This window comes from Hyperoodon ampullatus, assembly GCF_949752795.1.
Source record: "Hyperoodon ampullatus genome assembly, chromosome: X".
Lineage (NCBI taxonomy): Eukaryota > Metazoa > Chordata > Mammalia > Artiodactyla > Ziphiidae > Hyperoodon > Hyperoodon ampullatus.
Window position 1 is genome coordinate 103,835,015 of NC_136913.1, and position 54,773 is coordinate 103,889,787.

At 42.9% G+C, this 54,773-nt stretch overlaps 1 protein-coding gene across 2 annotated transcripts; it reads left to right on the plus strand.

The window, feature by feature from the left end:
• Window positions 1–12,691: 12,691 nt before the first annotated feature.
• ATP1B4 (ATPase Na+/K+ transporting family member beta 4) lies at window positions 12,692–29,654 on the plus strand (the record flags this gene model as incomplete). Of its 2 annotated transcripts, none has more annotated exons than XM_079727806.1 (8): window positions 12,692–12,754; window positions 16,894–17,146; window positions 21,453–21,581; window positions 21,842–21,946; window positions 25,056–25,252; window positions 25,904–25,960; window positions 28,668–28,763; window positions 29,493–29,654. In XM_079727806.1, 8 exons carry the CDS (start codon window positions 12,692–12,694, stop codon window positions 29,652–29,654), a joined length of 1,062 nt encoding a protein of 353 aa, XP_079583932.1. The 2 variants fall into 2 exon arrangements, with proteins under 2 accessions (XP_079583932.1, XP_079583933.1); XM_079727807.1 differs by having other exon boundaries at window positions 16,894–17,134.
• Window positions 29,655–54,773: the final 25,119 nt, after the last annotated feature.

Sequence of the window (54,773 nt, forward strand, 5' to 3'; positions counted from 1 at the left end):
CAATATATTAACTTTAGACTTAATTAAGTATATTGGCTATCAAAGTCAAAATTCTATGCTTTCCCCATTACACCGTCTTCCTCTCTAGAACCAAGTAAGGAATTATTGACTTTCCAAAGTCTCCTAGGTTCAATCTTGATAAGTGAACTGCCAGATTTAGTGCCTGGGCTAATTTTTGCAGTTGTCATAGTTTCTTCTTCCCATCTTGTGAGGGTCTCCTTACAAGCATTTCAAAGTTCCCTCCAATCTCATTCTCTCCAGTGAGTTGGCTTCTCCCCTTGACCTCCAAATTACAATAGCTGAGAGGTAACAATCTTCTCTCTCATGCCCTCCCCTGAAGTTAATCACGCCTTGCCTCCTGCCCTGGGGAGAAACAGTGACAGAAGTCTTGGCATACCGCTTGGAAAGGTCCCTGACTCATGATCAAGGGGATTAGACTAAGAAAGAGACCGAGCTAATGATTAAAGAGAGTTAGGGATAATGTTTCCTTGCTTCTATTCCTAGCAGTACTGTACTAGTACGGGATTGGTTCAAATTAACACCTGACTTTCTATCTGTGAAACTAGGGAGACGGATCTGTTTGGGCTAACAAAATATACTTGGGAAAAAAATGTTTTTGTTGATACCATAAGAGTAACTGACCAGAGAAGTCTGGGAATTTTTATAAATAAAATAACCATGAATATGCTTGTAAACACCATGCCGTTCCACAGCATCATTCCTTTTTTTACTTAGGTTTTTGTTTTTGTTTTTGTTTTTGTTTTTGGAGAACAGATTTTTGTCACTGAACAGAAGCAGACTTTGCTGGGAAGGGAAAGAGTAGAAGTGGGTTACAAGAGAAGTGTAAGGTACAGGCCTTGCCTTCAAGGTTCTTACAATCCTACTGGAGAAAAAAAATATTCAGCTAGGAGAAGGAAGAGAAAATATCTCGCTGGTTTGGAGTGCATGATCATTTCTTTATATGCCAGAGGTGAGGCTGACCTTTGACGAAGGGGAGGAAGGTTTGTGTAGCTAATTACTTGTGAAAAATGAGGGCACTGTGTAGGTTCCTTAAAAGTGAAGGCCAACAGATTTGCTTTCAAAAACACCTTTGGGGAATTCCCTGGTGGTCCAGTGGTTAGGACTCAGCACTTTCAACCTGGGCCCAGGTTGGATCCCTGGTCAGGGAACTAAGATCCCACACACCATGCAATGCAGCCAAAACAAACAAACAAAGAAACAAAAACCACCTTTGGCAGCTGTAATTTCTCTTAAAGAACGTCTGTTAATGTCAACCGGGATCTGTTCTTTCAAGTCCTCAGCAGATTATAGAAGCCTTATTTCTCTGACCCTACTTTCTATCACCAGTGCTGCTGCCTGTCTTGGAAAGTAATAGGACTCCACTCCTTGGACAGTGTTCTACATCCTAGCTGGTCCACAAGTTTAGATTGACCTTTCACCTAGTTAGAGCCCAGGAGTGAAGTTGACTCCATCAAGGAAAAGTGGTAAGAGATGTGATCCTACGTGGACAGTGTTTCTCAGTGAGGCAGTGCGGATCAAATGAGGGAAATGGGGATAATGCTCTCTTCCATATGTCATGCTTTCTTGGTGACCAATAATTTCTGACTTATCTAATGTCGATCTCCCCAATGAAAGGGCATGCTCCATGAGGCTGTTGACCATGTCTTTTTCATTCTTGGTTGTATCACCAGCACCCAGCACAGTATCTGACACATAGTCAGTGTCCTATAAATATCTTTTAATTAACTAATTAATTAATTAGTTAAGCAGGACTTAAATCCTGACAGGATGTAGATGGAAACTAGCAAATGAGTGAGAAAAGGTGGGGAGAAATAAACTGAAGTCTTCATTGGGAGCCATGAAGTGACTGCAGGAACAAAACAGGAAGTGTGGAATAGTAGGGCCTTCTAGTAACGGTGGTGAGAAAGTGAGGGTGAAAGGAATGAAATTAACACTTGTTGAGCATCTTCTAGGTGTCTAGTGCTTTAACATGTATGAATTCATTTAATCTTCACAGCTCCATGAGATAGGCAATATTATAATACATGTTTTACAGGTGAAAAAAAAAAAGAGGTTCAAAGAGGTTCAATAACTTGCTAATGATCATTATTGTGAGACAATTTCCCATGGATCTCTCATGTTTTTGCACATCTTGTGAACAGACACACTGACTGACATGGTTCTGGACTATTTTTTTCAAGGATATTTGTATAGTGAACAGCTTTGGAAGACACAGTGTCTCCCTGTGGAGCAATGGAAAGGCAAACGTACTGCCCAGCGTAAAAGATTCAGACTCATTAAGCTCAGTGTTGCTCTCCTGTAACACAACCCACTACATGTGCAGGTGTCACCTGGCCCTTTCTGAGTAGCTCCTATGAGACCTGGGGGGAAAGGGGAACTGACGCAAGAAAAAGCTTATACTCTGGCTACTACTATTGCTGACCCAGGAGTCTCATGTCTTCTGCCAGCATCCATGAAAAAAATGCGGCAGGCTAACTTGTTAGCTTGCAAGTAAGATAAAATCTCAGAACCATCACAAGTCTTGATGGTTACACAGGTGAAGTGTCAGAAATGGGAACTGTACCCATATCTGTTTGGCTCCAGAACCCACACTCTCTTCCCAGGATGCTGTTGCTTCCTGAGCCGTACACAGGAGTAGTTGCTGCATCGTATGATGTCATTCCTCCCTGCCCTTCTCCGATACCTATGTGTCACTAGACCTGACTTTACTTTTCAGTTTGGATGATTTGGGTGTTCCATTAAGCAGAGAAGAGGTTTAAAGTATCTGATTATAATTGTCTTTCCCTCTGTCTCCTAGATTAATGGAAGTCTTTAATCTATCATCCTATCTGCTTAATCACGCTATTTGCCCAGGGTTATGGTTCTTGTAATAGTCAGGCTTTTGTCAGGCATATTCATCCTGATGAACAAAAGTTCCCAGAGGACACAACAACTGGAGCACCTTAGATACTTCATAAATAACCGGCTAGTTTTAGCTCTTTGGGGGTTACTTGCCAAGCTCTACATCAAAAAGCACTGGGCCTTCTAGGGCTTCCCTCGTGGCGCAGTGGTTGAGAGTCCGCCTGCCGATGCAGGGGACACGGGTTCGTGCCCCGGTCCGGGAGAATCCCACATGCCGCAGAGTGGCTGGGCCCGTGAGCCGTGGCCGCTGAGCCTGCGCGTCCGGAGCCTGTGCTCCGCAACGGGAGAGGCCACGACAGTGAGAGGCCCGCGTACCGCAAAAAAAAAAAAAAAAAAAAAAAAAAGCACTGGGCCTTCTATATCCTTGTTGGGCCGCCTAGGTAGTAGTTCAGGGGGTGTACAATGGTGGGATCCCAAGATCACATTTTCCATATATTTCTAACCCCCAAATTAATTGTATAAAGTGGTTTCAGTAGACATTTCTAATCTCAGGAGTCCCAACTACCCCTTTTGTTCATATAGGTCTTTTGCTCTTGTTATCTACAAACTCTTTTTAGCTTCAACAATGTTGGGATGTCAGGCAATCATTCTCTCTGTTCACTAAAGCTGGAGCTACAGCTGCCGCTACAGCATTGGGGAGAGGGGAAACAGGAGGCTGTGGAGGAGTGAGGCCATTCCCCCTTATCATGTCCCCAGAGGACTGCTCTACCAGAAGGCCTGATGATTTGTCTAGCATTTGCACCAGAGTGATTGCATGCTATCCTCAAAACAGCCCTTTGAGGAAACAGGTCCAAAGAGTTTAAGTGACTAACTAGTCCAACATTATACTGTACATTCATAGCAGATCTGGGGCTAGAATTTCTCTCTATACCTTTTATATTTAGTGAGTTCAGAGGCTAGTGTCCTAGTCTTCAGGTGGTAGAGGAGTAGGATGAGGATTAGGATGAGGAATCTTCCTTTGGACAGCTTCTGGTCATCCTGCCATAAGACAGAATCTCTGGAGGCAAAGGGCAGGACAATGTCAACGCCTAGCCACATCATGCTTCCTTCCACAAAGGCAGGGTGGAAGGGTGGTGGAAGGACTGATGTACAGCAAAGAGCTGAGGACTGGGAGTCCTAAAGTCTGACTGGACCATGAATTTTTCTTTCACCACCCTGCATCCAAAATCTACAATGTGCTGGTGTCTTTGGGTCTGAGAGTCCAGCCAGATAACCAGTTCTCCTGGCCGAATGGCCCACTGGCAGTTTCGAGCAGTAGAATTAACCTCCCCACAGCCTTCAGCTCTCCCCTTCCTGACCCCCTCTAGCAGCTGTTGCTCTTGTCTGAACAGAGGATGATTGTTTCACTTCTTGACTTCTAGGCATGGATTTACTAAGCTGGGCTCCACTTGGGTTGGAGCCAGAGTTGATGGGAAGCAAACAGTTCAGAAAAGGGCTACATAACTTGGAGTTTCCACCATGGTGAACCAAGCAAGGAGGACTGGGGATAGGAAAGGGAGGCATTTGGGATGCAGGCATGTATGAAATAAGGAGGGTCTCGAGAAAGTAGACTCGGGGTTTCTTTTCTTGAGCTGTATGTCTGTTTGAAGAGGCAAGAGACAAGGAAACAATTAGCTTATTTCTGTCCTGCCAGCTCCTCAGGTGAGCAGCAACATGCCCCAGAGACACTTTCTTTTTCAGTGTGGGCATTAGCAGTTCTCTAAGAACTGGGAACCTCATAGAAGGCGCATTAATTTAATCCTTTTATCATAGATAACAGAGGTCTATTTAGGATACCTCAAGAAAAGAAAGATTATGATGATGATACACATAGCCTGGAAGACTGCTAGATTCCAAAGCAGCTCTAGTCCTCACCATCATGTTCCCTTCCTCTTGTATAATGTCCCTGCTTCCCTCTGTAAGTCTGCTCTATTCTCCTCTTGCCAGGGACTAGAAAATTCTCTCCGTAGTCTATATGAACAGTTCCACAGGTTGCTGGTCTGATTGCCTTAGCTTGATACCATCAATCCTGTTGGACAAAACTCTTTGTGCCTGGCTACCTTATCTGTCACCAAATCTTGCGGCCCATTCCTGGTACAGTCAAGGTCACCCCTATGCCACAACTAGCTGGATTTGCTTTCCTGACCAGGAGGCAGTGAGCAGAGCATTGGACACGGCAGACACCGTGACTAACAGGTCTAGTACAGAGGACTTCCCCTGAAGGTTTACATCAGCCTTGGTGACAATTCACCTATGAGAGATTCATAGGTGAACACGAGAGAGACAGGGCCAGTTCTTTGTGTATGTGGAATAAGCAGCTGCCCATGCCAGTGTTTCCCAAATCATGGTCCCCAAACCCCTGCAGGAGAGTCATCTTCGTGCTTTAAACCTTCAGATTTCTGGCCCCAACTTCAGGCTTATGGAATCAGAATTTTGGAGTCGGGATCAGAGAATCTGCATAGGTAACAAGCTCCTCACATGACTCTGTGTCCACTAAAGTTGAGGACCTCTGTTCTATATTCTTCAAGCTTCATTTGAGTTGTTGCCTCTTTCTTCTAGTTCTTCTCCTGCTATCTCTGTTTAGCAAAATCCTGCCCGAACCCTGGAGGCCAAGCTCAGGTGTAGCTGCCTTCATGGAGCTTTCCCTGATTTCATGTCTCCTTAACTCCAACTATCTCCTGATGTTATGCAGCAGGGGACATTAGGCATCTAAGAACTGGGGTGCAAGGGAGTGTTGAGGCTATGAGAAGGCATGTGTGGGATGGAGCTGTAGGAAAGAATTTATGTTTTGCTCCCAACTTTTTATTTGGAAAAATCTGAAAGTAAACTATGACAAATAACAGCATATCCTTCACCTGGAAATTAACATTTTAGATTTGCACATATGCTCTCTCTCCATACACACATACACACATGTAATAAAAACATGTATGTGTTTGGCTACAACATTTGAAATTAACATGCAGGTATCATGCCACTTTGCACCTAAATACTTCACCATGTATTTCCTACAAAAAAAGCATTCTCTCATTCTCTTGCATAATAATAACGCCATATCACATCCAAGACATGTAACATTGATAGAATAATATTACTCAATATTGAGTCCATATCAAAGTTTCTCAAATTATCTCCCAAACATCCTAGCTGTTTGTGTTGATACAGGATTCAGTCAAGAATCATGGATTTCATTTGATTGTCTTTTCTTTTTAGTCTCTTTTAATCTAGATTCTAGAACAGTACCTTTGGCTTTTTTTCTTAATGATGCTGATATTTTTGAAGAGTCCAGGTCCTTTGTCTTGTTTACAGTCTGGATTCGTCTGATTGTTTCCTTACGATTAGATTCATATTAAACATCTTTGGCAAGAATACTACAGAAGTAATGTTGTTTACTTCCCATTGTGTCACATCAGGAGGTTCACATGCAATTGCCCTGTTATTGGTGATGCTAAATTTGATCACTTATGTAAGGTGGTGTCTTCTAGAACTCTTCATTGCAAAGGTACATTTTCCCTTTGAAATTAATAAGTAATCTGCAGAGTAATTGGGAATGTGCACATTTAACAAGCTCTTATGGTGATTTTTGAGTGCACTGAAGTTTGAACTGCTGTTTTACATGGTGTGATGTGAATGAGGGTCCTCAAAGGCCTTATCTGCCTCCAAAATACCTCAGGCTTAGCATGTCTGCCTTCACATTTCACCTCTCACTCCACCTCCAAATACCCTCTCCCTCTTGCCTGGCCCCAAATCCCTAGCATGAGAGACATTAGTAGGCCAGATGGGAGCATTGCCTACAACCCGAGGGAGCTTTCTCCCCTACTCTGGTCATTGGCCTTGTGAGGAAGCGCCCTTGAAATGGACAAGGTATTTTTGTTTGTTTGGTTTGTATTATTATCAATAATAATAATAATAATAGTTGAGTGAACTAAGCCAAGCACTGTACATAAATTACATCATTTGATCCTATGCCAATCTGATGATTTTACAGATGGGAAAACTGAGGCTCAGAGAAGTGAAGTAACTTCTCTAAGGTTACACAGCTATTAAGAGTGGGTGGGAACTGGATTCAAATCCAGTACCACTTATAAAGCCCATGCTTTTAAACACTAAGCTATATACTCCCTAATGAGCATTAATTCCACCCAACTTCAGAATTCTCTTGCCATTTACTTCTGAAGAGTTCTAGGCCCACAGCACTCCTGAGAGTGAGGAAGCAGAGACACTGGACTTATTATCTTTAAAGGTGGAGAGATGGTTTAATAGAGAAATCAATTGGCATTCCTGTGGTCTTACAGCAAGTGAGTAACCAAGCAGGGATGTTGATGGAGAGACCTTAAGCTCTTGCTTATGAATTTGATTTTGATTTAAGAGGCAGCTGAGAGCCACTGTGATTTCTGACTGGTGCTTGCTGAATCCAGAGTGGGTTCAGGTTGGATTAATATCATTGTCCTTTGTGTGGGGAAATGCTGCTGCTTGATAATAAACGGGCTTGCAGGCTTTGGTGGAAAAGACCGGTGTTGCCTAACAGCCCCTTTCTGTGCTTTGCACACTTGATTGACTGTCTTTATGTTTACACCTCTCTGTCCAGCCTGTCACAGGGGAAAATGCTACCTCTTAGATTCTAGTTAGCTCAAGAGAACCTCTTCCCCTCACCCTACACCCTCCATTCCCAACAAACAGAAAGAAAAATCTTGTAAAGGTGCTCTGAATTTGTGTAGCCCACAGTTTTCTCTAGTCTGCCAGTTCTCCCATGAGGATGCCCAGTCAAATGCTGCAGTGAAATGGAAAAAAAAAAACCCCACAAAAACCAAGACTCTCTCCTGCTAGCAAGAGTCATTTGTAATTTGGGGTGTTATTGACCGATTTATCTTTAGTTTCAGGTTGCCCATTTCTTAGCAACAGGGGTGTCAGGAAAATACCTCTGCACCTGTTGCAAGGTTTCATGTATGGCTGGAGATAGACACAGACAAACACATATAGAGTATCATCCCAATTTTAGCATTTGCACTGTTAAAGCAAGCACATGTGCATATAAAGTATCACCCAAGTTTAGCATATGTCCTGATAAATTAAACAACATCATATATAGACACAACAGATTTCAAAATTGGAAGAGTCCTAAGAGGTCATCTAGCAAACCCTCCATCCTACTCTTCACCCCGTGGCTGTGCACGCTTAGAACATCTTAGAACATCTCTATACTGAGAGATCAAAGTTTGGGCAGCTCATGTGACAAGTTACTTACTAAGTTTCAGAGGCAGCTGGTCTCTGTGACCAGCTTCCAGCTTTTTTTTTTTTTTAAACAAGGGTCTTTATGAAAATAAAGTGCAATCCATCCTCCTAGTAACTTCTAGCTTGTGGTGGCTGCTCCCTTCCTCTGGAGTCATGCAGAACGAGGGATCGCCTTTTCTACCCAGGCCCTTCCCCCTGACCCTAGAGAGACTGAAACTTCCAGCACCACAGTTCCTAGCCAGGACCTTCTCTGCAGTGGCTCTTCTCCCCTTCTGACTGCTCCCTTTGGATGGCATGTGTCTCCAAGGTTCATGCTCCTGGTGGGTGCTGTCCCACCTACCTTGCTCTGTTTCTCCCTGCCCACCAAGCAAGCACAAAGCTCCTGGGAGGCTGGGCCTCTGCCAGCCCACCGCAGTGCCATCTCTCCGCTTGCCAAAAGCCATCTGATGCGTCAGGTAAGCAAGCGGGTTTCTGAGAGGCGCTAGTCTAGCTAAGGCAGAAACAGGCTCGAACTTAATAATCTGCCCATCACACACAGTAAGAGACACCCTGACTTATTCAAAGACACCGTGGGTGGTGCAGAGGATGAATAAGCATGATTCACTGCCACTCTGGCACCCGGGGCATGAAGAATAATAAAACCCAAAGAATTGTAGCCGCCTGAGTAGTAAATTAAGAGATCCGGGGCTCAGCTAGACTCTCGACATCAATGTTACCATGGCAATAAAGGGCCCCAGCATTCAGCAGCTATTACAGAGCAGGCATCTAATAGGCTAGTCTATGTCACAGCCAAAGCCCAAGGGGCTAGCAAAGAAGACCAATTAGCATATCCATTCATTAGGGGCCTCTGCACACTTATTCTCTTAATTCCAATTAGTTGTTTGTTTGAACCAACATCTCTTGCCTGCATTATACTCATTAGTGCCTTTTAGCCACTGGAAATAGGCTTGAAACTCCACAAGGACCTCACTATTTCCCAAGCCTTCATTATTTCCCTAGGGGTCTAAGCTTATATAGTCACCAACTTAGAGCCCTCAGTCCCTCGAAATGAAAGCATCGCTCACTGTACAACTGTACTCGACAGATGGAAACTCTGCTCAGGAATGTGATATGCTAAGGGTTCTTCCTGGAACTCAGCGAAATAAGGATCTGGGGCCATTATCTGGATCATTCAGGTCAAAGAAACCCTCTGGCCTTAGCCAGTGAGCCTGCTGGCCACGCTTGCTGGCCACTACTCAGAGGCTAGCTGTTCAGGAGGGGAGCTTTGGGCACTGGGGACCATACTGGCACCATCAAAGTCGAGCAGTAGCTGTTCCAACTTGAAGGACTGCCCTTCAAGGTCCAGCCCAAACCCTGCCTATTCTGGGAAGCCTTCCCTGACCTTTGCAGTCCCAAATGAGTTTCCCCTCCTCCACAAATTTTGAAGATGACACCCTATGCTGGGCAGCATTCATGGGCAGCCTCAGGTCCTAGGCCAGCCTGGAGTTTCCTCACCAGTGACTTCAGAGTCCTCAAGGTCACTACTGCTGGAAGGGACTGGGGTTCTAGAGAGCACTCAGCAATGCTTGGGTGACTCTAACGGCAAACAACTCTTAACCTCCACTGCACATGACCTCCTAGAGACTCCCTGAAGACTTAGCCAATCCCTAGGCGGGGAAAGTACATAACCGCTCTTTGATGGCTCTGGGACACTCCCCCTCACACGCACAGACACACACACACACGATTGTGTAAATAGCCCACAGGAATAGATGCCTTAAACTAGCCCCTCTCAGAAGCAAAGAATCTCTCAAAAGTGCTACCTTCTCTTCCTTCTTCTGGGAACAAGAGAACCCAGTCCATAAGACTGTTTCTGTTCCCCATCAGCCACCATGTGGTTTTCCTGAGGCAGGCAACCAGGAAAAGGGGCTTATAGAAGCAGCTGCTAACATCTGTGCACAAGGACTGGCCATATAGTTTTAGGGACTTGAATCATTCGCCTTTGAACTTGTTATCAAGTTCAAAGCCTCTCCTTTCTCCCTCCTCTCTTGCCTCTGTAGCCACTGCTTCATTTGCAGCCCCACTGTCCACTTCTGGCTCCAGTCTGCTACACTGTTAAGCAGATTGTTTTTTTCCAAAATTGGCAGGAATGGTTTCTCCTTTAGTCTTTTGAGTGTGAGCTCATACAGATTTCTGTCTTTGAGATCCTATGGGATTTTGTTATTTTACCCCACCCAACAGCTGGCATTCCAGAAGGCAGCCTGGGCTATAGTCAAAATACACTGCAAATATATTAAGGATATGGCAAACCCCAAATTACCCAGAATGCTAGGGAATGAGAGATTCTGGAGAATGGAACATTTTGTTACCTGAGTTCACATTGCTCCAAATCCTCTTTTATCTCCCACTCTTAGTTTTTTCTCCCAGCTTTATTGAGATATAATTGACATACAACATTATGTAAGTTTAAGGTGTACAATGTGATTTTATACACATATATATGTGTATATGTGCAATATATATGATACACATATATATTGCAAAATGATTACCACCGTAGTGCTAGCTAACACCTCTAGCATGTCACATAATTACCATTTATTTTTTATGGTGAAAACACTTAAGATCTACTCTCTTAGCAACTTTAAAGTATGTAGTACAGTATTATTAACCACAATTACCATGCCATACATTAGTTCCCTAGAGCTTTTTCATTTCATAACTAGAAGTTTGTACTCTTTGACCAACATTTCCCCAATTCCCCCACCACCCCCCAACCTCTGGTAACCACCATTCTACTCTCTATGTCTATGAATTTGGCTTTTTTAGATTCCGCATATAAATGAGATCATACAGTATTTGTCTTTCTCCGTCTGACTTATTTCACTTAGTACAATGCCCTCAAGGTCCATCTATGTTGTCATTAATGGCAGGATTTCCTTCTTTCTCATGGCTGAATAATATTCCGTTGTGTGCATATATACCACACCTTCCTCGTCCATTCGTCTGTTGACAGGACACGTATCCGTATCTTGGCTATTGTGAATAATGCTACCCCCTACTCCTAGTTTTTTAAATCTTGCTAACATGACTGTACTTTTCTGCCTTAGTAAGACAAGACCAATTTACCTATCCTCTGTTTGGTTTTTGAGGCTCCCAAGGGCTTCAGGTTTCTCATATACTTAACATCAGGAATCACACAAAAATCTCGAGTGGAGAAAGTGCAAAGATAAAGCTCAATGTCTACTGATACCAGGTTATCCCCTGGAATATATTTTGCTTTTATTAAAATCCAAAAAGAGGAATGAGTTTCTCTTTTCTTTGTCAGTGTTCTCTTTCTCTTCAAATGAGGGTATCGGGGGAGACTCTGTAAGAAAGAATCCTGAGTAATAACGTTCTAATAAATGGAGTCTATATTTTAAATTAACCACTATTGAAGCTGTCTTCATCAGAATAGCCTAGGCTTGGCATTATGAATAAATCTGTCTATCTAAGAGGTTGGGTTGGCTTTCTTGGTTATGAATGTGCCCAGAATCTCAGTACCTGCAACATTCTCAGTCACCTGGGTGTAATAGCGGGGAGGGGATTTGTGAAGGATCTCATATTCCTCCCAGGCCTTTTAGCCACCCAGGCTCCAGTGGGGTGAACCAAACAAACCAAAAATGCTATACAATGTTCTTGGCTGTTTTTACTAATTTTTCTTTTGTTGGATCCCACATTGGCTTCAGGAGTTATATATGTCTGGGAAACTGACACTGCAAAGTTCTGGCTTGTTCCCTGCCCTGATGTTAAGGGATAAATATAGAGCTCAACCACTACAGAAATTTGGCCAGGATTCCAAGGGGTGTGTGTGTGAGGGGTAGTGCTGATGGGGTCATTCTGACATGTAGGCTAGAAAAAGGCTTCTTATGTCCAAGATCCTCTTTGGGCAGGGAGGGGCAAAGCAGGAGCCTGGCCTCTAAAATCAGAATGCATAATCCACCTTTAAGGGGCTGGTGGATTGATACAAATAAGGAATATCGTAGGTGGCTTGGTGTGTGTGTGGGGGGGGAGGTGGGGAGAGCAAAGGGAATCTTTCCTGACCCCCTAGATCCTTTTGCATGAGATCAGCCTTATGAAAAAAGAAAGTTATTCTTGGCCAACTCCCCTCACCCCCAACTCCCACCCACGCCCCACCCCCTGCACACACTGATATCCAACTCTCAGTTGAGAAGAACACAACTTAAGATTTCCATTGGGCCCATAGTAGCTCAGGCGCTAGAGAAGAGCAGGGAGTGAGAAGAGACATGAAGTTCAAGGTGGGGGGGGGTGAGTCGCTCATCCTCGTGACCCAGAATATCTCCCCCTCCCTGTAATGATGAGCTTGCTTTTCCATAAGGGCTTTCCTTTGATTCAGGGAAGGGGCCAACCAATGAGAGAGGGGCATGTTAGATTATTTTGGGGAAGGGCTCATGCCAGGAGGGTTCACTTTTACTAGGCGCCAAGTATCCCCAGCAACCAGTGTCTCCTGTACCAGCAGAAGCTCCAGAGCTCTCAGCCACTTGCCTGCCTCTGCCGCGTCTTTGCCCACTGAACAGCCATGAGAAGGCAGCTCCGGTCCAGAAGGGCTCCGGCCTTTCCTTACGGTTATCGCTACAGACTTGTGAGTCCCAGGGAGCAGAATATTTCGCTGTCCCTTTTTAGTGGGGTGGGTTGGGGGTTGTGTAGGTGGTGGCTTAGGGCTGCTTCTCCTTAAGATGGGCAGGAACAGTGAAGTTTAAGGAAGCCCATTGTTTCAAGCTCGAGCAGTGACTCCCAGTACCCCACTGCACCCGAAATTGCTAGATTGAAAGAGGAAGCCCCTCTTCCTGTGCAACAAACATAAGGGAAGGGGAAGATGCCAGAGAATAAGGGGGAGCTTCTAAAATTTTTTCGTGGGAGTCTAGAACTTGAACAGACCTTTTGGAGTCTGGGAATAGAGGTTTCATTCTGAGAGCAAGAAATTCAGCCAAGAGAGAAGGGAAGGGAAGAGGAAATGAAAGGCGCTGCCTACCCAGCTGTCTCAGTCGCTTTGGGTGGTAGCTTCTTAGGAACCCAGCTGCTCTTTTCTAAAGCAGAAATTCCAAACGATGGCTAAAAGCATGGAATCCTAGATAGAAGTTGGGAGCAGTCCTAGACATCATCTCTCCAGAACCCCTCATTATGTAAAGGAGGCTGCTGGGGCTCAGAGCACAGGAGTGACTTGCAAGTTACTGGAAGAGCCAAAGTGAGAACGTAAGTTTCCTGACGTCTAATCTTGTGCTCTTTCCATCATATTTGCAGCATGCCACTCCCTAGCCCTCTGATCCTCCACCACCCATTGCCTCCCTGCCTGCCACCCCGCCCTGCCCAACACTCACGCACCCCAACTTCAATGTCACCATTTATCTCCAGGGTGCATTAGAAATTTTTTTGAACCCGAAGTTCCTTTGTGTTTACTTTGCTAGAAATCATGAATATATGCCGCATGCAGTAGTTTTTTTTTTTTTTTTTTTTTTGCCGGGAGGTATATTCTGAAATCTCCCCCAGAGAGGGTTGTGATCTGGGCCCCAGGAAGAAACAAAGCTTAATCCATTTTTCTTGGGGAATGTCCACTTATATAACCAGGGAGCTAAGTGGAGACTGTCAACAGCCAGCAGAGGAAGACACAAATTCTTCCAACCCCGTATCAGCCTGCGGAGGGCTTCTCGTAACTTTCCAGCCACAGTTTGTAGAGTCTCTCTTTTGACATCCCCAAAGTCCCTACCGGGTCTCAGAGCAGTCACAGTCTGTAGGGCATACATAACTATTCCTTACTTGGCATCTTTCTCTATAATGCTGCTAAAGCGTTGTGTGTAATTTCAATTATTTGTCAACTGGTTTGGATTTTAAATGCATCAGGGGATCTTGCTCTTTATAGGGGCTACTTGATCAAATTTAAAAAGAAATTATTTGGGGCCTCCCTGGTGGCGCAGTGGTTGAGAGTCCGCCTGCCGATGCAGGGGACACGGGTTCGTGCCCCGGTCCGGGAAGATCCCACGTGCCGCGGAGCGGCTGGGCCCGTGAGCCATGGCCGCTGAGCCTGTGCGTCCGGAGCCTGTTTTCCGCAACGGGAGAGGCCACAACAGTGAGAGGCTTGCGTATCGCAAAAAAAAAAAAAAAGAAAAAAAGAAATTATTTGATGCAGTGAATAATTGGGTGCTAATGTCTCTTTGACAATTAACCAACTGTTTGAATGTTTACAGGGTGTTAGTGCAGGGCACAAATTTATCTTTCGGGTCATACTGTGTGTTTATATATTTGTTTATATGTTCATATATTTAGAGTGCTCAAAATGGAGCCACCTTCTGCCCTTCAGACTCTTTCCTTTTAGGGCAACACGATGGCCCCAGCACACTCACACACACTATCACATGAGGGCAGTGCCACTTTAGGAAACTGACAAAAACAGACCCTCTCATTACCAAAGGATTCCCTACTGGATTCCGTTAAATAGTTGCACAAAAGGGCCTCTCTTGTACAACGTGAGGTTCTCCTATACCTGGAAGCAGGGGAGAGGGGAAAAGATATTTGCGGTTCCTGAAGCTCAGGCAGTGTGAGAGCCGTGGGGAAATTAGCTCTGAGAAGGTTAATTCTTCCCGGGAGGGTAAAGCTTTAATGACAAGCCATCTTTAATGGGATTATCGTGAGAGCTAATATCTACAAATAAGATCAGGCTGAGGCCAAAGCCAGCTGCCTCCTCGGTGGAGGGCAGGCAAACAGGCAACAAGGAGAGAAAAGGAAGTTTTCCAGAAAATATAAAGGGAATATAAATGTCTCCACGTTGAAATGCTATACTTCAAATTCTCTGAGATTCTCAGTTGCATTAGATTCTCTGGGGGCCATGATGACTACCCACTACAGTCCAAATGAGTGCTGAGGCTAGAGCAGAAAGCTCTGTGACAGCATTCCCCCAGAGCTCTGGTTCAGGAGTTTTCAGTCAGGCAGTTATCACTGACGTTTGTTCAGTACCCGCTGGTTACCTAGCTGTGGGCTCCACACTGTGGAGAGCCATCAAGGAGTTAGAAAATATGGACCCTGCCCCCGGGTGCTCAGAATGTCATTCTGGAGGTCAGATGGGTACATGTGTTCACACACAAGGGAAAGAGATTTAAGGACATTTATTAATCCATTCAACGTTGAGTGATGAGGTTTATTTTCCTAAGCCTTACTCTGTGAGTCCTTGTCAGAGTTAGAAATCTTTGATTATAAGCACCTCCAGTCTCTTGGGAACACAGAATCTAACACATCGTCTGTGCTCCATAAACCACCTCTGCTAAACCGCTTCTAGGCACTTGTGCTCAGTGTGAGAAGCATCATTGTCCAGGGTATCAGGAAGCATGGTTCTGAGACTGTCAGCTCTATCATGACCTTGCTGAGTGATTTTGGCTAGATCCTGTCCCCTCCCTGGGCCTCACATGGAGAAGTGAATCTTCAAGGTCCCTGTCAGCGTTGATATGGTGCGTGACATAAAGCTGTACATTTGAACAAACTAGAGAGCAATTCAAGAGTGCTTATAATCAAGAGCTAGATAGCGCCGGGCAGACTGAATGCTGAGAGTATAGCCTTGTCACGCTGTATCACTTTTACTGATTCTGAACAATCCAGTTTTCTGACCCTCCCCCCCCCCGGCCATGGCAGCCCTTTCAGCTGAGTGTCCTCTAAATGGCCTTTGAGGAATCAGGCAGGGAGGGTGCAGCACAGAGCCCCTGGCCTCTATCATTTGACACATCCAACCCCAACAGGTGCACAGGCCCCGCCACTCTTCAGATTTGGACAGCAGAGAGAAGGGACGGTGGCCTCAGACCCACAAAGAGCAAAGATCCAACCCTCCAGCCCGAGGCTGGGAGGCATTGGAAATACCATTTGGTGAAGTCTGGGTTTTTCTTTTTTGTTGTTGTTGGTTTTTTTTGTTTGTTTGTTTAATTTTCTTAGAACCACTCGGAGAAGATTACAGTTTCAGATCTCAAGTAATGGCTGCAATCAGTCAATCAACAAATAGGTGCTGAGCATTTACTACGTGCCCAGATTTCTGCCTAGGGTATGGGGTTGGTGGCGGGAAGATGAAGGAAGTATCAGTTGCCGTGCCAGCCCTCAGGTGGTCTGTCCAACCTGCTTAAGGCAGGAGGAGGTTCCAGTGTGGGCAACAGTCAGAGAAGCAGCAAGTAACGCCCCCATCTCTTGTTTATGTTGGGAAGGCGTCTAAGTTTTGAGGAGGGGTACAGCAGCTGGCCTCTCCTCCTGATGTCTGTCCCAGGCTATTTTTAGCCACAACTTAGGATGGTGAGGTTGAGCAGCTGAAAGTGTACAGGGTGTTAGGAGAAAGCTGGCTTGGCCTGCGAATTTGCCATCACGGACACAGTGTCTAAAACTACTCCATCCTCCAGTGTTGAGCTCAGCTCTGCCCTGACAGGCCAGACAAAGTTAAGCGGGAAGCCAAGGCCCCAGGACAGAGTAATGACATGAACGGTCCTAGGGGAAGAGCCCAAATGCCTGAAGCCGAGAATAAAACTTGCACCTCTATGGAAAGAATATTGGGTCAAAATGGGTCATAGAAAGGATATTTCCTGCAAAAGAACAGAGAGAAAGAAATCTGCCTCTTGTAACAACAGGTATGTTTATGGGTAAGTGGACATCTGAAGCATCTCCAAACATTGAGTCGTTTTCCATTTATTTTGGCTGGTGGGATGTGCCATTGGAAATCTTCTTCTCCAAAAAGGGGATTGTGTTTTGTCACTGTTTCAGGATGATCAGGATGAAGTGAACCAGAACTACTTAGCAGATGAAGAGGAAGAAGCAGAAGAAGAGGCTCGGGTGATGGTGGTACCTGATTTGGAGGAGGAAGAAGAGGAGGAGAAAGAAGAAGAGGAAAAGGAGGAGGAAGAGAGTCAGGCTCAGGAAACAGGCAGTGCCTGGTGGCGGAAATGGCAGATCGTGAACGAATACCTGTGGGATCCGGAGAAAAGGATGTCTCTGGCCCGAACAGGTCAGAGTTGGAGTAAGTCCCAGTTGTCCCAATGTCCCAGTCGGGTGTCCTTTGCTTTTGGCTTGGTGTCCAGGACTCCTTTACCATACGTTGGATGGGCTTGTCTGCAAAGTTCTCTAGCACTTCATGTAACAGGATCACTGCCTAGGGAAATAATGGGCAGATCTCATCAGAACAAACTCCCAAGTGGGTGATCAAATTTGATTGTATAGCTGAAATACACTGGGCTCAATAGCATTTGCAGTGCAGAGAGACAGTAAGAATGAGTTGAAAAAGTGCAGATTTCTTTGAAGCCCTAGACCTGTCGCTTTCTATCTGTAACTTTGGGCTCATCGTTTATCTTCTCTGAGCCTCAGTTTCCTCACCTGCTTAATGAAGGAAACAGTATCTGCCTTACCTCTCTCATAGGATCAGCCTGAGGCTCCAATAAGATGTTAAAATTGTAAAGTACAAAGTACTATGCAGAAGACTATTCCTAAGATACGAGACCCAAGTCCCTGCTAACCTGACCAAGGGTTTGTACAGCCTCATCATTTCACCTTGTAATATCAGTGAAGGAGAGCCACGGCTGCCCCTGGCCCCAGCTTGCAGGTGCTTTGCGATCGATCCCATGGTGTATAGAGAGAAATGGGTTGAAGGGATCATTTCTAGCAATTTAAGGCCGAGTCCCCATATTGCTTGATCAATGGCAGAATTGCGGTCCCCAGCATTTCCTCTTTGTACCACACGCTGCCACCACCTTCACTTCACAGCTTCCCCAGCATGCCTCTCCCAGGGTCCTACTCACCTCTTGAACTATTAATGCTGATCCTTCTCAGGAGATTTAGCTTGTGGTAAAATTCACACTTGCCATAGTCTCTGAACATCCCAGGAAAAGAGCAGCTGCTGGTTTGAATTCAGTTAACCCACAGAAGAAAACAATAGATAACTCTATGGATAAATTAAGAGTCCCCCAGTGCCAAGGGCCTAGGTTGCTAAAGTCGATGGTCATGCCTTCTAAAGGCCCCTTTGGCTGAGAATTCTCTCCTTTGTAGTTTATGTTTCTAATTCAGCTCAGTCAGGATGAAACAGCCAGCCCTGCTGCCTGGAATTAGCAATAGCAGGTGTGGGGCTCTGAACAACACCCACCTCCCTTTACCCCTCTTCAGTTCCCAGCCCCACCCCTGCCCATCCCTCGAGCTCTCAACTGGAACAAATGTACCATTCAAGGAACATTCCGACGTTCTGGAAGCTGCAGACAAATGCTGGACACTCACTGGGGCTCCAAAAGGGGGCACAGCTGTTTCTTCCTTGCCTAAAGAGGACTGGAAAAACAGGCCCTGTGAAATGCAAGTGTGATTCTGGGAGAGGGAGCCCTATGTTAACCCTTAAACAGCCAGCCATTGGAACTTAACCAGATGAGCTGATCCCAACTGCGCCTGCGGAGAACAATCCATAGGCCAACAAGTGGGGATGAGGGAGGAAGGTTCAAGTGCCCAGGGAAGATATGGCAATGGGGACACTGCACGGTAGGTCGTATCCAGTCCTCGGGGTAGCGGGTCTAAGGAGAGCCTGGGCTACCCCTGGGCAAAGGGCAAATAGTGATGTTAATGCCTAGGCCGCCACATGCCTTGCTGCCCTCCTGCTTGAGAACTAGGTGCCACTTAAGCACTTACTAACACTGTCCCAGCCTGGACATCAAAATGACCAACATATTCACCCAGCCCATTATTATATTCTGGGCTTTTCCTCTGATAGCTGGGCAACTTCTATTCTTAGGAGCTTTATGTTATTTTATTGGATACTGACAAGAATTTTATGAGGTAGTAATATTATTATCCCCATTTTACAGATGCAGAAACTGAGGCTTAGAGAGGGTAAGTAACTTATCTAAAGTCACACAGTTAATAAAGTGGCAGTCCTGGGATTCAAACTCAGGTTGGGTGAACACTGGAGTTCATTCTCTTGCCAGAACATCATGCTGTCTTCATGAACTCTAGCAATGAGCAAGGCCCTGATGGATAGGGCCTCAGGACCTGATGGGGTGTTTTAGTGGAAGGACTGAAGAGTTGGGATCGTGGGTACCTAGTCTATTCAAGATATAGTGGTCTATCCAAGCTTGGGTGGGGCATTCAGGAGAAAACCCTGGATTACCTAGAGGAGCAGCCCAAGTAAAACTTGGACATTTGGAGCAGAAAGGGTTGGAGGGATCAACGGGTTCAGGTGGGTACAGTGCTTGGTTTTGCCGGGGGCAGGGGGTGGTGTAGCTGAGACAGTTAGCCTATCACAGACTCCAGGGCACAGACTCCTGGGCAAAGCTGAGGGGACTCCTTGCTAGTGCCCTTCTCCCATCTACAGCTTTCTGGCCACACATCCTAGGCAAGAAGGAAGATATCTCCAGGGGAATGTACCTGTATTCTATTGCTTTCCTCTCATCCATGAAACTGAGCCTTCTGGTCCCCCAGGATGGCTCCAGCTGTTGATCGGTTCCCAGGATGGGGATGGGGGTAGAGGGTTGGAGGAGGAGTCACAGGGCACATCCCATCAGGACAGCAGGCGGGCAGCAGCCAAGTATCACAAGCACACGAGGTGCTGCTGTTTCTTCTCCAGGGACTCCAACTGAATCAATGTGTTCATATTCCAGTTCTACTTTAGTTCATCTTATAAAACATAAAGGTTCACTTCTAGTTAGATTACTAAGAATTTTTTTCTTCTTTTCCCTACTCCTTTTTTTCTTTTTTTTTTTTTGGTTCATTTTATTTGGTTCATGGTTCAACTTAAAAATTAATATTTAATAAATAAAAATTATTTTAAATGAATATCTGCTTATAAAAAATTAATATTTGGATTTGGTTTGGGGTACAGCAAAGTTATGCGGTTTGTTCCGGTTTCTGGTTCATGATTCAGTTCAAATCTGTAGCTCCGACATCATGTCACTGCTGTGAGCGGAGCTAGATATTATTTTCTGAGAAAGCCCCAAGGAGGGCTTGAAAGAGCTTCTCAGCAGCAATCTCATGCTCATTCACTCATTCTGTGCTGCCTAATCCTGGGGCAAACCTAATACTAATCCAGCCCACAGAGGAAGAATTCACACAACTGTGCTTCTGGTCCTATGGCAATAATAATATTAATAATAACAATGATGGGGCTTCCCTGGTGGTGCAGTGGTTGGGAGTCTGCCTGCCGATGCAGGGGACACGGGTTCGTGCCCCGGTCCGGGAGGATCCCACATGCCACGGAGCGCCTGGGCCCGTGAGCCATGGCCGCTGAGCCTGCGCGTCCGGAGTCTGTGCTCCGCAACGGGAGAGGCCACAACAGTGAGAGGCCCATGTACCGCAAAAAATAAAAAGAATAATAACAATGATGAAGACTGCCACTTACAGAGCACTTAGTATATGCCAGGCTCTGTGCTATGCTATTTATATGCATTATTCAATGTTAAGAAGTAAGTACTATTATTATCCTCATCTTACAGATGAGGAAATTGAGGCCCAGAGAGGTAAATAGCATGTCTAAGATTAAACAGTTAGGAAGTGGTACAGTCAGGACAGGATGTAAGGAAAGGCTGAATTTCAAATAGTGTTAGGGATATTGATCAGAATATGAGGTAAGGGCTGAACTTATCCCCATTTTACCTGCGAGGAATCGGGGGTGCCAGGAGGTTCTATAACTTATAGCTCATAGGTTGAGCTCACAGGTAGCAGGTGTCAGTAATTAAGTACAGTTTGCCCCTCTTCCCTTCCCCATCCTGCGTTAGTGTGCCTTTTGAAAAGCAGAGTCACTTAGAGTTTTGCCAAAGATAAAGAAGATTTGAAATACGTAAAGTGAAACCTCACTTTGCCTTCCTTAGAGGCACATCCAGTGGAAACGAATCAAAGGTTTGAATTATAGGCTATGTGAAAAGAAATGCTGTTTTCATCACTTGCAAATATATATAATCACTGGAACCAAGCTGCTAGGACTCTTTAGGGCACCTACTTTAATGAATAGCGAAGAATGATTTGTACTTAGGACATCAACCATTGCCCAGAGGACTCCCAAGCAATTTGCCCTCTGCAGTACTTTAAACTCCACTCCCCTGTAATCTTGTTCACGGTCATCATTTGCTCAGCAAGCCCTTCCATCGGAGATGCTGTAAAGGTAAACTGCAATCAGACCTCTGACGCAATTCTCACCAATTTCAAATTGGTGAAATCTGAATAAGCAAGGACATACTGAATCTGGGGAATTTTTTAAAAGCCATGTCACGTGTTTGGGTTGGTTCTGGTTCATGTGTTCAAATGCAGAGGCAGGGCTTGTTGGCCAGCACTGACCACCCTCATCTGTGATTGTTCTGCAGGCCTGATCTTAGTCATTTACTTCTTCTTCTATGCTTCCCTGGCCGCTGTGATCACCCTCTGCATGTACACGCTATTTCTGACCATCAGTCCTTACATGCCGACCTTCACTGAGAGGGTGAAGCCTCCTGGTGAGTGCCCAAATACCCTGTGCTGTCAGAACTTGCTGGACAGAAATCTGCTTGCACAGCATGTTCAGCTTCAATTAACTTTGGCTCTTCCCGGTAATGACTTAGGGATTCAATTATTAAGAGTAAAAGTAAAATGGTACTTAGCAAATTATGGTCCTTTTCATTTTGATTGCCTGGGGGGAAATGGTTTCATGGGAATCGATACAAAAAAATTATCCCAAGAATGGGTTAATATATCCAAGACCTGTTTTCATTGCCAGGAGTTATGATCAGACCCTTCGCCCATAGCCTTAACTTCAACTTCAACGTTTCTGAACCTGACACTTGGCAGCATTATGTGATTAGTCTAAATGGCTTTCTCCAGGGTAAGTTCCTCTGAATGGTGAGAATCTCTTTGGAAAGGTGATGGGTGGGAACTCAAATTCAAAATTCACTTGGCTCAGAAATCCCAGTCTTACTAGCACTGCCCATTCTGGTTTTTCCTTACCATGCATCCCCCTGAGCACCTGCAGATACAATCAAAACTGCTATGGTTTGTGATTGTATGTTGCCTTGAAAGCATATAAGCCAGTAAGATAATAAGTTCATTGGGGCAGAGAACTTGTTTTCTCTTCCTGAACACCCTATACCACCTAGTTATGTCCTAGGCACATCCAGATGGCTCAATAATGATCAATTATAAAAGATAATTCGGGGGGGAGGTAGTGGTGAGAAAAGAAGAGTGTTCTCCAGAACAGGAAGATTCTTGCCTCCTATGTTTTCTCAAGGTAAGAGAATTCATTTCTTGGAGATGATCCATCTTAAAGGAGGAGAAAAAGGGTCTTCATTTAAATAGCAGTCCAAAAGGGAGTTAGAGGAAGAATCTCTGAGTGGCACTCACTCCAACATTTTGACAGCAAGTGTTTTCTAGAGCGTCATCAGATACATTTTCAGGGGTGAATGAATGGCTTTCTGAGAAGCCCTTACACAGGGTGAAAACTGAGGTAGCAGCTTGGTTAAGGTTAAACACAGAGCACACAGTCTCTGTATTTATCCAGCTATCAAAGAGGAGCCCCCATGGGTTTACTGCACCTATTATTGTGGAAAAAAGCCAGGTTTGGTTTTCCTGGCTGAAGTGGGGTGATGGGGGTGGCCAACAGAATGTGCACTGAATTAAGAGGGTTCTCTTATGTGATAGGAAGTGTTATTTAAATGTGTAAATGTTGTCACTGAACTTTAACCCTGCATAGCAGAGTCTATCGTCCACATTGGGGGAACTAAGGCTCAGAAAGGAGAAGAAATGTAATCATAGTCTCCCAGTAGCAGTAGTGTTTAAATTTAAACCCTTGTTTCTGTTCTCGACACCCTTGCTACTCAAAGTGTGACCCAGGGACCAGCAGCAGCAGCATCACTTGGGAGTTTGTTGGAAAGGCAGAATCTCAGGCTCCACCCAGACCTGCTGAATGGGGATCCGCAGGTGATCTGTATGTCCATTAAAGCTCGAGAAGTTCTGCTTTTCATAATTCTTTGTTGCTGCCATATGACCAGGAGTTAGAAACTCAGCTTTGTATCGGTAATGCTCAGTGTCATCTTGGTTAAGTCTGAGCTTCAGATTACTCACCTGTAAAATTAGAGGGGCTGGGGCTTCCCTGATGGCGCAGTGGTTGAGAGTCCACCTGCCAATGCAGGGGACATGGGTTCGTGCCCTGGTCCAGTAGGATCCCACATGCCGCGGAGCGGCTGGGTCCATGAGCCATGGCTGCTGAGCCTGCGCATCCGGAGCCTGTGCTCTGCAACGGGAGAGGCCACAACAGTGAGAGGCCCGCGTACCGCAAAAAAAAAAAAAAAAAAAAAAATTAGAGGGGCTGGGTTCTTTTTGAATCCATGTAGTTCCACTTTTGACTCCCCAAAATGTTTTGGGCATCATAGCCAGCACAATATCTTCTTTTCTTTCAAAATGTTTGTGAGCTATTGCAAATGTACTGCCAGAATCTCTGCTGAGGAAATTCCTCTGAGAAGGTAGTAGATTCAGAAATATCAATTCTGACCTGATGACACAGGTGGGGAACATTAGGAAAAGCATTGGGTTTTTTAGTTCCTAAGTGTAGATAATATGCCCCGTTAAAAAGGAACACATCTCTGAAATAGACATCCCAGAGTATCAATTTCATTCCCATGAGGACAGGGATTTTGCAATAAGGGTCATGTCCATGTCACAGTATTTTTAATGGAACTACCTCAAGAGAAACAAGGAGCACATGATTAGAGCTTCTATTTAGAAAGTTATTTGAACACAGTTTACTCTTTAAAAAAAGGAGAGAGAGAGAGAGAGAGATTAAAACAAAACCTTGAATTGAATGTAGCTTTGTCAAAGGAATAATAAAGGCTTAGCCATAATTAGAATAGATTTAAAATTCCCAGTTGCTTCTAATATCAAACTCAAGTCACAATCTGGTTAGATGAGGATCCAGCAATACGTTTGGAGTTTTAACGCTGGTGGATTGTAGGTGCACAGTCTCCTCTAAACAACTGAGCTACTTGGAACATGAATGCATGGGGGCTGGATCTAACAGGACTAACTGGATTCCATCATTTAGAACCAAACTGGAAATAATGCAGTAATTTCTAAAGCCCAGTTCTCTGGCATCTAGTAGCCCAAAGAGTCAGCTCACAGATAGCCCTTTTCAGCTCTCTCCCTGATATATGTACCTTGGGCACATGTTAAATTCCATCCAGTGTAAAGGGACACTAACTCTGAGTGCCTCGGGTCTCAGTAGACAAGATCTCACCCCCTCACCCTCTCAGTGGAGACCGCTATGGTTGTCATTGTTTTCTGTCTTTCAACCTAAGCTTCTATTTTGCAGTGCTAACTTCCCTCTGTAAAGAATGAGGAGCTGGTTTATCTCCTCCTCTTCGTCCTCCCCCTTCCTCCTGTCCCACAACACACACTCTTCACTGTCTTGCATCGGGTGCCTCTCATTGACCTCAAAGAGAGATGTTTCCTAGGCTGAACTTAAAGAGATTTAATCCAGGGGCTTTGCCTCCTTATATATGCCATGCCTTGATATGATTCAATCCTTCTTCCAAAATCCATCTACTATGTTGCCTAGTCCTCTCCCAGAAGTAGAAAAGGCAGCCCTCCAAGTTTACAATTTACCGTATCAGAAAAGAAATAATGAAAAATAGAGAAAAGTTATAAAGCGATAAACATACAATCCAGAGACAGATATCGAAGAAGTTCAAGGGAATGAAAAGCAAGGGGACAGGCAATCAAAGTGGGCTGAGGGGACCAGCCCAGAAGGCTTCTTGGTGGTATGTTGCTGATGAAGGGCCTTGGGCACCTGATGCCAGGTCACGGGCCCTAGGACAAACTGAGTGGGCTTTCAGAGGAGCACAAGCAAGCTGGAGAAAGGAAACTAGGGAAGAGAACTACTGAAAACATGGCCTTCCTCTGTAGTACCTATCTAACATGACCCTTTGCCACCCACACTTTAGGTTATAATGACAGTCTTCAAGAGGAAATGAATGTAGATTGCCCCCCAGGCCAATACTTCATCCAAGATGGTGATGAGGATGAGGACAAGAAGGCCTGCCAATTTAAGCGCTCCTTCCTGAAGAACTGCTCTGGCCTGGAGGACCCTACTTTTGGCTACTCTACTGGACAGCCCTGCATCCTTCTCAAGATGAACCGGGTATATTGGCCCTTGTCACTCTGGCTATGATAAGTGGATGAGTTGGGTAGGAAGGCTCTGGCCGCTCCATTTCTCTTGGGCTCTGTCTTCATACACTGTAAGTTTGGCTATTTTTACCAAGAGCATCACTAATACAAACAACCAGACAAACCTACCAAGCAATAATTCCTTTTCTCCCTGAACACGTTCTATTTTGATTCTTCTCCAGCACCCCTAAACCTCTGATGCTCTGTCAGGAATGAGATCTTGAGCTGTTTGGAACAGGGGACTGACATGGGGGTGGCATGGGGGACAATTCTTATATCACAAGAAATGCATTTTCCTTCTCTCCTGCCATGCCTCAGGTGTGGCAGAGCCTTACCAGGCACACTCCTCTTGACCCAGTACGTTCTTTACATTTTCAAGGTAATCCTGCTGCAGTTACCATTGTATGAATATCAGGCACAAATAAAATAAGAAGTAAGCTGAGCTGAGCAGCTCTGAAGATACTTTGCATTTTCTGCTTTCTGTAACATTTCTGAGAGGGCAAAATAGATCAAGTTTATGCCTAAAGAAAGGACAACTCAAGGGGGATTTAGAAAAGCCGTATTTTTCCTGTCAAATCTGTTTTGGTTTTTGGTTTTTTAAAAAACGCTGGTTTTCTTTTGCTAGATTGTTGGCTTTCGCCCTGAGCCTGGAGACCCTGTGAAGGTTTCCTGCAAAGTTCAGGTAAAGTGCCCTTTTGAGTAAGTACTGTTAGCACATCTGTTTCATGCAAAAGGGTGGGTCTTCCCTTCCAAGGGCTTTACCATGGATGGTTGCCTAAGGGTTAGGGAAAGGTTTAATCTTTTCATAGCTACACCTCCATTTATACCTTCGGGCCTCCCTGTTTCCAGAAAGCATTCCATTCATGTGTATTCGTGTGTGTAGTGTTTGTGTGTGTGTGTGCTGATTTATACCTGTGAAAGCCAAAGACTGAACCTCAGCTAAGGGCCACAGCAGGAAACAACAATGTGCCAAGTCATTAACGGGAATTCTGTTTACACTTTTGCTCTAATTACTTGTTTCTCTGAACTAAACAAGCAGCTTTCATTAGAGTCATTAGTCCCTGCTTTTAAAACTGATTTCACAAAAGAAAAGCAAGGGAATGATATCACAAAAGTTAGGTAGTGTTTGTGGAAAGACAGGCTCTGATCTGTTTCTTAACTTGGGTGGAGGTCTTCAGGGGTCAATTTTCTTCTTCTTCTTTAAATCGTGTGTGTGTGTGTGTGTGTGTGTGTGTGTGTGTGTGTGTGTGTGTAGCCTCCATACTCTTTGACATATTTTACAATATAACATATATAGCAATACAAAAATAAATAAATAAAACTGATTTCACTTTTTGTAGCAATGACCAGTGGCACTGGGTGTTGCAATAACAAATGACTACAAGGGAAGTATAAACAGAACTCCATTAATATGCTAATTAACTGCCCTTCAAGGGACCATTAACTCCTATCTCATCTATGCCAATTAGCTCCTTTGTAGGAAAAAGCCTACAAAGATCTTGGGTTTGCTGGGGTTTGCTTCTTAAAGCTGGCAGTAGCTCCCACCTGTTTGGTAACACCTACTACACCCCCAGTCCTGGATGGTTGTCTTGCAAATGTGTGAAGCAGGGTAACCCCATTCTCAGTACCAGAAATGCCGCTCAAAACTCCAGTCTTGATTGTGGCAGATCAGAAAGCAGCAAAAGGCAGCATTTATTCAGTCAATAGTTGACATTCAGCAAGAATTTATGGATCACTTATTAAGTACCAGGTACTTTGCTAGGTGTTGGGGGTGCCAAGATAAATATGATTCCGTCTCTGAAATCAGGGCCAAGTAATACAGGTGCTATGAAAGGTGCAGTGGGGGGCTTCCCTGTTGGCACAGTGGTTGAGAGTCCGCCTGCCGATGCAGGGGACACGGGTTCGTGCCCCGGTCTGGGAAGATCCCACGTGCCGCGGAGCAGCTGGGCCCGTGAGCCATGGCCGCTGAACCTGCGCGTCCGGAGCCTGTGCTCCACAACGGGAGAGGCCACAACGGGAGAGGCCTCAACAGTGAGAGGCCCGCGTACCGCAAAAAAAAAAAAAAAAAAAAGGTGCAGTGGGGACATTAAAGAGGGAAAGGTTAGTTCCACGTGAGGGGTGGTGACACTGAAGTTGAGCTTTGAAAGGTCAGGCAGTGCTTGCTAGGTGAACAAGGTAGGAAGGACATTCATTCTGGTCACATATATGTGAGCATGTATAAACATACACACGTGAGGTGTGACTGCAAACCGTTGGAATTGATTCCACACACCATTCACAAAAAAATGAATTTCATTACTTTTTACAAGAATATATAAATGAACCATAAAGACGAACTCAGTCTTAAACCAGCATATTAATTGGATTGAGTCCTGCTTATAGTTCCCTAGTGGAAGCCATTCATTTTTCAGCTTACATCGAACCTTGCTGAGAACTGTCCTTTAAAAAAAAAAAAGAAACGCTGAGTCATTATACATTGTATAATAATCAACACTGGTCAAATCCACGCCCACTTGTGGAAATCAAGCATGATGAGGTAATTATTAGAATAAATTAAGGAGAGCTCGGTTTATACTAAGAGCTATTATACTATATCGATAGAAGTAATCACATGACCCGAGCGAGTGATTTGCTAGTAGTGATGCACTATTTGTCCCCTAGTAACCTCTAGACCTCTGCTATTTAGGGCAAGCCTAACGCATGGGCAGAATGGGCAGTCCCCTACCTGACATGATATGATGAGGGTAGACTTGTTTATTTAATCATTTCCCCCCTTACTTATCCTCCTGACCCCACCTCCTGTAATTAAGCACCTCAGAGAATGTGGTCAGAGACATGCATTTAGGTGAGCCAACTACAGGCTGTGTCCCTATGCATCAGGTCCCTGTGCGCCGGGTCTGACCTCAACCAGAAATGAGCACACCGTGTGCACGTTGTTGTGGAGTGGGATTTACTAGGCATGTTCCAACTTACGCCTGCCTCAGCTCCAAAGTCCAAGACTGGGTACCAGGACCAGTGTGATTCTTTGGAAAGGGGCTGGCATGGTAGGCCCTCTTGCCAGAGCAACACTGGGTACTGCAAGCCCTTTGGAGCCCTTCTGCCTGGGTCCCCTAGGAGCCAGCATACAGCCATACTGAGAACCTTCAGCCTCCGTGGTCTGGGCCTTCTATTCAGTGTTCTTTGCACTGAAAAGCCAAAGCACAGTCTCTCCCTGGAAACACTCCTCTGGGGATAAGTCTGGGCTGAGCTATGCCCCATTCTGCTTTCGTGGTCTTCCTGAGACAGTTGTGGGTCACACAGTGATTTCACCTGGGACACAGGCCCCTTTAGCTCAGGCTCCAACTCACTGAGTGACCCAGCACCTGATATGTACTTGCCTTTACTTACAGAAAGGTGATGAAAACGACATCCGATCCATCAATTACTACCCAGAGTCGGCTTCTTTTGACCTCCGTTACTACCCTTACTATGGCAAACTGACTCACGTAAGTCTGTATTCCCTTCAGTCTTTGCTGTCAGAAAGGGCTCAGAGACAAAGGAAGGGCTGGCTGGGATCTATGAGAATTAGGGAGCAGCAGGTAGTAGCAAAGGTGTGAATAGCTGCTGGCCCAGACTAGGAGTTCCCTCTACCAATTCCTATCCCAACCGCTCCTTTCCAAATCTGAAGGAATCTCAGACATGGTCTGGCCTAACTCCTTCAGTTTACAGATGGAGAGATTAGGGTTCAGAGAGAAGAAGTGACTTGCCCAATGTCACATAGCTAATTAGTGGCAGAGCCAGGAGCAGACAAATCACTTGCCATTGCACTAAATTATGCCCAAATAATCACTTTCCTGTTTCTCCCACTTAGAGCCTTGGGGCAGTGAAAACTTCATCTCCAGCATGGAGACTTGATAAATACTAGTTCTGGTTTGATTCATGGTCTGATATCTAGAAAATCACATCACGCTGAGCTAGAATTGGTTTTCCCCAGAGGACAGACAACTGACACTGACTTATGAGAGAAATGTGTCATTTCTCCACTGTCCCAGGGCAGAGACAGCATGTCAGTTGCTTTAGCCATTTGTGACTTGGCATCATGGGATTTACTCAGTTCCTTTTGTGGAGGTTGTTCCATCCTCCTGCACTGGTTATCTGATCACTTCCATCCTATTGCCCTCCCCTACATACCCTCCCCTCCTCACACTTAGAATTCATTGTTCTTCCACCTACAGGTTAACTACACCTCCCCGCTGGTGGCAATGCACTTTACAGATGTAGTGAAGAACCAAGCGGTGCCTGTGCAGTGCCAACTGAAGGGCAAAGGCATCATAAATGATGTCATCAATGATCGTTTTGTGGGTAGGGTAATCTTTACTCTGAACATAGAAACCTAAGAACTTCAGGGGGCCACTCCCACCAGTTCTGTTTCTGTTTTATTTCATGTTACCCTGGTAGCACCTGAATTCTTTTTCTTCAATTGGGACACAGCCAAGTGGACACCTGAGACAGCAGATCATCTTTCCTTGCCTTTGGCATATGTTCGAAATGGCATTGTGGGAGCTATTTGATTTTTAAAGGTAGTGTCTCCTGATGACAAAGAGCTTATATTAATTTCCTTTTCTCCCACTTAAAACTAAAACCCATTCTTGCTGCTAGAAGTCTCATTGTAGTGTAACATAGTATCTGATAAAATTCACAATAGCCATGAAGGAGAATTTCCATAATGATTATAAATTCATCATGTTTTCTAAAAATTTGTTGTTTTTAGAGGTAAGATTCCTCCCAACCAGGCTGATAACTAACCATTTTTGTTAACCTGCCTGGCAAGGTCCTTCCCTGAGAATCACCATCCAGACCAATCCAGAAAACACCTAGGGCCACCATACCTAGGGAACTCTACATCCAGGGGTGCTTGTGAAACTGGCTGCCTCACATGGGCATCTAAATACTGATTCACAGACTAGGTTATCTTCAACTGGGACAGAAGTCAGTGATAATTGGATATTGTCCTGGGATAGACCAGAACATAGACCTTCCTATAACTTTTTTTGGGGAGGTGAGACCCACTGCAACTGGGGAGAACACCTACCATGTGGATGTGACTGGTATTAGATTCCTTGCTTTATGGTGTAATCATCCAAAGGCAAATGTTCCTGCAGAAAGGTTTGTCTCAGCGTCAGACACAGGAAGAAAACAAGGAAGATCTCCACCAACTAATTCTTCTTGAGCTCTTTGTTTGACAGTAGTGTGATGTTCTTTGAGACCATCAGGGATAGGTGTGTTGACCGTCCCCGCCCACACCTCGTTACAGCGCTGGGGATTGAAATCAGGGTCTCCCAACTGATACGTGGTAAAACAGAAAGCTCCTGCCAGGCCACCTAAATTCAAGGCCCATTAGCCAGCTTTTCATTTGCTTAAAAAACGATAAGAGGCAGATGTTTATCCAGGTTGTGGATCAGCCAGGCTGCTTTGTCTTATCTTTGGCCATGTGACCATTCCACTGTTCCTTAACACCTCCACCAGGGGGAGGGCTGGGACAAGGAGAAAAAGAAAGCATCAGAGAAGAGCATAGCGTCTCAGGGTCCAAAGCAGGGTTAAATGCCACCTAGAAGTATCTAGAGTCTGAATCTCCTCTACAATGTTTACCTTCTCCCAAAACAGGGAACTGACAGTCTGGTAGTGAAGACAAACAAGTAAAGAAGTAACTACAATATAGTGTGATGAGAGTTATAATACTAGTATGTGGAAATGCTATGGGAACATGAGGAAAAGTAAGCTGAGAAAGTGGCAGAGGAAATTTCACATGCAATGTCACAATCACGAAAGACCATGGTGTGTTTGGGTAACTGAGCAGTTCATGTAGCTGGAGTGTAAAGGGCTCAGAGCAATGGCAGGGAGCGGCAGTGGACTGGGCTAGAAATGTATACAGGTACCAAAAGAAGACTTTGAGTTTTATCGAGTAGGTGAAAAGGAGTCATTAAAGCATTTTATGCAGGGAAGCTCTGTGATCATATTTACTTTTTAGAAAGAGCACTTTGGCAGCCACAACGTGAAGGGTGGCTTGGAGAGGGGCAAGACTGGGGAATGGGCAACGAGGGAGAAGAAGGAGTCAAGAATGACGCCAAGGTTTTCAGCTTGGCCACAACCAGTGGGATAGTGATATTGTTAAGACTGAAAATACACTAGTGAAGCAGGATTGGAGAGGAAGATGTTGAGATCACTTTTGGACATTTTAGGCTTTTGATTTCTATTGGTCAGACATTGATGTGGAGATGTAAATATAAGTGGGGTTGGGAAGAAGGAAATCTGAGAACAAAAGCAGCATTCGCTTAAGTGAGTTATCTTAATAAAGTCTAAGCTATTTAATCATGGGAATTTGAGCCACTTATGTAAAGACACCACAGCAATCTAGTCTCTCAGGTAGTGCTTCTCTCTTGGCTTATGGCAGAAAGGACTGCTGCTGCTCGTTGGAATCTCCTTCCCAGACACCTTTCCAACTTTTAGTGACAGAGTAAAGGGGGGTTGACTGCTATTAACAAGTGATTAAAAGACATGCAACAGCAGATTTGTGGAAAATACAAAAAACAATGAAACTGTCTCCTCCCAATGCCTTTCCTTACCAAATTCCATTTTCAAAGCTAACCTTTAAAAAGAAACAAACTTGAAGATAACAACTTTAAAGCCACCTAAAAATTACCTCAAATAACCAAACTCTCGAGATTTAGTAGTAAAAGGTAATAGAACATTAGATCTGGAAAGGATATTAGAGCGTTTAGTGAAAACAACCTGCATTGCATCTGACTCCAGGTCCAGTGCTCTTTCTACTCTGAGCTGCTGCTTACCAGGAAATACCATCTTTTTAAAAATCAATGAATGATATCCCAAACATTTTAAGACATATGTCAAATTTGAGTTAGAATAGTTAACATTTCACAGGAATTCAACTGGTGCTATATATTATACATAATACGTTATCCTGTTAAATACGTTGACTATTAAACAGACAAGGAATTATGAATCTTTTGTCATACAGTATTTCTCATTCAGTGGAATCCATCGTGTCCACAGTTTCAAAGCAGTAATGAATAGTACTAGGGCAGTTGGGGATGTCAGCTGGGACATTTAAAAATAGCTTTATTATACAGAACTGGATATTATAATATATTCACTAAAATTGGATTCTAACAATTCAATAAACTTCTAATGGATTAATTTAAATAGTCCCCCAAACTGTGCTGTACCAGGATTTGATTTGTATACCATCTGTTGCAGTGCACTTGGTTTTACTTGATTGTCAATGAGAAATACTACTTCCAAATGCCCTCATGATTTTGTCCATGCTAGACTTAGGATTTTTTACTTCTTATCCCTCTGAAATTATTATCCTGAAGTTACCTTCCTTAGGCATCTGTTTTCTGGGAATCTTCATATAGAAGACATTAATATTGTCTTGGGGAGTTGTTGACAGCAATAAATTAAAATAAAAAAGGAGTGTATGATTTCCTCTTTCTAAACTGTACCACTGATTTTCCCATAGGAATACTGGGCAGACATGTGGGTGGAAAACTCGACAACTGACAGCTTATTAGTTTAAGACTTTTTTATTCTTCTCCCTCCCACCTTTTTTTTTTTTTCCAACTCCTGGGATTTGGCCACAGGAGAATGAAACTAAAAGTCGTTCCATTTCTGAGCATTTTTCCTTTTGCAGTCTTCACGCTCCAGTTTCTTGGAAGACTACTTTGTGAGAGTAAACTTCCTTTCTTCATCAAGGTTGAGTTCCAGTATAAATTATTCCCTTTGTGTAGGAGAACACTATGAGAAACTTTAAGGTGGGGAGAAGGAAGCAAAATTCAAAGAGAAGCTGCAATTGCTTGATGAAAGTCTAGCTAAGGGACTTCAGGGCACATTTGACCCCAAACTGTCTCCCAGAGCAAATCTCTAGTTGTAACTGCAACTAAAGACAGAAATATTTCCACTCCCTTGTTTGACTCAGAGGCTAGGCTGCAGTAGGAATCCCTTTCTTTGGAAGCTGCCCTGGGCTAAGTTCTACTAGGTTGATATAGTTTGACTTGGGGCGAGGTCTGTGATCCCAATGTATTTCCCCCATCTACGTTCTTTGTTAGAGTCATTTTTCCTTACTGACTTCAAACATGATAAAGCAATTTAACCAAATCATACAGAAGTGTGATTTACACTGTGATTTTATCCAGGCAGAAAATAGAGTTTTGGGGGTTCGTGTGTGTGTTGAGGTGTGTGGGGGGGCCTAGGATGCATGGAGGCAGAGGGCAAGGAAAATGGAGTTGAGAGGCTGAATAGCCTTCCCTACTTCACAAAGTTCCGCAGTTGCAGGCTAGGCGGGAAGAAAAGCTGATAGAGGGATCCAAAAGGTTTAAGAAGGATGTGATAGGCTCTCAATCTGACAGCACAGTATCCAGGATATACTTCTTTGCGGGCTCCTGTATGGCCATAGCTTCAGTTAGGGTTCCAACAAGAAATAGATAGCACACTTGACAAAATGGAATAATTGGAAGAGAATTTATTTACGAAGAGATTACTTATAAATGTGTAGATGTAGGGAACCGCAAAGAGTAGCACAATAACCCAGGCTAGTATAAGCTAAACTCTAGGCTTCCCCAGACCCTAAGGGACAACGGTAGGGAGTGGTTCCCAGAACCCAGAAGGACTGAGTTGTGCCCAGTTGACTGCTTTGAGAGGAGTGGCGACCTTGTTGGAGGACTAAGTTAGCTCTAGGTGACCTTGTAGGTGGGGAAATAGGAGAATAAATACTTTGACTTAATTTTCCTCCCTCTCTATGATCTCCTGCTGGTAATTCCCATTGCCCAAAATCAACCAAAAGTCAGAGGGCAAGGAAGCCCACCGATGTGGTCCATACAGGTCAGCCTCCCAAGGAAGAAAGCAGGGTGGAAAAGGGTAGAAAGTGCATTTGGAGGGGCAAATGAAATACCTAGCACATCCACCAAGATTTTGAGATTCTGAGGACAGATTCCTCAGAGCCTGATACAGTGCTAGAACTATCTACTGAACCGACTCCAGTGATTGGGGCAATTTTATCTTCATGCATACTCTGCTCCATGGCTATGGGGTCAGAGGCAGTAGGCTTTCCCATTACAGAAACTCTTTTCTCTATTCTTTAATATTCATTCCCTTTTCAAATTTCCTCCTTCATACTTTCCTAATCTGGTATATCATTTAGAACTCTTTTGCTTGTAAGTGACAAAATAAACAAATGAATTTTTTTAAATCTCAAATTGACTTAAGGATAAAAAGGAATTTACTGAATCACATAACTGAAAAGTCCAGGAACTCTAAGATGTCATTAGGAAACAGTCTCTCTCCATCTCTCTATTCTGCTTTCCATCACATTGGCTTCATTCTCAGGCTCCACAAATCAAGATATGCATGATGGCTGCTAGCATTGCCAGGCCGACATCCTTAAAGGCTAATTCCCCTTTGAAAAGATAGCTTCTCTTCCCTGATAGTTCAAATAAAAATTCTGAGTCTCTCATTGGCTTGAATTGGACTCTGTGTCCATCCCTGAACCAACCTCTGTGGCCACAGGGGGAAACTTCTCTAGTTGGCCAGCCTTGAGTCGCATGCCCAGCCCTGGATCTTGGGGTGATATCAATACCACTCAACCTGCCCAGAATGAAAGTCAGGGAGAGGTGATCCTCCTGAGGAAAACTGAAGTGTTGTTACCAAAGAAGGGTGTACGGATGTGAAGTGGAAGATAGAATAGATGTCCACTACATTTTGTCAGTGTCCTGTCAAATCCTATACCTACTTATGGTTGTATCTGAACTTTTAGACTAAAATCTTTTCAAATTTTTAACACTAAGATCTCCAAAGAACAGTCCTTTCACTCTACTCTGGCATTTTGTCAACACCTTTTGCTTGGAAGAAAAGGAAGGTGGAAAGAGAGATAGAAACCATCTTGATTTATTCTACTTTGTCTTTACCAAAGAGAATTCCAAAATTTAAATCTGCATTCAGAGTCTGGCTTCCATAAAACATTTTCTTCCCGGAATAGAATGATATAACCTTCATAAAACAGTTAACTTGAATCATAAAAGTATCTGACTTGAATCAGAACAAACATGTTCACAAATGAGATGCAGGAGGAGGGTCACATCCTTTCCCTCCTCTCCAATCCTCTGGCTGATGATATCATCTCGTATATAGAAAATCCTAACCTCCTAGAGAAATAGAAATAAAAACAAAAATAAACAAATGGGACCTAATGAAACTTAAAAGCTTTTGCACAGCAAAGGAAACCATAAACAAGACCAAAAGACAACCCTCAGAATGGGAGAAAATATTTGCAAATGAAGCAACAGACAAAGGATTAATCTCCAAAATTTACAAACAGCTCATGCAGCTCAATATCAAAAGAACAAACAACCCAATCCAAAAATGGGCAGGAGATCTAAGTAGACATTTCTCCAAAGAAGATATACAGATTGCCAACAAACACATGAAAGAATTCTCAACATCATTTATCATTAGAAAAATGCAAGTCAAAAGTACAATGAGATATCATCTCACACCGGTCAGAATGGCCATCATCAAAAAATCTACAAACAGTATTTGCTGGAGAGGGTGTGGAGAAAAGGGAACCCTCTTGCACTGTTGGTGGGAATGTAAATTGACACAGCCACTCTGGAGAACAGTATGGAGGCCTTAAAAAACTACAAATAGAACTACCATATGACCCAGCAACCCTCTACTGGGCATATACCCTGAGAAAACCATAATTCAAAAAGAGTCGTGTACCACAATGTTCATTGCAGCTCTATTTACAATAGCCAGGACATGGAAGCAACCTAAATGTCCATCAACAGATGAATGGATAAAGAAGATGTGGCATATATATACAATGGAATATTACTCAGCCATAAAAAGAAACAAAATTGAGATATTTGTAGTGAGGTGGATGGACCTAGAGTCTGTCATACAGAGTGAAGGAAGTCAGAAAGAGAAAAACAAATACCGTATGCTAACACATATATATGGAATCTAAAAAAAAAAAAACAAGGTTCTGATGAACCTAGGGGCAGGACAGGAATAAAGACACAGACATAGAGAATGGACTTGAGGACACGGGGAGGGGGAAGGGTAAGCTGGGACAAAGTGAGAGAGTACCACTGACATATATACACTACCAAATGTAAAATAGATAGCTAGTGGGAAGCAGCTGCATTGCACAGGGAGATCAGCTCAGTGCTGTGTGATCACCTAGAGGGGTGGGATAAGGAGGGTGGGAGGGAGACACAAGAGGGAGGGGATGTGGGGATATATGTATACGTATAGCTGATTCACTTTGTTATACAGCAGAAACTAACACAACACTGTAAAGCAATTATACTCCAATAAAGATGTTTAAAAAAAAAGACTATTACAGCTAAAGAACAAGTTCACTAAGGTCTCAAGATAAAACATCAGTATAAAAAAATCAATTGTGGGAATTCCCTGGTGGCGCAGTGGTTAAGAATCTGCCTGCCAGTGCAGGGGACACGGGTTCGATCCCTGGTCCAGGAAAATCCCACATGCCGCGAAGCAACTAAGCCCGTGTGCCACAACTACTGAGCCTGCACTTTAGAGCCCGTGAGCCACAACTACTGAGCCCTCTTGCCACAACTACTGAAGGCCGCATGCCTAGAGCCCATTCTCTGCAACAAGACAAGCCACTGCAATGAGAAGCCCGTGCACCACAACGAAGAGTAGCCCCCACTAGCCGCAACTAGAGAATGCCTGCGCACAGCAACAAAAACACAATGCAGCCAAAAATAAATAAATAAATTTATTAAAAAATAATAATAATAAAATTTTTAAAATTTAAAAATAAAACATCAGTTGTCTTTCTCTACACTAGCAGTGAACAATTCAAAATGAAATTAACAAAATGATTCCATTTATGATAGAATAAAAGAAGAACAAAATACTTAGAAAAAGATAAACAAAAGAAGTGTAAGACTTGTACACTGAAAACTACATAATATTGTTGAAATAAATTAAAGAACTAAATAAATGGAAAAACACTGGTGTTCATGGATTAGAAGATTAATAGTGCTAAAATGGTCATACACCCCAAATTGATCTACATATTCAATACAAACCTTTCAAAATTCCAACTTCCTTTTTTCTTCAGAAATTAACAAGGTGATCCTAAAATTCATACGGAAATATAAGGAACCCAGAAAAAACAAAGTAATCTTGAAAAAGAAAAATCTGGAAGACTCATACATCCCAATTTCAAAACTTACTACAAAGCTAGAGTAATTAAAATAGTGTGGTATTGTCAAAAGGATAGGCATATAGATCACTGTGATAGAATTGAGAGTCCAGAAATAAACCCACACATCTATGGCCAATCGATTTTTCAAAATGGTGCTACATCCATTCAATAGTCAAAGAATAGTCTCTTCAACAAATGGTGCTGGGACAATATACATGCAAAAGAATGAATTTGGATCTTTACCTCACACCATATACAGAAATTAGCCCTAAATGATCAAAGATATAAATGTAAGAGCTAAAACTATAAAACTCTTAGAAGAAAACCTAGACTTAAATCTTTGTGACCTTGGATTAAACAATGGTTTCTTAAATATAATGCCAAAAGCACAAGTGACAAAAGAAAAATAGATAAATTTGACTTCATCAAAATTAAAAATTTTTGTGCTTCAAAGGACACTATCAAGAAAATGAAAATACAACCCACAGAATAGAAGAAAATATTTGTAAATTATATATCTGATAAGGTAGGGGTCTGCAACCTCCAGGCTGTGGACCAGTACCAGTCCTTGGCCTGTTAGGAACCGGGCTGCACAGCAGGAGGTGAGCAGTGGGCAAGCAAGCAAAGCTTCATCTGCTGCTCCCCATCGCTTGCATTACTACCTGAACGATCCCCCCCACCCCTTCCACCCCTGGTCCGTGGAAAAACTGTCTTCCAAGAAACCAGTCCCTGGTGCCAAAAAGATTGGGGACCGCTGTGATAAGGGACTAGTATCCAGAATATATAAAAAACTCTTACAATGCAACAGTAAAAAGACAACCCAATTTAAAATGTGCAAAGAATCTAAATAGATATTTCTCCAAAGGAGATATACAAATGGCTAATAAGCATAGGAAAAGATGTTAAATATCATTAGTCATTAGGGAAATGCAAATCAAAACCACTATGAGATACCATTTCACATCCACTACAATGGTTATAATAATTTTTCTTTAAAAAAGAACAGTAAGAAGTGTTGAGGATATGGAGAAGTTAGAACCTTCATACACTGTTGGAGAGACTATAAAATGGTGAAGCCACTTTGGAAAAACAGTTTGGCAATTCTTCAAAAGGTTAAACATAGAGTTTACCAAATGACCCAGCAATTCCACTCCTAAATATACATGAGAGATAATTAAAAACATATGTCCACTCAAAAACATGTACACAAATGTTCATAGCAGCATTATTCATAATAACCAAAAAATGGAAAGAACCCAAATGTCCACCAACTGATGAATGGATAAACAAAGTGTGACATATCCGTACAATGGAATATTATTCAGCCATAAAAGGAATGAAATACCGATCCATGCTACAGCATGGATGAATCTCAAAACATTATGTTAAGTGAAAGGAGCCAAACACAAAAGGCCACATCTATGATTCCATTTACAAATGACATGTCCAGAATAGGCAACTCTGTAAAGACATAAAATAGATCCATGGTTGCCAGGGGCTGGAAGGAGGGGGAATGGAGAGTGACTGTTAATGGGGATGAGAATATCTATCTATCTATCTGTCCGTCTATCCATCTATATATAGAGAGAGGGAGAGAAATTTCTGGGTCATATGGTAATTTTATGTTTAACTCTGAGGAACTACCAGACTGTTTTCCAAAGCAGCTGCACCATTTTACAGTCCCATCAGCAATGTATGAGTGTTCCAATTTCTTTACACCCTTGGCAACACTTTTACTGTCTATTTTTTTTTATTAGAGCCATCCCACTGGGAGTGCAGTGGCATCTCATTGTGGTTTTGATTTGCATTTCCCTGATGACTAATGACGTAGAGCATTTTTTTTCTTTTGCTCATTGGCCATTTGTATATTTTCTTTGGAGAGATGTCGATTTAGATCCCGTGCTCATTTTTAGTTTGGTTGTCTTTTTACTCTTGATTTGTTAGAGTTATTTATATATTCTGGATACTAGACCTTTATCAAATATAAGATTTGCAAAAATTTTCTCCCATTTTATGGGCTGTTTTTTCAATTTCTTGATGGAATCCTTCGAAGTACAAAAGTTTTAAATTTTGATAAAGTGTAATTTATCTATTTTTTCTTTTGTTGCCTGTGTTTTTGGTTTCATATCTAAGAAACTCTTTCCTAACTGAAGGTCATGAAAATTTACTCTTATATTTTCTAAGCGTTTTATAGCTCTAGCTTAAACACTGCACCACCAGGAAAGTCCCTGGCTTGTTTCTTCAAGAAATCTGATGTCAACCTTTGTACATAACGTATTTTTTCTCCTGCTGTTTGTGAGATTTTCTCTGTATCACTATTTTTAAGCAACTTGATATTATGTGCCTGGCATAGTTTCCATGTTCCTTGTGCTGGGAGTTCATTGATCTTCTTGGATCTGTAAGCTTATAGTTAGTTTTCATTAAATTTTGAAGTAACTCAGCCATTATTCCTTCAAATATTTTTTCAGCTACCACTCCCACCCCATTCTCTCCTTCAGGGACTCCAAATACACGCATATATTGGGTCAGTTAAAATTTTCCCACAACTCGGCGCAGTGGTTAAGAATCCACCTGTCAATGCAGGGGACACGGGTTCAATCCCTGGTCCGGGAAGATCCCACATGCCGTGGAGCAACTAAGCCCACGAGCCACAACTACTGAGTCTGCATTCTAGAGCTCACGAGCCACAACTACTGAGCCCACGTGCCATAACTACTGAAGCCCACACACCTAGAGCCTGTGCTCCGCAACAAGAGAAGCCAACGCAGTGAGAAGCATGCTCACCGAAACGAAGAGCAGCTCCCACTCGCTGCAACTAGAGCAAGCCCTCATGCAGCAACGAAGACCCAACGCAGCCAAAAATAAATAAAATAAATAAATTTATTTTTAAAAAGATGGACTGAAAAAAAATTTCCCACAACTCACTGATACTCTGATCTTTTTTCAGTCTTTTTCTATCCATGTTTAATTCTGAATATTTTCTATTTTCATATCTTCACTAATATTTTCCTTTACAACTGGTAACCTATAGTTAAGCTAATACAGTGCTTATTTCATCTCAGATATTGTAGCTTTCATTTCTACAAGTCTGATTTGGGTTCTTTTTATATCTTCCATGTCTCTCTTTTTATGTTCAATATTATGTTCATAATATTTCTTTATAATCCTTTTAATGTCTGCATGAATCCATAGTGATGCCTTTTCTCTCATTCCTGATATTAGTAACTTGTGTCTTATTGTGTTTTTTTCCCTAGAATCTGGCTGGAAGTTTATAAATTTCATTGATTTCCTTAAATACCAGCTTTTAATTTCATTGATTTTCTTCTATTGTTTTACTGTTTTCTACTTCATTGATCTCTGTTCTGATTTGTATTGAGGTTTTTTTTTCTTATTATTTTGGGTTTAATTTGCTCTTATGTTTTTGGTTTCTTAAAGTGGAAGCTTAGATCACTGAATTGGGAACTTTATTCTTTTCGCGTGTAGGTGCTTAGTTCTATGAACGTCCAAGGATATTTAGATTTAAACATGTCATGTTTACATTTCCCTCTAAGTAAGTTATGCTTTAGCCACACCTCAGAAATTCTAATATATTGTGCTTTTATTTTCATTACCTTCAAAACACTTTCTAATTTCCCTTTTGATATCTTCCTTGACTCATGAATTATTTAGAAGTGTATTATTTAGTTTCCAGATACTCAGGGATTTCCAGATATCTTACTGTGATTTCTAATTTAATTCCATTGTGGTGAGACAACATACTTTATATTATTTAAATAATTTACATTATAGGTATTAATAAAAGTTTGTTGAATAAATTAATTTCAATTAAATATACCTGACCAAAAAAACCTGCAAATAAATAAATAAATAATTTAAAATATATTAAGACTTGTTTTATAACTCAGAATATTGTCTATCTTGGCAAATGATCACTTGAAATATGTATTTGGATGTTTGTGGGTGTAGTGTTCTATGAATATCAATTAAGTCAAATTGATTAATCATATTTTTCACGTCTATATATTTACTGATTTTCTAATTGTTTAATAATTGTTCAATTATTATGAGAGTGGTGTTGAAATCTCTGACAATAATTTGTTTGGATTTGTCTATTTTTCCTTTCAGTTCTAAGTTTTTGCTTCATGGATCTTGAACCTCTGATATTAGTTACATAAAGATCTAGGATTGCTGTCTTTTTTTTTTCCTTTTATTTTACTTTATTTTTTATTGAAGTGTAGTTGCTTTATAATATCGTGTTAGTTTCAGGTGTAGAGAGGATTGTTATGTCTTTTTGATGAATTGATCCATTTATCATTATGAAATGACTTTGTTTTTCCCTGGTAATATTCTTTACTCTGCTATCTACTCTGCTTGAAATTAATGCAGCCATTTCAGCTTTATTTGATTAGTGTTAGCATGGTGTAATTTTTTCCTATTCTTATACTTTAGCCTATTTGTGTCTTTATATTTCAGGGGGTTTATTGTAGACCACACATAGTTGGGTCTTTCATATTTTTCATCCTGACAATCTCTACCATTTAATTGAGTTGTTTAGACCATTGATATACAATGTGATTATTGATGTGGTTGTATTTAAATCTACCATCTTGTTATTTGTTTTCTGTTGGCCCCATCTGTTCATTGTTCCCCCTTTCTTCTTTTTCTGTCTTCTGTTGGAATTAATTGAGTTTTTAAAATGATTCTATTTTATTGACTTATTAGCTATATTGCTTCATTTATTTCTTGTGTGTGTGTGTGTTTTTAGACATTGCTTTAGGGTTTCACAGTAGATATCTTTAACTTATCACTGTCTACCTTCAAGTCATATTACACCACTTCATGTATAGTACAGGAACTTTACAACAATTAACTTCCATTTCACCTTTGTGTTATCATACATTTTTCTTCTATGTATGTTATAAACACCACAATTCATTGTTATTATGTTTGCTTTAACCCTTATCATTTTTCTGTTCTTAACATGACTTTTAATAGCTAAATTGTATTATGTACTATCCAGAGTATGGATGCATCAAAATTTATTTAATCAATTCCAAATTGTGCATTAAGGTTGTTATCGGTTTTTTCCTTGATATTAAAAATTATATAGCAATGAACATTCGTGTGCTGAAATCTCTTTGTACACTTCTGATTATTTCTTTAGGACAGTTTTTTGTGGCAAAAAACATACACACAACATAAAATTTACCATCTTAACCATTTTTAAGTGTATAGTTCAGTATTTATTTATTTCAGTAAGTTCACATTCTTGTGAAACAGAGCTCCAAAACTTTTTCATCTTACAAATCTGAAACTTTGTGCCCATGAAACAACAACTCTTCTTTTCCCATTTCCCCCAGCGTCTGGTAACAACCATTCTACTTTCTGTTTCTATGAACTTAGGTATCTCATATAAGTGAAATCATACAGTATTTGTCTTCATGTGGCTGGCTTATTTCACTTAGCATAATGCCCTCAAGGTTCATCCTCGTTGTAGCATGTGACAGAATTTCCTTCCTTTTTAAGGCTGAATAATAGTCCATTGTTTGTATATTCCACATTTTGTTTACCCATTCATATGTTGATGAACATTTGGGTTGTTTCCACCTTTTGGCCATTATGAATGCTATGAACATGGATGAACAAATATCTTTTTGAGACCCTGCTTTCAATTCTTCAGGGTACATACCCAGAAGTGAGATTGTTGGATAATATGGTACTTCTATTTTTAATTTTTTAAGGAACCTCCATATTGCTTTTCATAGCAGTTGCACCGTTTTACAATCCCACCAACAGTGCACAAGGGTTCCAATTTCTCCACATCCTTGTCATCACTTGTTATTTTCTGTTTTGTGATAGTAGCCACGCTAATGAGTGTGAGGAAGCTCATAGATCTGTGCTTCATTAGGGTTGATGTCTACAGTTTTATTTTGTTCCTTTGATTGGGCCATGTTTCCCTGTTTCTCTGTATACCTTGCAATTTTTTTGCTGGGCTTTGGGCATTTGAAAAACAACCACTTCTCCCTATCTTTAAGTGCTACCTTCTTGCAAGGGAAGACCTTCACCAAGCATCCCTGCAGGAGGTTCTAGGACCTCTCAAACCTTTTCTGATCTCTTGCTCCCCCCCGTGTCTACCTGCAGAACTACAGCCCTAATATGCTGTTCTCTATTCTCAGAAGCTTCCAAACTCTGGTGCTGGTCCCATCAGTGTTCTGAGTCAGGCAAGAGAGAAACTAGTCCCTCTGGCAGTCCCAGACAAGTCAGAATGTTGGACATATGGTCCATTTTTATTCCTTCTGGAGGGAGGAGCTCCAGTATGGAGGGTTTCCTCCTGGTTACTCTGTACTATGCAGAACAGGGGGAGTGACATGAATGAGTAAACAAAAATTCCACGAATTTTCCTACCCTTTCACTGGAATCCCTCTTGGTTTTATAAGGGCCTAGTTGCTGTAGCTTCTCAACTGGTATCTGGAGTTCTCACAGAGGTATTCTGGTCTGTGTGTTATTGTTAACGCAGTGTCTCTGTGGGGAAAGGAGGGTCTGTAGCTTCCTAGTCCACCATCCTGTACCCTTTGCCAATTTTTTTTTAAGTGTGAGTCCCCCTTCTGCCTCAGACCTTCAGTTCCCTTTTGCAGAGACAATCACTGTGGTGGGTTTCTTAAAATATTTATTTATTTATTTATTTGGCTGCACCGGGTCTTAGTTGTGGCACATAGGATCTTTAGTTGTGGCATGTGGGATCTTTAGTTGTGGCATACGAACCCTTAGTTGCAGCATGTGGGATCTAGTTCCCTGACCAGGGATCAAACCTGGGCCCCCTGCACTGGGAGCGTGGAGTCTTAGCCACTGGACCACCAGGGAAGTCCCCTTGTTCCCTTTGCCCTTTTTTTAAAAAAAAAAAATCATCTTTATTGGAGTATAATTGCTTTACAATGGTGTGTTAGCTTCTGCTGTATAAAAAAGTGAATCAGTTATACATACACATATGTCCCCATATCTCTTCCCTCTTGCATTCCCCTCCCTCCCACCCTCCCTATCCCACCCCTCTAGGTGGTCACAAAGCACCGAGCTGATCTCCCTGTGCTATGCGGCTGCTTCCCACTAGCTATCTAGTTTATGTTTGGTAGTGTATATATGGCCATGCCACTCTCTCACTTTGTCCCAGCTTACCCTTCCCACTCCCCATATCCTCAAGTCCATTCTCTAGTAGCTATGCATCTTTATTCCTGTCTTGCCCCTAGGTTCTTCAGGACCATTTTTTTCCCCTTAGATTCCATATATATGTGTTAGCATATGGTATTTGTTTTTCTCTTTCTGACTTACTTCACTCTGTATGACAGACTCTAGGTCCATCCACCTCACTACAGATAACTCAGTTTCGTTTCTTTTTATGGTTGAGTAATATTCCATTGTATATATGTGCCACATCTTCTTTATCCATTCATCTGTTGATGAACACTTAGGTTGCTTCCATGTCCTGGCTATTGTAAATAGAGCTGCAATGAACATTGTGGTACTTTACTCTTTTTGAATTATGGTTTTCTCAGGGTATATGCCCAGTAGTGGGATTGCTGGGTCGTATGGTAGTTCTATTTTTAGTTTTTTAAGGAATCTCCATACTGTTCTCCATAGTGGCTGTACCAATTCACGTTCCCACCAACAGTGCAAGAGGGTTCCCTTTTCTCCACACCCTCTCCAGCATTTATTGTTTGTAGATTTTTTTATGATGGCCATTCTGACTGGTGTGAGATGATAGCTCATTGTAGTTTTGATTTGCATTTCTCTAATGATTAATGATGTTGAGCATTCTTTCGTGTGTCTGTTGGAGCACCCCAACAGTCTTGCCATCACACACAGTCTTTGCAAACATGATCTTAACTGCATCCAGCTTTCTCCAGGGGGCACAGGTATGGCTTTATATTCACGACATCCTCCTCTGAGGATATTCACCAGCCACATTTATTCAGGACATACAAATATTCACAAGGGAGCTCAGAAAAGGGGATGGGCCATTGCCTCACACATAGTACAAGACCCCACCACCTCTGTAAATTCCTGAAAATTATTTGGTAAACGGAGGGCCCCTCTGTACCTAACACTGTCAAGAAACAGTTATTAACCCTCTCAACTTCCACAATGTTAAAACAAGCCCAATACCTTTTAGGCCTTTTGGGTTCTGGAGGTTATATATTCCTCATTTACAAATTTGACTTTAGCCCATTAACGTAATTATTTGCAAATCAGCCCACCTTGAATGGAGCCCCTTCCAACAAAGGCTCTAGATTCTGTCAAAATTGCAATACAACAGCCAGTCTCATTAGTGCCCCTCAACTAGACTCCTTGCACAGTTGAAGCTTTAGCAGCCTTCTTCCATGCCTCCTGGAGTCTCTGGACCACCCATACTGGCCACAAGTCACTTATGGCTTTCTGATGCAAAAACTGCCCTCCTCAGCCCTGTGCTGTATGCCATTAGAACTGCAATTGCTGACTACATCCTGGGCTTTCCTGGAAACAGAGGTCCCACAGGCCCTGAGCCCATGACCCTCCATACCCAGCTGCCCACTATGCATTGGGTCATGGGAACAGCACCAACAAGATTTCCAAGGCCACCAAGGCCTCCTTTGCTGCAGGACAGAACCAGACTGAGACCCTCTTCCATATCCCATCTGCAGGAGGACTGGCTGCCCTGTCCTCATTTCTTTGCCAGATGCCATGGCACTGGAGGAGGCAACCCCTCTACTAGACCCCTTAGCTACCTGGGGAGCCCCTGGAATCAACTGAGTAGACAGCAGTGGGAGCTTGTACACTTTTCACATGCTTTTGCCACCACCACATGTAACTAAAGTTCACTGGAGAGCTACTGCTTTTTATCCCTTAACCAGGACACCCCTGATAAAGGATAAGACCCAGGGGTCAACACAATTGGCCAAACTTCAGGCATGTATCTAGGCACTGTTTTCCCTGGCTAAAAATCAGCCCCATCTGCACCATTTTACAGACTCTTAAGACTGCTGCCAATGGTCTGGATCTCTGATCCAGCCTATGGCAGCAACAATAATTTCTTGTCCAAGGTTTCCCCTTTTAGGGTAAAGAATTCTTGCCTCATAGATACTCTAAATATAAATCAAGGTCACACATTCTTGTACATATACTGAAACCACAATAGAAGACCTTACCAAGACACTCTTTTTCCCCTTTGGAATCCAGGCATTACTGACAGCGACTAAGACACTCATTTCGCTTCTCAGAATACACAATACAGGGCCCTTGAACAAGATATTCAATGGAACTTTCACCTTCCTTACAGGCTACAGGCTTCAGGCTTCAGAGTGCCATAATCGCTTTTTTTTTTTTTTTTTTTTTTTTTTTTTTTTTTTTTTTGCGGTATGCGGGCCTCTCACTGTTGTAGCCTCTCCCGTTGTGGAGCACAGGCTCCGGACGCGCAGGCCCAGCGGCCATGGCTCATGGGCCCAGCCGCTCTGCGGCATGTGGGATCTTCCCGGACCGGGGCACGAACCCATGTCCCCTGCATCGGCAGGCGGACTCTCAACCACTGCGCCACCAGGGAAGCCCCATAATCGCTTATTTAAACAAGTTCAAATTCACTTAAATGAAGCATGGTACACTTTTGTCATCACTCAAACAACAGGGGTGAATTATCATGAAGAGTCTGACTCCACTTTTTGATGTTTGACTACTGCTGACAGCCCTTAGGCCTCAACCCTCACTCTCACCTTGTGCCCCTCATCTGGGAAAGCTAGTAAGAAAGCCTCAGTGCTTCCTCCTTCGGTGCTGGCAAGAGTTCCAAGCCACAAGCCCCCACCCACACACTGGAACTGTCACCCCAGCCCCAACCCTAACTACAGTTAAAATCCCCAGCCAGTCTCCTTTCCTTGTTCTCTCAAGCCATTTTTGGACCAACTTAAGAGGCCTGGCTGTTCTCCTCAGAAAACTCCCTTATATAAGTAATAAAAATTTTCATACCCTCTTACTGTGTATGTGATGTCATCAGTCTTGACATCTGAACCAAGTTTGGTTCACCCTACATGATGGTCACAACATATGTCTGTCATTCATGGTCTCAAGGTAACTGCTGCAGCTCTAAACAACACATCCTTATACGGGCATCCCAAGGATGAAGGCTCGTGGTGAAAGGTTTTCACTTCATTGGTCCTCTCTAATCACAAAGGAAAATCTTTCCCTGAAATCCCCAGCAAATTTCATGATACATCTCACTGACAAGCACAGGGTTACATGCCCACCCCTAAACCAATCATGAGACTCTGCCCAGGGCTTCACATACCACTGACTAAGCAATGTAGAGCTTCTGTTAGCAAGGAAGAAAGTAGGATTTGCTGTTATTAACAGCAACATCTGTCATATGAATGGTGATACTGTCTCTTTTCAGATATTTTATGTAGAATTTTTGCAGATGGATCAGTGTATTTATGCAATATTAATTAGTACACTATTTTTCTGATTGGCTATTAAATTTATCAGCTTCACAAAATGAACTGGGGAGCGGTCCATCTTTTTTATGGTGTGGAATATACCTCTTTAACTTACAATATGCATCTTTAACTTTATACCTTTAAGAGTTATTATAGGACTTCCCTGGTGGCACAGTGGTTAAGAATCCGCCTGCCAATGAAGGGGAAATGGGTTTGAGCCCTGGTCCAGGAAGATCCCACATGCCGTGGAGCAACAAAGCCCATGCACCACAACTACTGAGCCTGTGCTCTAGTGCCCGCAAGCCACAACTACTGAAGCCCGCACGCCTAGAGCCCATGCTCCGCAACAAGAGAAGCCACCACAATGAGAAGCCCGTGCACCACAACGAAGAGTAGCCCCCGCTCGCTGCAACTAGAGAAAGCCCGCGCGCAGCAACGAAGACCCAACCAACGCAGCCAAAAATAAATTAATTAATTAATTTTTAAAAAAAGAGTTATTATACTCCTTCATATGTAATACAAGAATCTCACAACAAGGAATTGCTATCACATATTAACCAAAAGTAACATATAAATGTTGGTACAATCTCTTTGCAGCTATATTTATAAATGAGATGGGTCAATAGCATTCTTTTTGGTAATGTATATTTTTCTCATTGGATATTATAAAGGCTATACAAAATGACCTGGGGAGCTTTTCATATTTTTCTAGGGCTGAAATGGCATACATCATAATTATCTGGTTTTAAAGGTTAAATAGGAATTAGCACAGAATCATTTTTGTGCTTTTAATAACTGACTACACTATAACTATGTGTCTATAAATTAGAGTGCACTGAGGCTCAGTCCTCTGTTTTCTACTCTCCCCTCTCCCTAGGGGATTTCATTCAAGTCCATGGTTGTTAAACACCATCGATTTCTCCCCTGTGCTCCAGACCTGTATATCCCAGAAGGCCTGCTTGATATCTCTACTCTGGTCACTAAAAGATATCACAAACCACATCTCTGAAACAGTACTCTTGCTTTTCCTTTCTTCCCCCAGTCTTCTTTGTCTCAGAAATGATACCACCATCTGCCCAATTGCTCAAGCCTGAAAGCTAGGGGTCATCCTTGTCTCCTTTCTTTCTCTCAATCTTTACAAACTCCATCCAAACAATCTATAATACCTGTCAATTTTACTTTCAAAATGTATTTTCAATCTATCTCCCTGTGTCCATGTCCACTAACACCACTTTAGACTAAGCCAAATCATGATTCATTCTTTCTTTCTTTCTTTCTTTCTGGCCGTGTTGGGTCTTCGTTGCTGCCCGCGGGCTTTCTCTAATTGTGGCGAGCAGGGGCTACTCTTCATTGCGGTGCACAGGCTTCTCATTACAGTGGCTTCCCTTGTGATCACGGGCTCTAGGCACACGGCTTCAGTAGTTGTGGCACATGGGCTCAGTAGTTGTGGCTCTTGGGCTCTAGAGCGCAGGCTCAGTAGTTGTGGTGCACGGGCTTAGTTGCTCTGCGGCATGTGGGATCTTCCCGGACCAGGGCTTGAACCCGTGTCCCCTGCATTAGCAGGCAGATTCTTAACCACTGCACCGCCAGGGAAGTCCCCATGGTCATTTCTTGCTTGGTCAACTGCAACAGCTTCCAAATTGTTACCCCTGTTTATACACTTGATGCCTTATAGTCTATTCTATGCAACATATGGAGTAAAACTCTTCAGAACTGAGGACACCACCCCTAGAAACACTACAGTGTTGTCCCCTCATACCTAGAATAAAATTCAGTCTTCTTAATAATTGCTTCTGAGGTCATGCAAGATGATGCTTTTGTCTATGTTTCCAACATCATGTCATTCACTCCCTTCCTGACTTATCATGCTCTCGCCACACTGGAATCTTTTCTATTCCTTGAAGGTTTGAAGCTTTTCTACACCAAGCCTTTTGCCTCTGGAGTTCTGAGTCTCAGTTCAAATGTCACTTTCTCATAGAGACCTTCCCTAAATTCCTTATTTATAGGGGACACCCTTAAACCCCTCTGTAGTCCCTACCTCCCACATCAACTTATATATTAACTTGATAGCACATATCAATTTATAATTACCTTGCTTATTTATTTACTTTTTTTCATTTAATATTTCACCAACAGGATACTTTTCAAAATTATTTTTCACTGCTTTCTGTCAAGTGACTCTACTCTGTGTTCAATAGCTACATATGAAAGGAATAAAAACATATGTATCTGATGTTTATGAGAGATGTCTAAGTTGGAAATACTTAGACTTGTGATAGAGATAGTATTTAAAATTACAGGAGTGGGGGACTTCCCTGGTGGCACAATGGTTAAGAATCCACCTGCCAATGCAGGGGACATGGGTTCGATCCCTGGTCTGGGAAGATTCCACATGCCACGGAGCAATTAAGCCCGCGATCCACAACTACTGAGCCCATGTGCCACAACCATGGAAGTCTGTGCGCCTAGAGCCTGTGGTCCACAACAAAAGAAGCCACCACAATGAGAAGCCCGCACACTGCAATGAGGAGTAGCCCCCGCTTGCTGCAACTAGAGAAAGCCCGTGCACAGCAATGAAGACCCAATGCAGCCAAAAATAATAAAATAAAATAAAATTACGGGAGTGGGATCAGGCCAACTCACCCCCTCTCACGAGCACATCAAAATTACAATGATTTACAGAACACCTATCAATGAAAAAGACCAGAACCTACAAGAAAACATCTTCTACAACTAAAGATATAAATAAGAAACCACAACAAGGTGGGTAGGAGGGGCAGAGTCATGATATAATCAAGTCCCATACCCCTGGGTGGGCGACACACAAAAGGGAGAATAATTACAACTGCAGAAGTTCTCCCCAAGGAGTGAGAGGTCTGAGCCCCAAATTGGGCTCCCCAGCCCAGGGGTCCTGCCCCAGGAAGATGAGCCCCCAGAACATTTGGCTTTGAAGCCCAGTGAGGCTTACTTTCAGTAGAGCCAGAGGGCTGTGGGAAATAGAGATTCCACTCTTAAAGGGTGCACACAAAATCTCACATGATCCAGGACCCAGGGCAGAAGCAGTAATTTGAAAGGAGCCTGGGTCAGACCTACCTGCTGATCTGAAAAATCTCCTGGAGAGGCAAGAGGCAACTACAGCTCACCCTGGGGACATAGACACTGGTGGCAGCCATTTCTGAGAGCTCTTTCTACCATGTGGACACTGGTGCTGGCAAGCACCATTTTGGAATCCTCCCTCTAGCTTATTAGCCTCAGGACCCAGTCCCGCCTATGCCCACCAGCCTGTAGGTCCAGTACTGGGACACCTCAGGCCAAGCAACTAACTGGGAGGGTACACAGCCCTACCAACTAGCAGACAGGTTGCCTTAAGACCCCCTAAGCCCACAACCACCCCTAGACAAGGCCCTGCCCACTAGAGGGCCCAGAAGCAGGCCCCACACACCAGTGCATGCAGCAGATCTGGGACCACCAGGTTCCTGTGGCCAGAGACCCTGGGACCCAGCTCCACCCAACAGTGGGCAGACACCAGCCTCAGAATCCCAGGCCCCGCCCACCAGCAAGCCTGCTCTAGCCCAGGGAACAGCCTCACCCACCAGCAAAAGGACACCAGCCCCACTAAAGCCAAAGCCCCGCAACCTGTATTCCCAAGTCATTCACCAGCAGGCCAGCTCCAGCCCTAGCACTAGCTGGGCCCTGGCCCTGCCCACCAGCAAACTTCCTCTAGCCTCAAGACAAGCCTCACCCTCCAGCAGGTGGATACTAGCCCCAGGAAAACCACAGCCCTGCAGCCTGCAGACCCAGACCAACCACCAGCAGGACAACACCAGCCCTGGGACCAGCTGAGCCCTGGTCCCACCCACAAGCAGGTCAATACAAGCTTCAGGGCACCCTGGGCCCTGCTGCCAGCTCTGTCAGGAACCAGCTCTGGGACCTGAGGCCCTGCAGCCAGATCCCAGGACCTGGCTTTATCCACCAATGGGCTGACACTAGCTCCAGGACCTTGCTTCATGCACTGGTGGGTGGGCACCAGCCCCAGGATCTCCTGGACCCCAACTCCACCCACCAGTGAGCCAGCACTAGCCCCAGGGACCCCCAGGGTTCTGCAGCCAGCCACCTTGTGACCTAGCCCCACCAAGCAATGGCCAGCAGCCTCTACAAAAGGCAGGGTCTGGCGACCAACTGGATCAGGGGCCAGCCAAGCCTAGTGGACCACCCACAGTAGCCACAACAGAAGGACCCAAGCAGCCCCGCATAGGGGGCGCCCCTAGAACATATAGCTCTAGTGACCAGAGGGAAGTGTGTTGCTGGGATGCATAAGACATCTCCTATAAAAGGCCACTTCTCTAAGGTAAGGAAACATAACCAACGTAACAGGCACATAGAAATAAAAATGCAAGTTAGGCAAAATAAAGCAACAGAGGAACATGTCCCAAATGAAGGAACAAGATAAAACCCCAGAAGATCTAAGTGAAGTGGAGATAGCCAATCTACCTGAGAAAGAGTTCAAGGTAATGATCATAAAGATGATCAAAGAACTCAGAAGAATGGATGCACAGAGTGAGAAGTTAGAAGTTTTTAACGAAGAGTTAGAAAATATAAAGAACAACCAAACAGAGATGAAGAATACAATAACTGAAATGAAAAAAACACTAGAAGGAATCAACAGTAGACTAAATGATACAGAGGAACAGATCAGCGAGCTGGAAGACAGAGTAGTGGAAATCACTGAAGATGAACAGAAAAAAGAAAAAAAAAAGAATAAAAGGAAATGAGGATTCAAAAAGAGTCATGTACCAAAATGTTCATTGCAGCTCTATTTACAATAGCCCGGAGATGGAAACAACCTAAGTGTCCATCATCGGATGAATGGATAAAGAAGATGTGGCACATATATACAATGGAATATTACTCAGCCATAAAAAGAAATGAAATTGAGCTATTTGTAATGAGGTGGATGGACCTAGAGTCTGTCATACAGAGTGAAGTAAGTCAGAAAGAGAAAGACAAATACCGTATGCTAACACATATATATGGAATTTAAGAAAACAAAATGTCATGAAGAACCTAAGGGTAAGACAGGAATAAAGACACAGACCTACTAGAGAATGGACTTGAGGATATGGGGAGGGGGAAGGGTAAGCTGTGACAAAGCGAGAGAGTGGCATGGACATATATACACTACCAAACGTAAAATAGATAGCTAGTGGGAAGCAGCCGCATAGCACAGGGAGATCAGCTCGGTGCTTTGTGACCACCTAGAGGGGTGGGATAGGGAGGGTGGGAGGCAGGGAGACGCAAGAGGGAAGAAATATGGGAACATATGTATATGTATAACTGATTCACTTTGTTATAAAGCAGAAACTAACACACCATTGTAAAGCAATTATACTCCAATAAAGATGTAAAAAAATAATAATAATAAAATAAAAGACTATTCCTAAACTGAAAAAAAAAGGAAATCAGGAGAGTTTAAGAGACCTCTGAGACAACATCACTGTTTGCAGATGACATGATACTACACGTATAAAATCCTAAAGATGCCACCAAAAAATTACTAGAGCTAATCAATGAATTCAGTAAAGTTGCAGGATACAAAACTAATATACAGAAATCTGTTTCATCTCTATACACTAACAACAAACTATCAGAAAGAGAAATTAAGGAAACAATCCTGTTTACAATTGTATCAAAAAGAATAAAATACCTAGGAATAAACCTACCTAAGGAGGTAAAAGACCTCAGAAAACTATAAGACACTGATGAAAAAAACTGAAGATGACACAAACAGATGGAAAGATACTATGTTCTTGGATTGGGAGAATTAATATTGTTAAAATAACCATACTACCCAAGACAATCTACAGATTCGATGTAATCCCTATCAAAATACCAAGGGCATTTTTCACAGAAAAAGAACAAAGAATTTCAAAATTTGTATGGAAACACAAAAGACCTCAAATAGCCAAAACAACCTTGAGAAAGAAGAACAGAACTGGAGGTGTCATGCTCCCTGACTTCAGACTATACTACAAAGCTACAGTAATCAAAACAGCATGGTACTGGCACAAAAACAGATACCTAGATCAATGAAACACAATAGAGAGCTCAGAAATAAACCCACACACTTATGGTCAATTAATCTACAACAAAGGAGGCAAGAATATACAATGGAGAGAAGACAGTCTCTTCAGTAAGTGGTGCTGGGAAAACTAGACAGCTAAATCTAAAACAATGAGATTAGAACATTTTCTCACACTATATATAAAAATAAACTCAAAATGGATCAAAGACCTAAATGCAAGACCTAAAACCATAAAACTCCTAGAAGAAAACATAGGTGGAACACTCTTTGACATAAATTGTAGCATTATTTTGGATCTGTCTCCTAATGCAAAAGAACAAAAAGCAAAATAAATAAATGGGACCTAATTAAACTTAAAAGCTTTTGCACAGCAAAGGAAACCATTAACAAAATGAAAAGACAACCTACTGAATGGGAGAAAATATTTGCAAATGATATGACTGATAAGGGGTTAATATCCAAAATATATAAATAGCTCATACAACTCAATATCAAAAAAACAAACAACTTGATTTAAAAATGGGCAGAAGACCTGAATAGACATTTTTCCAGAGGAGATATACAGATGGCAAACAGGCACATGAAAAGATGTTCAACAGCACTCATCATCAGATAAATGCAAATCAAAACAACAATGAGATATCACCTCACACCTGTCAGAATGGCTATCATCAAAAAGGCCACAAATAACAAATGTTGGTGAGGATGTGGAGAAAAAGGAACCGTT